Genomic DNA, 72,089 nt, shown 5'->3' with positions numbered 1-72,089 from the left:
ACCTACAGCTGCTTTCCTTTTGCGCACTGGCAGTGGTAAAAGTGAACTTTGGCGGTGATTCAATTGTGCTCCCTTTCTCGTGTTACTTAAGGAATCTTTTTTTATGAGGTCGAGGGCAAAGTTCTCCCAAACTGTTGTCAACTTTGCCCCACTTGTGGTAATTGATTCTAGCTTTCGTAGGGCCTCTTCTGCCTGTCTTTCAATGGTGTCAGAGGACCATTTGAGTTGCTTTAGATTTTCGGTGCCTAGTGTCCCGTTTAGGGCTACCACTTTCTCTGGTTTTTGCGGTGATGCACTGATCCCAAATACCTGTGGCTTATGGTGGCTTTCCGTGCGGTCCATGATGGTAAAGGTGTTTACTAACTTATATAAAGCAGGGGACACCAAAGTGTAGTCTAGATAGGAGACCGATTTCCCGGAGAATCTTGTCCATGCTGGTGGGATATCGGGGCACTTCCGTCCGTTTAGCGTGAAGAAGCCTACTAATTCACAGGTGCGTATGAAACTCTCCCCTATTTTGTCTTTCCTGAGTTTTTTTGGGAGGGTTTGGCTGGGCATTCTTGCCACTGTTTGGATGTGATCCTCACTGGGGTTGTGGAATAAGCCGAGATTGAAATCGCCCGACATTAACCAGAATGCTGATTTTACTGTACCTTTTATCCTTAATAGTTGAGTTAATAATTTGTTTGCTTAAATTTTTTTATTTTTAGGATTGATGTATGTGTTGACCAGAATCAATGGCTCCTGTGTGTTTTTCCCCCAATCGTCTAGCTGGAGAAATTGGAAAGGTTGGTCTTCCTCCTTATGCTCAGAGATTTTTACCAAAAGGCTGGTGCTAACGTAAATGGCAAGGTCTCCCTTTGGCCTTCCGGGCCTATTGTTTTTCGTTGCTGGGCTAAGATATTCCATGAATCCGATTATCGGTATTGATTCCATTGCCCAGGATTCCTGTATGAGTAAAATGTCGAAGGAGCTGAAAAAATTTATTACTGCAGGATCCTCCAGTTTTGACCGTAGGCCACCGACGTTCCAGGAGCAAATGGATAATATGCTGTGTGCGGGTTGATCCTTACCAATTCAATTGTTGCCCATCGGTCTTGGAGGTAAAACCGTCGCTACCCATTCCCTTTCTGGATACTTTTGTTGACCCAAGACCACTCTTTCCCTCCCTTCTTCTCTCCATACTTGGACTGTCAGCGGGTGCTTAGGTGGATTCTCCTCACTGCACCTTTCTTCAATGGGTCTGCTGGCCTGATGTACTCCTTTCAGAACCGACCATGTGCCTTTGGGAGTTCCCAGGTATTGTGAGGCTAGTAACGGAGTTGGATAGCGGTCTCCTTTGTAGGTGGTTACCTCAATGCCCCAGGCTTTCAATAGGTCCTTTCTTTTCATGATCCGCTTTGGGATATCTGGTGCCGAGAAGACGGTGAGTGTTGGATCCGTGTGTTGGTTGCCTCTTGCTTGGATACATTTTATAGCTGCAAGGTCCTCCGAGGCTACAAACTGAAGATCCGGTAAGGCTTTTATGATTCTTAAGATAGAAGAGCGATTAAGAACATCTGTGGGGGACCTGGAGTTGAATTCTGGAATCCAGAGTAACTGGAGGGTATTCGTGTCTGTTATAAGTGACTGATTTTGCTCTATGTGCTGGTCTTGCTCCTTATAGCCATCTTCCTTCTGACTAATGGCAGACTTGCTGCCCATATTGACCAGTGTTAGTTGGGGGGCAGCACAGGCGTAATGGGTTTTGGTTTTGTGCTCTGCTGGCCCCTTGTGGGGCTTGGTCTTAAGTTCGTTATAGTGCCAATTGCTTTGGGTGGTCTCAGGGGGTACTTTGTTGAGTGGGTAATGTCTGCTGAGGCGGGGAGTGTTATCACATCTATTATTGTGTTAGAGCTTGTACTTATGTGGGTAGTAATGTCTCTATTATACCCTCCATTTGACGTCGCCTGGTCTTTAGGTGGATCCTTTGATGAGTTGAGTTGATGGGGTTGGGCGGACTTCCATCCCTTCCTTGCCCGCTTTAGTTCTCTTTTTGAGAGTGTCCGGGTTGTGGGAAACTCAGGGTTCCCAGGCTTATTGATGGACTGTAGCGGAGGATGATTCACCATGGGTTCCCTACGAGCACTTGCTAGTTGGCGGCTGTCAGCCAATATTCTAAATGTTTACTTGGAAGGAAAAGTTTTATGGTTTAAATTAACTAATAAACTTGTTTTACTACTACTACTACTACTACTATATATATATATATATATATATATATATATATATATATATATATATATATATATCCACACTTGCCTTCAATGCTGAATTGAGGAAGCAGCACTCCAGAGCATGTATTCATAAATGTTATTATACGAGCACAACAGGAACGCGTTTCGGCATAACTGCCTTCATAGGCCTGCTGGCTGCCATTTTAATTCACTATTTATACATTTTAACACGATCGTCTTTTTTCCTGTCCCTTTGCCATAATCAAATTTCTCACATTCATAAAGTCAAAATATACGATTTCTCAAAATATATATACTAAATCATACACTGAAAATAAAATTACCACATCTTTACACTGTTTCTGTGATATCACCCAAACATTTAGCATAATAATGACGATTGCTAAACATTGTGCTTCCGCAATATCCCCAAATTATTCGGCATCATTCCACCTCAGATACTGTTTGAATCGTCACAAAAAATGTGTGGGCTTATCAATGAAAATTATAAGAAATAAATAATATAAGATAATTTAAAAAATTAAAAATAAAAATTATATATATATCTCACATAAATGAACGTGAGAAACCATGACAAAACCACATTCACCATTGTTGATCAACTCATTATTCCCATGCTATCTCGTATATTAATCCACTATTATTTCATTTTTGTGGTTGAGATATAGTTTTCACATTTTAGGAAATCAACCCAAATGACTTCATCTACACCAAAATCTTTTCTCGTAATCAATAATTATCCATAAAACAATTTAATTTAAGCCTTTAAATGTATATGTAGCTCTTCACTTTTATTTAATCCGTTAGGTTCTTTAGTATCAAATGCCAATATATACCTTGACTCAAGTATTCTTAACTTTTTCTCTCTGTCTCCACCTCTAAGATACTTCGCTATCCCATCTATCACACTATATTGTAGATTAGTGGCATCTCCTCCATGCATTTCTAAAATATGTCTAGCTACTGGATAGGAATCATCTTGATTGTGAACTGCTCTCAAATGTTGTAGGGTGCAATTGTGTACCAGCAGTTTTGTGCTACCTACATACATCTTGACGCAACTACACTTGAGAACATAGATAACATACTCGCTTTTGCACATATATACTCCCCTGATTTTATGGATGGTTCTTCCATTTTTCACAACTGACTTAATGCTCTCCCCATGCGTGATGCACTTGTAAGAAGCGATATTAGACAAGGTGATAATAAACAGATGTGGTTAACTCCCAATGATGTTTTTTTCAAATGTGCCAAATGTAAGGCATGTAAAAATGGGGAGATCATGAAGTCAAGAATTTGTGTTTAGAGACAATTTTTACCTCTCCAAATTCTAGATTACCCAAGTGAATCTGTGGAAGTTTTTTAACAAAATGTTCTTTTTGGAAACTGTCACAATAGAAAACTAAAAATATAGATCAATTCAATAGCTAATAGGAGATGTCGTACCATGCTGTGTTCCCACATTTCCCCAAATGAAAGCAGTGCGTGGCAAGTGTGGGTGAGTGTTTTGTTGGAGCCACATAAGGACAGAGAAGGTGGCTTTGAAAAGCTTACAAAGAAGATTGGTATTTGGTTAATTTTTGGTGTGTGGGTAGAAGTATTTTAGCCCAGGGCCAATTCCCACTCAGAATAAGTACCAACTACTGACACTTCTAAAAACTAGGCACTTGGAGGACTCCTTGGTGATGTGGCCTTGTTAGACCCCATTCGGGGCCATCTGGCAGGCAGATGCTAATAGACTGCAACCATGTAAATTGAGGTCATTTGCATCAGATGTGCCAGGACCCTTTCTACTATGGTTCTGCCAACTAAGCCAAGTGCAGCCCGTTCTGCTCTTGACTCTCGGTGTAGTGGGGCAAGCAATAACAGGCTTCTCAGGCAAGTTGTGTGAGGGTGTTGAAGCTCAGCACACAACAATCAACAAATAAACCCAATACTGCAAATGCACAGTCCTGTGCTTATATTTTCCAGAAATCAATTACTTTGCTCACACACTGATACACAATATTACAAACTTCTATCAATAGAAAGAAGTCAATCTCTCTGGTTGCTATCCTGGCAGAGGTGCAGCACCTGCCCCCTCCTTTCTGTCACCAGATTTTCTCCCCAGTTCAGGGTGGTCCTCCTGTATCTCAGGGGTCAACAAAAGTAACATGAGTCTAGCAGAGGTGCAGCTCATTAACCCCCAGTGCATATGTGCAGTCAGTTAAAGTCTCTAACTTATTCACAAGTGAATCAGTTCTCTCAGGATCACTTTAAGGCCACCTTCATGAGGCACAGCTACACATTCCAAGGAGCAGCTGCACACCTTCAGGTAGTTCTGCAGTACCTTTGTCTTGGGCGCTGAGCAACACTTGGCACTGTGCTCACATGCACCTCCTTCACAGTCACCTGAAATAACAGTCCTGGGATGTTGTGGTCTCACTCAGACTGTTGGTATGTTTCATCCCTCAAGGTCCTTGTAGTCACAATTGTAGCATGTGCCAGAACAACTAGACCACATGTGTAGCCCATGATAGGGCCCTTGGCACTTTGGCAATTGCAGCACTGTACAGGCTGATCCTGGTTTCGCAGATGCAGCCCACGCATGGGTTGATCTGAATTCAGTAGTTTCAGCCCCAAATCAGCTGGGCACAGATTTGGTACATGTAGCTCCGCATGAACCAATCGAGATTTGTTAGGAATATCCCAGCATGTACTGATCAGGGTTCCATAGATGGATTCCCTGATAGACGTTTCAATACACACAGTGCTGCATGGCCAATCAGGCAACACACTATCACACAGGCCTTGATCAAACTTGTCAATCAAGTTGCCATGGTGTCACTGTTCCCACCTATAATTTGGAGAGTGTAAGGAGGGGGATCTCTGACACCCTTGGTCCTCGCAGATCAATCTCCAGCAGTTTGCTTCTCCTGAGCTCCCCACAGTGACTGGGGAGGTGCTGAATTCCACTATTTACTGGACAGTTTGTCTTTCTGCAGGGTATGCAGGCTCCTTACCTCTCAGCACACAGGCAGAGTTCTAGGTGCTTGCGGACACAGCTTTTCCAACCAGAGATTCAGACTTCTGGTCATGTCCTATCAGATCTGGGAGATTGGCTGTAAGGCAACACCAGCATTGGTTGAAAAACAGCCCAATGAGTGCTCTGTGGAACACTCATTTCCCTGGTCATAGTGGGCTTGGAATTGGAATACCAAAGTAGGGTAGTCGGTTTCACTTTTATACGTAAGTGGCAGATGTGAGCTATGGATTAATGGTCTCGACTAAAGAACTGGTTTTGGGTGGTTCTTCTTCCATTTGTTTTTCCCATGCTGTACACCAGATTCAGCCTTAATGTAGAGTGAAGCTTCAAAGTGTAGGGTTATCTCCATCTTTAAGCCCCCACAAGAGAGGACAAAAGAGGTGTGAGGCTTTTACACCTGATTGTCATCAGCCCAACTGGCTCAATGAGGGAAAGACAAAATGCCAGGCCTCACCTAAAGGATGTTTCACTTTTCACCCAGAGTTTGCAGTCCCACTCTTTACCTTACGCATCTACCAAATGTCAGTATTGAGTTAGGTTAATCAGCAGCTCCTAGCTTAACAAAAAGGCTCATTAAATATCTAAAGGGACACCATGTTCACTCCCCTCACTTCAGTTGCCTGGGTCTCTTCCCATCAGCTGCAGGAATGTGAGCAATACCCTTTCACTGTGTGGGATCACAGTCCTTATCCTCAATTTGGTGAAATGCCTGGTAAGAAGTGTCCAAAATGAATGCCACTGGCCTACATTTCTGTTTCCAGGACACTAAATGCACATACTAAATGGGCTACACACATCAACAAGCTTAACATGCACTGAGATGTTACTGCAAATGACTGGCAAAGCACAAAAAGTTGAAACTTTACACACATGAATCAGTAGGCATCCACTCAGGTGGATCTGATAAAAGGGACTTGTCATACTACTGATTCTAACATACAATATGCCACCACACCCGCTCTACATACTAAACCCTATAAAAGGGAAAGTCATTGGTCTCTGGTTTGTCAGCCTCCAATATTTTATTGAATGTAGCTGATCAGTGTAAACAGTTTTTTGTTTATTTTACCTTAGTGGCTGCCCCATTTTCTCAAGATAGAAGAGGGTGATTTCCATCTGCCCTGATCTATTTTTGTCTCACATTTCTTATGCCAAAGTTCTCCAGTCACACCTGGCATTTTTCACTCTGTTACTAAAGATTCTGATAGAGAGTGGACTTTGGTGCTCACTTTTGTGAATCCTGGTGGTTGACAAAAATGACTACATATATCTGTCTCATCCTCTTGTCTAAAATTATTATAATGGAATAAGGAAGCTAGGTACACTTCTCTAAGGATTCAGAAAACCAGGAACCTCTCTTAGACCTGGTTCAAGAGAGGTCTTGGATAATTTATCAACTGTGAATTACCTCAGGGGCTAAACCGTACAGGCTTCTACGCTGGCTACCTGTAAGACAAAATAGAATTCTGGCTTCAACCCTTTTCGGCAACACCTTTGCTCTTGTTCCTTAAAGCCCCCATCAGCTGACTAGACTTATCTCAACTCTCCACTTCTTTTTGCCTCAGCTTCAATTTCCCATTGAAGACATCACAGGTATTGGCTGACTCCATAATCTTCACAATACAGCATTCACATGGAATCATGTCACACCTTAGATAGACAGTAATGATTACAAAGTCAACCTTGAGGCGTATAACCCCATATATGGCAAGCAATATAGTAACATGTAAGACTGTACAAAACAGAGTTTTAATACTGATATCTCATGTGAACCAGCATTATATCCAACTATCTCAGGTACTCTCTTGCAAATAGTAAATGCATTACCCACAAATGAATTACAAATACCCTCATCTTTGGTTAACTGAAACCCTTATCAATGGTTATTCACTTTTAAAGAATATTAAGCAAAGTGTTTTTTTTTTTTAATAAAACATACTATTGGGGACTTTCTCCCTAAAATGCCCTGAATTCCATAGATAGTGTGACTTCATGACTAGTTTGTATAAGTAATTCATTTTAGCTGTATTTATATTAGATTTCAGCATCAATTATTTTCTCAGGTATGTTCATTGTGTAAGCACAAACAAACATATCTTTCCCTCACCATCCATTGTTCCCCAACTATTCTTGAAGTTCTACAGTACTGCCAAAAACCCATAAGACACATTTGTTTAAAAACTCTTTGCATCTAAAACACAACTTGAAACTACATAAAATTTAGGGCCATAAATTTGAAGCACTGCATTAGCGATTATCAAATAGCTATTTTACTGAATCGTTATTTGGAAATCACTAAATGCGATGCAACATTGGATTCACAAAATTATTTGCAATTACCTAAAATTTGCAATTGCAATTAGCGATTACCATATAACATTTTTGTAAAATAGTAGCTAGATTAACTCACAGCCAGGAAGTGGGTCAGTCCATTCTGCTTCCAGAAGCCTGAGCGACAGGATGAGGCAGACTCTGTAAGCTGAGCATTAGGAATCCAGTTTAGTATCTCTCCCAGGTCCAAAACACACCATGGCCACTGAGGGGAATGTAAAGGATGCTGGAGGCAGAAAAAGGAAACAGTGAGCAGGAACTTGAGGTGCTCACTAAAGAGGTTGTAAAGAGCCATGACAAGCTCTTTGGAAAAAAACTCACTCCATGTCTCACAGATTGAGAAGTGTAAAATATGGACTGAAAACCAGGCAAAAGTAGCCCAATGGGTGTGACGCAGACAACAATTATTTGAATTACCATATGTGCAGGGAAAATTGTCCCCTAGAGGAAGTAAGTGTTAACACTCTGATAAAAATAGTCCATGCCATTCATTCCATGCAACCCACAAATGCCTTATGGGAGTGGTAGTCCATACTCCAACAGTGGACCAGGATTAAACATTGCAGCATTGTGCAGCCCTATACAGTTAGAAAAGACAAATGACAACCATAAACACTTTGTCATGGAAACTGTTTACTTCAAAATTCAACTTTGAACTGAGACATACAAACGTAATTAGTAACTGAAATATTGCTCATTGATGTTGCAGATGTCCCAGCACCACATGCAGCAGAAGCAGAAACTGGGGGAAATGAGGAAAGGCAGCCACTCTCCAAAGTTGAAAACGTTGTGAAGACATGCATACACCACCTTCAGAGGATAGACTCACCCACAAATGTCAGCCGTTTTTCCAGCACCAATACACTCTCCTCAGGAGACAGAGATCATACGTCAGGCAGACTTCAGAGGTAAGTGAGGGCCCATCTATGTTTGGAGGTCTGGAGGCATCAATGTTGAAGGTGCAGCGCCTACAGCGTAGCCACAGAATGCAACAGATAGCGAATGCCTTTAGGGAACTCTGCACAGTAATGCAGCAGGACCCTTTCACCCACCTTAGGTGTCATCACCAATTGATGGGTAGATTGGATGGGTTTAGCAGATCTGTCTATCGCCTCACAAATGCAACTGCTTTACGGTCATGACATGCTGTGGGCATGCAAGTGGAGATTGCACATTGCAATGGAGACATTTCACAGGGATTGGTGCAGGTTAACAATGCAGTAGAGAACAGGCAGACAACCCAGGTTACTGGTAACAGTGACCTTGGTGGTGGGGAAAGTGAGGAGCTCTCTAGCCTCAGTAGTGTGACTGCCCCAGTGATGGAGAATAGGCATCACAGTTCCAGACATAGTTCTGTCTCAGAAGCCTCAACAAGAGATGCTGCTGAGCCCACTGACCATTCCAGTGGAGTGTGTGGATGCAAAAAGTAAGGGGGATATGTTCCAGGGCTTGTTGTTTAATGACAATGCAATACAATTGCCATGTTAATGGTACAGCATTTGATTTAAGTACAGATTGTGTTTTTGGACTACCTATGTTGAATGCTCACATATTTGGCCTGAAGTTAAGGCAATAAATGTCATACCTGTAGCAATAAGGAACAATACATGGCCTCTTCATTGCTTACATCAAAAATAATTGTGTGTGGTTTCAGCACGTTTTTGTCTGCCTTTTGCTGCTCTTCATCCATCTGCTAGGTGGCAGGGTGGTAATGGATCATCATCCTCATCAGACTCATCAGAGGGTTCCAGGGCTATGCCTCTCAATGTTGGGGTGTTGTGCAACATAGCACATGTAGCCACAAATTTGCAGCAGGTCTCAGCACTGTATTGTAGTGCACCACCACTTTTGTGCAGGCATCAACAGTGACTCCTCAGCAGGTCAAATGTGCTCTAGATCATGCTTTGCGTCCTCCTATTTGCAACATTGTAATGCCGTTCCCTTGGTGTGGCTAGATCGAGGTATGGCATGAGAATGAAGGACCCAACTACATATGCGCTGTCTCCTACAATGACAGGAGTGAATATTGAGTCATTGTCATCTCTAACTGCATCTGTACACTTTGCTGCATTGTTCTTTGAGACATCACCAAGTGGGTATCCTTCTCCAATCTCTCCACCAAGTAGCCATGCGTAGATTCCATTATGTTTAAATATAAGGGAGTCATGTGTACTACCAGGGAATCTAACCACTCAATCAGTGATGATGTTTAAGGCATTGAAGATGACTTGTATGTTAATAGAATGGCTACCTTTCTGATGTTTGTATTCTGTATTCATTGGCAGATGGTGGACAGAATGCAACGTGTCCCCTCAATGCAAGCCAATGAGGTGTGGGAATTGGGCCACCTGATAGAAATTTTATTTTTTGAGCTGCACGTCCAGTGTGGGGTGTTGGGGAATTTGATGTGATCATTTATTTTTGTTAACATTGCATTCAAGAATGCATAGAAGAAACATGAGAGTGCACTTTGGGACACACCCTCAGTTGCTTCTCTTACCACTGATAGCTTCCTGAGGGTAAGAGATGCAGGGAAAATAGCACCTGCACATGAATGAGTATTGCATTGGTTGTGTGTTTGTCACTACAATTGGGGTTGCAAATCTGCTATTAGCTCTAAAATCATGGCTGAATTTAACCTATACTTGTCTCCTCTGTTTGGACAAACAATGTTATGCGCACTCTGTAGATGCGCTCCTGTCTCCTTATCCCGCCCCTCAAACCTGCCAGCATCCTCATCCTCCTCGCCATGACATAGAGTGCAGCCATTGTTGAAAAAGCAGATGCACTCTGGGCCTCTGTATATAGGTTGCACATATTTACCACCTCATTTGAGTTGGAGGTAAATTGCACATGCAAAATCCCTGTTTTCGGACCATTCACAATTTGGGAATGGTTTATACATTGGGTTTGCAATTACCTATTTGCGAATTGCAGTTTGCAATTCGCAAAATCGCGCCACAATTTTAGGGAATTGCAAATTTTGTGAATCCTTAAAATTGCACTGCAAATGCTTTTCATACATTGTGGAAGGTGACTTTGCATTCGCAAACCGCCTATTTTTGCAATTCGCATCATTTGCGAATGTAAAACAGTTTGCTACATCTGCCCCTTAGTTTGGTATCTATATTCCAACACAGTCTTTGGAAGGTCTTTCAATATAGTTTATGTAATGGTCTAGAAATACTTTTAATTCTATGCTACAAAGACTTATTTTCCTTTATGCTGTATAACTCAAATGAACAAAGAGTTCTGGTATCTAAGGAACATTGTGTCAATATTTACCATGTGACATTGTCTATAATCAACACAACACAGTCAAGTAAACATAAGATGAATAATAGAAACATGTTCTGATATATATTGCAAGATATTGTAGTAAATAAAAATTATATATATATTTGCAATGTTGTATTGAAATTTCGGCAAACGGTTTGTTTATGTTCTTGGAGGTTGTACTGAGACTTAATACATTATGTTTAAGGATTAAGTTATTTCCAGGTGCATTCCTTCTGGTGCACTTTTCAATTTGCCTTCGCCTCAAATGCAGCAAAGTCCATTTCTTTTGGTCAATGATTCATTTCTATGGCAGGTATTGGTCTCGTTTCAATATTTGAACATTGGCCTGTGTCATTTAACACGTGTTTGCTTAGTTTTACTTCTTCACAAGTGGCTGAATGGATCCGGGGTTTCACAAACTAGTTTCATTCTCCAGTGCTTGGCTCAATAACGTTTGGTTTTCATAGAGGAGCATGTGCAACAAACTCCTATTTGTGTTTAGATATTAGTAATTGCATTTATTTACCTCGATTTTCTAATGCATATGGAGCTATATTTGTTTCTGCAGGGCATAGTGGTCTTCTGGCGCGGGCCAGAATAAGATAACGGCGTAATGCATGTGACTACACTGTTGATTAAGGTAAATGATTAGCAGTTTTTGAACTGTTAAATGCAGGCTCTGCACAGGCTGCAGAAGTCTCCAAGTTAAGGAGAAATATCAAGGATCCAAAGAGTTCCTAGACGTGCTATATTTTGTCGAGCAGCGGAAGATCAGACTTACTTATTTCTGACGTCTCCTTGTTCTGAGCAAGACTTCACCCATCCAAAGCAATGTGAACATAACATACCTCTATGTGTTCCTAGGTCTTCAACCAAACTTGACAAACAGATTGACTATGCATGACACCGGTGTGGCTTTTCACGTAAAATTGTTTAGTTGTTGATGGTGGATATCAAAAGGTGTCGCTTGGACTTGGGTGGAATTAGCGGTGGCAGTTTCTGTGTCCTGGTGGTCTGACACTGGAGGCACCCATGACACTTCTTTTTCTACCGGGACATCAATGCAGGGAATCCGGCTCTTTTCAGATTCTTGTTTTTCTCGATACTTGGAATCTTGAGTGTGACACTTTCACGATAAAATGTGGAGGCATTGTCGAGATTATAATTATTGTTTTTTGAAGGGCAAATCTTTGCTTTTGGACTGCTATTTCCTAACAAACTCTCTCAGTAACGCCACGCTTATCCTGTACCTCTAGCATTTAATGTTTGTTGTGTTCAAGTTCAGTCTTTCATTTGTTGATGCTGTGCGTCTTATTTTATTGAGGAATCGTGTAAGCTCCTTACAGATACACAAATATTTAAGCATTCAAATAACATTATTGTTACATGATATTGTAGATAGGGCAATTTACCCTTTTATCACATTTCACATTTATCCTTATTTCGCAGTATAAAATGGCCTAATAACCAGACATCCACTACAAAACATAAATCATTATCAGAGAAAGCTGCTTCAAAGGTTTAACCTTACCTGTAGGCCTCACATACTTAGTCCATCTCTTCTACTCCAAAGTTCCCACCCACCCTTGGGATAGTGCCTTCAAACATTTAGCCACAGGAAGCCAGACAGCTACACCTCTGACTTCCTTTACAGAGATATAAACTCTCTCCTAAATAGAATGTTGCCAGGGAACTGGTTAACCACTACCAGATGAGGGGAGCTCTAAATCCATCCATGCTGCCGCAACACACATTCACACAAACACAACAACAAAGATAGGATACATTTTAGCTCTGTCCTTCAGGGAATGAGAATCAACGCCTAATAGCAGTGATTGGGGTGTAAGATCAACTGGGTCATTTAAGATCCTATTCGGGAATTCACATATTTTATTCCAAAACCCTCCCATTTTCACACAGGAAAAGAACACATGCACTATGTCCACATTGCCATCTCCACACCTCGGAGAGTTTGGATCCAACCTTCTGCCCAAAATACCCATTTTCTGAGGGGTATAACATAAATTCTATAATGTCTTGCAGTGTAGACTTTTCAACCTAGCACTCAGGAATACTTCTTGTCCCATTGTCAAAGCCTGTTGAAAACATATATCTTTTGAGGTGAGACCCGGTCTCCTAGCTCATTTTCTTTGCTGTACATCCAAATCATATGGATAAAGTCCCGTGAGCAACCTAAAAATGATTTTGATTTTAGTTCCGCCTTCACCCATCACCAATTCCATGACTGCTATTTTAGGCAGTGATAGCTTTCCTTTTTTCAGTTATCAGATGAAGTTTTTTATTTGTAAACATTTCAAAAAGCTCTGCTGGGGCACCCCAAACTCTTGCTGTGGTGCCGTGAATTTGCAAACTTGACCCTCAGAAAAAACATCCCCCAGTTTTCTTTTATCAGCCTTCTGCCACCCTATACAGTATTTGGCATGGAAAACTAACAGAAATAAAGGAGATCCCAAAAAAGGGATGTATACATTATAAGGTTTACCGTTCAAGCCACTAATACTTTATGTGCAGCTTCAACCATAATAAATCAAACTTTTATATGGTAACTGGGCTTCAAGTTTCTCAAAAAGCCTTGTTTACAGTCTTTCCCCAGAGTTAATTCATAAATGCTTGATAGCATCCTTGGCTCTTGACCCCATGCCTCAGAGCCCGTTACTACCAGTGCCATATCATGCAACATAGCCGCCTAGAAGTAATATTTAAAACAAGGCACAGCCCAGCCACCTCGTCAAATGGGAGAGTTATGAACTTCAACACTCCTCTCACCCTTTTAGACATCCAAATAAAATAACTGCACAAGCCATCCAGTTTTTTAACCAACCATTTCCTACCACTAATACAATTGCCCTAAATAACTAGAGCACTTTAGGGAGTACCCACATCTGTTATACGCTTCATACAAATTTAGTAAGACCGCCTAGTAGGTCAGCATGAACTTCAGACTATAGGGACATAGTCCACATATACCATCAGTACATGTTGACGCAATCCCTAGCTAGCTCACAATGTTCCATCTGAACCCCTAACCTTACAAGGGTACCAGTTGGTATAAGCAACCTCGAACATGACCACTCTTATTCCCAAGGAAATCATGAAAACAGATCTATCCTTTCATTGTTACTCTGCATGCCCAAGGTGACACAAGAAAGATATGAACTTGTTTTTTCAAATATTTATTGAAACAATCGTATTCTTGTATGGAAAGCATGAGCTGCAATTATTAGGCAGATGAAACTGTAACCAGCATCATGAGAATGGTGAAAAAGATAAACAATTCAAAGATGGTAAAGTTACTATATTTTTAGACTCCTCTCTACTACTACCTACACTTTCAATAGCATAGTGGGATTACCCTTTGCCAGATCCATACGTATAGCCTAACCTCCCATACCTGGGTATGATGTGCCAGGAATCTGGTCTGATGTAGTGCAAGCTAACGTCCTTTGCAGGACAGAAGTCAGAGTCAACAAGGCTGCATTTTAGTCACAGTGCACCACGTTCTAGGATAATCCTAGCAGAAGTGCTCCTCTACTGAATATAGCAAAGAGGCAGTTTATATAATAAAAGCACTGTTCATATCACACTGTGTCAAAGGTGCAGAGCTGGTACAATAGTTTGTCTGGAGCCTCAGAGCTGTTTCCAATGGACAACATAATACAAGGGCATCACATTCTATGTGCCTATCCTTGGACAGAGTGTACAGACAACATGGCAGCAATGCTTACTAGGAATAAGCTGCATGTATAGTAGCTTCTCAGTACATTATCGTTGTTAGAAATGGGGTATGTAGTTGGAAGTGGTTTGCACCCTTTCCAAGTATGGACCCTCTGTCTAGTCAGGGTAAGGGAGCCCCACAGCTAAGATAACCCCTGCTCACCCCCTTGGTAGCTTGGCACGAACAGTCAGGCTTATCTTAGAGGCAATGTGTTAAGCATTTGTACCACACACAGTAACACAGTGAAATAGACAAAATGTATCTAAGTAAGATCTCAGAACTCAGATGGTAGTGAGATCGCAGGTTCTGTGATATGTATCTCTATGCACATACATTGAAACTACTAATTCACAAGTAATTACTTTCCCTCTGTATGGGCTCAGCCCTACATTCATTGTCGTACATAGAAAAGTAAAAACTTCAGTTACGAAATCACTGTGAAGCTTCAACATGGCACCAATAATATAACTGATTGACCTTTCATAAGTGTCTTTAGGCACTTAGGAAAGACTACAGCTAAGATAACAATAAGAAACATACGTTAGGTCTCATAGAAACCACTCTATCCAAGACTGCTGTCACAGTGTAGGAAATGACCCTACAATAAACAGAGGATCTATGCCTGCAAGCTGTCAGTAAGACACACATTATCTAATAGTTCTTTGGATGCACAGAGTGGTACATTGGTGCCGGAATCATGGCTGGAATTCATAAGTAGCTACTATAGTGCCTTTAGAATTAGCGTTGTTTGCTTAAAGTGCATAAGCCCATGAAGAGGCATTCTGCTGCATTTAGAGTGATCTCATCATTTGAACAGCTTTTAATTTTCTCGTACAGCACTTTTGCGAAAGCACTATATAAGTCATGAAGTGAAATTGACATAAAATGACAGGCTAGTGTATGGAAAATTATTATTCTCAGGCTTTCAGAGGAGCAGAGCTTGCACAATGGTTGCAGGTTGCATTAATCTGCTTTTCTAAGAGATCATTTCAAAACTTTATCGAAATGCCATTGACAGAAATACGTCATTTCTTTAGTTTAAAGTGTTTAGGCATCATTACTTGCTGTATTTAGTAAGAGGAGCTCAAGTGAAGGTAAGGCTTTTAGGGCTTTCGTTTGGCTGTCTTAAAGTGTGCAGCTGGCCTGATCATACTTGGAAAGGCTTTTATGTTACCATTTTTTTAAATGTGCTTTGAAGAAAAGCACAGTGATGTTGCAATAAGCGTTCTTAACATAAAAATACTAAGGGACATATTTATGAGAGGGTTTGCATTTGCACCACACAATGTGGTACATGTGAGACACAAACCCCAATTGTGACTTATGAAGCCACACAAAGGCCACTTTGCATGGCCCTGAGTGACTTCATAAATCTGGAGAAAAGCAACACAGCACAAATTGCTGCGTTGCCTTACTCTGCCCCGGTAAGGTGTTCCATGGGCGCGGTTTGGGTGTTCCCATGCACCTTCCATGGACTTTGCTGCATTCCCAGATTTACCAGAATGGGTAAACCTGGGAATGCACCAAAATGCTATGCCTTCCCAAGGGAGGTATATCTTTATTTAGAGGAATATGCCTCACAGGATAGTCCTGCATGCAACAGAGGCACCCTTGCACCATGGTAGTGCAAGTTTATTGCTTTTCTTAAATGTGTGGAATGCACTTCTGAAATCGTAAAACAATTACTAATATTTATTGCACTGACAGTGTGTACATCAATGTACAAGGTTATAGATAATTTGTTTGCTGCTCTGACTAAATTATAACAGTACTGTTACAGATATGATGCTGGAGTGGAAGTTGTCTTGGGTAGCAAGCTTATAACTATGTGAATGAAATGTTTTCCCACATGAGATGAAGCATGGGTTGCATTGCGGGGAGCAGAGTGGGCTGGTAGAACAGTCTGGAAGGAAAGGAAACACTCAAGGACAGAGTGGGAAAACTAGCTTCTAAGATACAGCAGTGCACATTGGGGAATTGAGTGCAGGTCTATCTGGATTCTAGCAAAACTAGTAGAATTCCTGACATAGTGGTCAAGTCCTGTGTTCCCACCTTCAGGAAAACTGAGTGTGGGAACACTGGCCCAGTTTGAATCAGGCAGAGTGGAACTCCATGTGATAAATCTGCCCCACCTGACATAATCAGGGCTTCTGTCTAATGAAAGCAAGTGAAATGTCAATGTGAAATGGGGAGTAGCCCCTCCTCTATGTTTCCAATTCCTTTGGTAGTGGTAACTCTGAGGAATAGGGAGGATTAGTGGACTGTTTCATAATGGGCCCTGGAGGAAACAACCCCAAGCTTTGTGACCTATCTACTTTTTCTTGCTGTAGAACTGTGTGTTTACCACCTGCTATCAAGTGCTCCTCTTTTTAACATGGTAAAATTAGTATACTCTCATTTGACATATTTAATTTACCTATGTGACCCTAGTATATGGAACAAGGTGTATCCAGGCCCTCCAAGTTAAACTGACTAGTGGCCTGCTGCATCTATCATCCCAGCCATTAAAATGGCTGTGTAAAGATGGATTGGAGCCCAACACTAGCCTGACTGACTGCAGCAGAGTAAAACCTGCAAGAAGACCTGTTAAAATAAATCCCTTTGATAGGTTACAAATCTCCTGTTACAAATTAGTAAGTCACACCTATTTAGTTGTTATAGTCCATAAGGCAAGGTGTATGGTATGTAAAAGTAGAACATGTATTAAGCTAATGTTAAACATATCCTAACACAGACTAGTACCTAAAAGCTATTTTCACTGTCTATGCTGTCTATGGCTAGTAACACCTAAGAACATAATTCCAGGACTCAATTATAATATTTATTAAAATAACAATTCAATGTTGAAGCTGGATTTTTAAAAATTATTTAGAAAAAATAGTTTTAGAAAGTTCTCTTTTTCCTGCCGAAATCTTCTCAAGGTTATTTTGCAGTAGCCCCAGCTGCAGCACTTTGAGTGTTCAAGCTCTGAATGTGATGTGAAACTGCTCCCAGAACAGAGACATAGGCCTGTGTGTTGGGATGTGATTCTGTTCACTGGCAAGGTGTGCACTTGGGCTATTCGGAGGAACTTAATTTACATTAAAAAGACGTCCCCTGTCACAGACAAATGTTCAATGATACCTGGACAGGCCTCTTCTTTTGTTCCCCCAGTGAGGCAGTCAACAATGCCAGTGGGGAGGGAGCTGCCCCCAGAACTGGTTTGGAGTGACCACAAAGGCAAAGCTGCTCATTTCCCTGGCCATGCCTTTGACCATCTGGACCTAGGCAGAGAGGGGAACTTTGGGATTGTTTGCAGAAGATCACACAGGAAATGCTGCAAAAGGGGGTAACATAACCACAGGGAACCTTTATCCTGTTGGTTAAGGAGGAGTAATGAGTCAACCCCACCTACAAGCTGATACCAGGCAGAAATGTGGCATCCCTTGTGTGCGGATTTGGGTGTATTACATGCTATGGAGGCTGTGTAGCCTTACAGTTAAATACACTTGCAAAAACCGTCTTGGGTTCAATCAGGCTCATTTGAACAACCTTAAGCTCAACTATGGGTAACTATGCTTTCGGACAGCAAGGCTTGCACAAAGGAACTTAGTGTAAAGCATTTAACAGTGCCAAACAATGAAATAGGAAAGCCACACAATGTGAAAAAAAACATGACATCAATTTATAAAAAATAGATTATATTCTCATACATTTTTAGAGTCAAAGATGCAAACAAGCATTAGTCAACAAAAGTTTGGAAACATTTCAAAAGGTTGTAAAATTTAGTGTGGTTACTCCGGCATGGCTTGGGTGACCAATTCTGACAGGATGAAGGTATGGGAGCAATGAGTTAGATTTTGACAGTTACATGGCCACCAGAGCATTTTCCAACTAACCTCCGAAAGGTACAGCACTACCCCCATAAACATTAATGGAGTCGTCCTGTTGCTCGGGATGCAGGATGAAAAGATACTCAAATATGCTCTGGTTGCTGTGCAGTTTATGGGGGTGCCTTTGTGGTGATTCCTCAGTACACAGGTGTTGTGGGATGACTTTGGCCACAAAGTCTTCTTCAAGTCAGTAGAAGGCCAGCAGCTGCTGGACTGCAGGTATGGAAGCATAGCGGTTGTGGCAAAGTCCTTTAGTGGAAGCTAATGTCCCTCTTGGTTGACCAATCCAGACTTTGATGACACTCCTAGGTCTGGCTGACTCTCACCAGGAGCCACAGTCACAACTTCACTAGTTCAAGGTACAGTAGGTGCAGTCCAGCAGACAGTGCAGCTCCTCTTTGTGTGCTCTAGGGGTCAGCAGGGCAGTCCTTCTTTGGCACTTGCTCCACTTCCGGTATGATTTCAGGTTCAGGGTGCCAGGGGGGCATACTTATCCCAGGAGAGAGCCTGAGGGGGCCATGCAGTCCCCTCCCTCTTGGTGACCAATTTCAAGTGATGTGTGGTATCTGGCAATCCCAGAGTCCAGTATTCTAGCCACTCTCAAAATGTCTGAACCCTTCCTGGACTATGAGGAGCTTGGCAGCTTGCCCTAGAGGTGTGGATATCTGGGGGCTACACTCCCATGTAAAAACTGATTTGGGCGCTGGTCTGTCCTCTCTGGCCCTGTCTCTGCTAGGTCTACGTGAACAAAGGCCAGCCCCTTGGGAGTGTTATCACCATTTGCCCACCAAAGGCGGATTCCCCTTTGAAGCCCGCCTTTTGGACTGACATCCTAAGTGGCTTCCTGCGAAGAGGAGGTAACACCTCACCCTTTTGCAGGCTGCTATTGATCAGAAGCATGGGAGTCATTCACACAACTTCCCAGGCTGGCACAAAACTCTCTGTTGGCCAGTATCTGTGCGAGACTACTGGACCAGCTAGGCCACAGGGTGGCAATTTATTAAAAATTGCATTACCTTAATAGTGTCATTAAATTTGACCTGCACATCAGGTCGGGTTTAATGCCATGATTAGTTTGATACTTTACAGTACCCAGTTACGTAGTCTCATTCAGAAGTTAGCCAGCCTGGGATGCCAGCTGGTAACACTGTACTATACTAACCAATGGGGCTACTAACAGTTTCACTGCCAAAAAAACAATTTGGTTGTGCCTCTGCTAGGTCATATAAAATATATGTCCTATTTAATAAGATATGACTCCCTGTCATAGGCCTTCCTTAGGAGAAACGTACATGTATTTTTAGGGGAAGTGGTGTCTTTGCCTTTAGGTTTAATGGGAAGTTTGAACTAGCAGTGTGACCACTGCTCTTCCAGTCTACAGTGGAACAGTGGGAGCCATTTTGTACTCAGTATTGCAGCCTTGGGTAGACACTGTGCCTTACATGCCCTTGGTACCCTGGGGACCTTATACTATTTACTTATAAGTAAGTCAGTACTTGCCAATTGGGGATAGCCAATTCAACAAACATTTTGTAAAGGGTTAGCACACCAGCACTGAGGTCTGGTCAGCAGGCCTCAGTGCACTCTCAGAGTCGAAAAACCAGCAGCATCTGTCCAAACATGCGGGGTGAACATGCAAAAAGAAGCATTTCCTTACACCCAGTATCCTCCTCACAACACTACTGGACATGAGGAAGAACAGAAGAGGACATACCTTCTGGCTGTGACCTGAGAAGAGCCCTGAAAGACTGAAGATTCTCTCTCTTGTTCATAGGATAGAAAGGTGAACTCCAATGGTCATTAGGATGACCCTCTGCTCAAGCTACAGGGACACAAAAAGCTACCCGAGGGTTTTCCTGCAACTGCCCAGCTTACCAGCTCCAACTGGACCTGCCCTTGACTCTGCTGTTGATCCCTGCTAATGTGAGTCCTTAACCCCAAGTGCTGTTCCTGAAGTCCTTGAACCCTTGGCTGTGTCTAGCTGCACTTCTCATGCACCCCCCCAAAAACTTTGGACATATACATTTTTGAGCTCCAAAGACCTCTGAAGGATGGGGACAAAACTGCCAAGCTGATCTGACCAAGGTGCTTTGACTGTCCGGCTGAAAATGTAAGTGCCCCCTATTCTGACCTTTTTTGTACCAGTAATACTCTGCAGTGTCTCCTCAAGAAGACAGTATTAAGCCTTGGGGAACCCTCTTCAGCTACAGCCTGTTGCCTTGCTTCACTGGAGGAATCTGAGCTCCAAAAAATGCGAACAAAGAAATCTTATCTGGGGAAAGCTCTAAAAGTATTCAGCTATAGAGGGACCTTTCCTGGGCATGAAATTCAAATTTCTCCCATTTGGAGCTTTTCTGCCAAAAACCAGTTGCTTCATCAAGAACTTGTCCGGTGGCTGTCCAAAGTTGTGCAGCCCTCCTCGGCACCAGCCTGCTGCCTTACCCAGCTGAAGATTTTGGACATTCATTTTTTAGACTAAGCCCCAAGGTGAAACCTTCAACCAGGTTGAACCAGGTTTCTGTATTTCACCTGCGTTCCATCGCAGTTGGCCTCAAGTTGCACCTAGGTCCGGGTTTACAGCGGTTTTCACTTAACATTTTTCATCACTATTTTTATTTAACAACGTAAAAATTCATATCTACACTCACCCTTATTCGATTTTGTCATTTTGCTGTTATTTTATTTAATCAGATTTACTCTATTTGTCTAAATTGGTTTTGGATTTTTAACTGTTCTGGTATACCATCATTATTTTACACATTGCCTCCATATTAAGTCTGTTTGCTGTGTGCCACAGCGAACAGGTGTTGAGCTCGGGTTAATTAAGTTATTCTAGCTGTTCACCCTGACAAGGATTATGGTCAATGCTTATGGTGGGTAGTTACCCCCCTCAACTAATACCCCCATTTCTTACATGTCCCTTATTGTATGGCTTCCGTTTGAAGTCAATACAAACTGAAGTATACAAAAAAGTGATGGGTGGAATGCGTGAAATAATGTCAGCCACTGGTAATTGCTCAGGACATCATCCCAAGCCATTGTTTTTTCCACACCATGCCAGATATTTGCAAATCAGTCTTAACCTGCTTCAGTGGTAACAGTCCAGACCGACCTGCCCAGTAAGGAACTCCCTGAACCAGAACACAAGAAATCCACCTAGGCAACACACTGAAGTATACAAAAAATTATGGATGGAATTATTGAATTAATCTCAGCTACCGGTAATTACTTGGGGCCGCATCCCAGTCATTTGTCATTTTGCACACCATATTAAATTGTCAAGCTCAGATAGTAAATAAATTTGCTTTTTCAAAAACAAGATTCTTATCTGACTTTAATGCACAGAAGAAGAATCAATCACCTTAAAACAATGCAAGAACTAGGAAAAAACATAGAAGTTAAGCTTTATAGACCACGAAAGTCTTACTTGTGAGAACCAAAATTATTAATGTGTGAGTCTGATGCCGACAGTTATTTCCTTTTAGTTGAAGGTGTAGATAAATATTTACCAGTCCCCCAAAAGTTTAATACTTCATGAACATTGACAGAATGATTTACATGAATAAACGTATTAAAAGGAATGTGGCTTGTTAGTGATGAGAACAAAATTGTTCACAAAATGGACTCCTTAACATGTTTCAAAGAGCATGAAATGGAGACGAGAACACTGCTCCCTTTTGTGCTGCCCCATTTGATGTACAACATTCCTATGAATATGCATTTACTTATAAGAAGTGATGATCAATGAGTATTGGTGGGTATTAACATATACTATAGAGTTGAATGTAGAATGACTGTCACCATTGAGGCATATTCCAAGAAGGAGCCAGTTAAGTGTCAGTCTCTCATGTAGTGTTCCGTCAAGGAATGATAATATGCATACTTCTGTAACATGTACATCTTTGACTGTGCTGCCATGGGTGTTAACTGTTTGTCAAAAAAAGATTACATTCATAAACTATAGCTTTTGGTTGAATCATGTGTTCTGTAGTTAGTAATGTCTTTTACTGGGTGATCAAAAAGAGTCTAGAGATGGTACATTACATTCGGTTTGTAGACTCTAAATGTGCCTTCTTCAGATGTCAGCACATTGGACTAAAAATACTTTCACAGAATCTGGATAATATTTTTTTTTTCAAAAAGATCAGTCATAACGGGAAGTTTTTGTTCTAGTACTTCTATATTTTTGGTTCATTGGCTCTATGGAAATCATACTAGATTATGACATTTTATGACTGTAACCACAGTTTGAATTTTAATGACTGTAACATATTTACCATTAACAACAATACATAAAAGACAAACCCATAAAAATATTAGTCTACACTGGCATAGTAAAGCATGCTTACTCCTTGAAGTACCAAATCTAAAATGCTGAAAATGTTGAACAGGCCTTCTGCCACCAAAGTCCGATGTTACAGGATCTTATAAATGAAGGCGCAAATCCAACACATGCTTGCTCTCCTTCCATAAACATTGGAGTATTCAGCTCTTCAGGATCACCTGTAAAGATGAATTGGTTCACTACAAAATATGGATAGTTTGTCAGCACCAAGGTTAATGACAAATTGTTAGACCTTTCAGTCTTATTGTGGTTTCCCCAAAACATATGACCTGTTTAACTCCTGTTTTTGCTGATTCTTCTTTAGTTGGCCTTAAGACTCGGAGCACCTTACCAGTGCTAAAGTGCATGTCCTTCAACCCTAAAACATAGTAACATTGGTTCATCTGCAATTGGAATATGTAATTTATCTGTAAATCCCTAGTAGAGATGACTTCCTGTGCCCAGGGCCTGTAACACAAATGATATTAGTGGGTCTGCAGCTCTGATTGTGCCACCCACACAAGTAGCCCTCTACACGTCTCGGGCCTGCCACTGTAAGGCCTGTGTGTGCAGTTTTACTTTCATGTTGACTTGCCATTTAAAACCACTTGCCAAGAATTAAACACCCCTTTTATTACATATAAATCACCACCCCTAAGGTAGGCCCTCGGTAGCCCATAGGGAAGGGTGTAATCTAAGTAAACATGTACAAGTTTTGCATGCCCTGGTACTGAAAAACACCTAAACTGAGTTTTCACTACTGTGAGGCCTGATCGTCTCATAGAGTAAAATTGGCAATTTCTCATTACACTTTTAAGCTGTAATTCCTGATTGGGAGGGAAATAGCTCGGTCATGTTTGATATCATTGACATGTTATTGATGAATACTCTTTGCTGACAAAGGTGGATTTAATATTATTAATTTAGAAATGCCACTTTTAGAAAGTTGGTATTTCTCTGCTCTTAAAGCTCTGCAGCCTATCTCCAATACACGTCTAGGGAGGTGACAGCTTGACTTTGTGCATTCCCTCTAAAAAGTCACACACAAGGGAAGGATAGATGTGTCTAAGTGCCCATCTGCATTCTGATGTCTCAATCTGGGCAGTGTAGAAGGGAGGAGCTGACACTTACACCTGAATGGTCAGTGCCCTGTCCCCGCACAAAGGGCTGATTATCTCCATGTAGTGGGTCTAAACCCAGGTCTTGCAAGAAAGGACATCTTTGAACTTCAAAGTCCCTCCTTTGAAGTAACCCCCACTTCAAAGGCACAACTGGATATAAATACTGAATCTCTGACCCCACCAAATCAGACATTTCTGGACCTCTAAAGAACATTTGTCAGAAGATCTGTTGTGCTGCTACAAGGATTGCCATCCTGCTGGACTGCTGCTGTGGAAGAACTGCTTTTCTGCTGTTCTGCATTGCTGCCTGCTTCTCTATACCTTGCTGTGGAAGAGCTGGACTCTGCTTGGAACCAAGAGTAATCTTCAAGGGCTTGTTGGCTTGCCTGTTGCTTGAGACACAGCAATATCAAAGTTTCACCACCTGCTCCCGTGCCTGGCCACTGGAAGTGGACCTAGGTGCTAGCACCAGTCGAATTGACACATCTCCTTCTGATGAAAGCTGAACTGAGACATAGTTTCTGTTGCGGTAGCGGGGTGGGTGCATTGCATTCATAAACATCACTTTGCTGAAAGAATCAACACATTCAAACTGCTGCATCGCCACCGCTGCCAAGTGGGAGAATCAGCGTATCCCCTCGACTCAGTGGAGAAACCTGATGCATCTTGTACAGAACCGACATATCTAGGCTCAGCATATTATCTTCGGAACCAATGCATCACCGCCACTGCAAGAATAAAATCAGTGCATCACCTCAACTGCAGGATCGAAACCAATGCATCACATGCCCGCACCCCGCATCTCGGTGTTGCACCTGGATCAAGGTACGGTGTTCAGCAGGTCTGCAGGGCTCCTGTATCTGACCTGTGCTCCATTGCAGACATGCTTATCTTTTAACTTCACCCCAGTCCAGTGCGACCAGATAACCGCCGTTGGGCTTATTGCTTCTAAGGCTGCATAACTTTTTATTCTTTGAAAATTAATATCTCAACTTCTGCTTATTGGATTTATGTTGTTTTGGTCTTGATTTATTCATACAATCATAATCTATTTTTTAAATCTGGTGTGGAGTGTGAACTCAAGATGCATTGTTTCTATGCATGCTGTAAATGTTGACTGTGAATATTGCTTTCCAAAGCCTTTGCTGTATATTGAGTACTATACAGCCCTGTATAACCCCTATTTATATGATCTGCTTACCTCTCAGGGTATAAGGATCATACTCAATGTGCCTTCAGTATTACTGCAGGGTAGATATTGGTCAGTCTCCCACAGGGTCAGACTACATTTGAGGTGTATTTGTTTTAAAGAAGAGCTTTTTTCCGTATGAGGAACAGTAATATTTAATGTGAAATATGTGTTGTATTCCACTGGACGTTTTATTGAAACCTGTGGTCTTCCGAAAGCAGAGCTTGCAATGGGGCATATTGGAAATGTATGAATCTAGTGAATGGTGAAGTATAATTTCAAACAGTGAAGACTGACAATTGGGTATCATTTTATTTTTCAGGTGAACATATCTCAAAATGCCTTGACAGAAAACATGTTTTTTATTCTATTCCTAACTCTCTCTGGATAAGGTCTTCTTATTTACTTATTTTTTGTGTATCTAAGAATCATGCAGGGTCTGGCAAAACACTGGTCTTTTTTCATTTTTTCTAAACTACATTTCTGTTAAACTTTATCATGGGTTGGTGCTACTTAATATGGTAGGTTATAAGTATTTATAGGATGCTTACTACCCCTGATGAGGCACTGAAGTGCGTGTGTTGTATGACAGAAAGCTTTAGAATTTACATGACGCTGAAAAATCATCAAAAAGGGTAAGCATATTAAGAAAACATGTTAATATTATTATTATATATAATTTATTTAAAAATTACAAAATTAAATAATAATATACTTAAAACAGTTTATATAAGTAATTCAAATTAAATAAATTTAAGTATATATAGATATAAACAATTTAAAAATATTACATTTCAAATATTAAAATAAAACATTAACAAATACATATAGCATATATGTATATAACCAAAACATAGATGTAAACATCTATATATATATATATATATATCTATATATATTTAAATCGCAAGCGTGAACACACAAATCAGAGTGACTACTCAGACGCTCCTGGCAATTGCACAACACCATTTATGACACCATTTATCAGAGTGACTACTCCTGACGTGTTTCAGACAAACAGCCTTTTTCACGGGTTACCGGAGTCCAACATCTCCCAGTCAAATATATGCAGTGAACATCGTGGAAGAACTATCTTAACATGGTTACAAACTTCACACAATTGTCCATGCCATATTAATCTGTCAAACGCATACAGTATTGTGTGCCAAATATCAACTGTAGGAGTTAATATAGCATTGTAAAGCCCCCATTTCAGCATATAATTTCTCATAGTTACAAATTATGTTCCACGGTGCATCCCAATACAGCTAAAGTAAACATAATAACAATCGCAATGATGTCATTAAGTAATGATGCTACTCAAATACACCATACCTCCAGCCATACATATTAAATAGAGCCCTAGTGGGCTAAATTGTCCAAATACATGAATAAGCACAGTACTGGACACTGCAAATAATAGGTTCTTATTGCATCCTGAGGATAATATGTACCAAAATAAGGGAGTAATATCATTATCAAATTTCATCATCAAATTAAACAAAGCAAGCCTGCCCACTGTAGACCATCAAAAGATACAGCCCAAGTGGGCATATACAAAAAGATACATTTCATTTCCACAAGTGCCACAGTTTATTTTCAAAATCGCGTAGTGACCTAAATGGAAAAAAAGGAGAAATAAAATGACATTTTAAAACCATTACATACTGAACTCTATTGGAAGCAAAGGAAGGATTATCAACAATTAAACATCATCATTACTGTATATGTACGGCCTTCTCCTTATCAGAACTTAAATCACCAGGTATGAGGGTTTTGAAATCCAGGATATACCTGGAGTCCAACTTATGCAGTTCTTTCTATCTATCACCACCCCTACAATTGGGTAAGACACTATCAACCACTGCAAAGTAAAGTAAATTGTTATTACTGAAGAAGGACTCTTTAAAATGTCTACCTACAGGATACATGATTTTTTGTGTCATGATTTGTAATCACTCTCATGTGTTCCAAGACTTGTTTTGTCACTTCATAGATGGTGTTACTAAGATGAAAGCAATTGCAAGGACAAATCAAGCAGCAGATGCAGTATTCAGTATTGCAAGAAGTACATTTCCTGATAGTAAACTCCGTCATTGTGTTAGGTACCACAAGTTTCAATGTGTTCTGGCTATTGTTGCATGCTTTGCACTTCTTACAACACACAAAGCCCAGTTTTTGTGTGTGTTCAAATGAACTAGTCTCCATAAGGAAATTCTTATTTAGATTATCTTTCAATGAGCGACACCTCCTAAATATAACACAGGGTGTATTGTCAGTATATTAGCTCAGAATTTCATCTGTCAAAAGTGTGTGCCAGTGTTTTATAAGTATTTTCTTGACCATATGAGATTGATTAGAAAACAAAGTAATTAACCTGATTGCTTCAAGCTCATCTTTTCTTGGTTCCTCTGTCGGATACAGAAAGTTCAATCTAGTGACTACCTGAACCATCTTAGCAGCTTGTTCAATGATCTTCCAGGGATAACCCTCTCTTTAAATTTGGTCTCCATAACCCTTCTCTCCTTGTCAAAGGCAGCTGTCGAACTGCAAGTTCTATTTGCTCTAAGAAGTTCCCCATACAGAATGCTGAACTCTAGATTTTTTGGATGAGCATGAGTAGCAAAGAGGAAACTGTTCCCTGCTGTAGACTTCTGAAATAACCTAGTATCTAGTTTATGTTCCACTACCATAACCCCCACATCCAATAATTGAACACTGTGGCCCTTATTCTAACCCCGGCGGTCTCAGACCGCCGGGGCCAGGGTCGGCGGGAGCACCGCCGACAGACCGGCGGTGCCCCGCAGGGCATTCTGACCGTGGCGGTTTGGCCGCGGTCAGAAAGGGTAAACCGGCGGTCTCCCGCCGGTTTACCGCTGCCCTTAGAATCCCCCATGGCGGCGCAGCTTGCTGCGCCGCCATGGGGGATTCTGACACCCCCTACCGCCATCCTGTTCCTGGCGGTTCGCCCGCCAGGAACAGGATGGCGGTAGGGGGTGCCGCGGGGCCCCTGGGGGCCCCTGCCGTGCCCATGCCAATGGCATGGGCACGGCAGGGGCCCCCGTAAGAGGGCCCCACAATGTATTTCAGTGTCTGCCTAGCAGACACTGAAATACGCGACGGGTGCAACTGCACCCGTCGCACCTTCCCACTCCGCCGGCTCAATTCTGAGCCGGCATCTTAGTAGGAAGGTTGATTTGCCCTGGGCTGGCGGGCGGCCTTTTGGCGGCCGCCCGCCAGCCCAGGGCAAATCCCAAAATACCCTCAGCGGTCTTTCGACCGCGGAGCGGTATTTTGGTGGGGGAACTTCGGCGGGCGGCCTCCGTCGCGCGCCGAAGTTAGAATCACCCCATGTGTCTTTTGATGTTACCTGTAAAATGTAGATTATAGTTATTCTGGTTGAGGATTTCAATGAAACACCTAGCAGCCTCATCACCTTTCCAGATCACATCAAAACATCATCAATAAATCTCAGCCACAATACTACATGCTCAGTAAACTCAGCACAACCATTCAACACCTGTTCCTCCCACCAGCCAATAACCAAATTGATGTAGCTTGGGGTGAAGCATGTGCCCATCATTGAGCCCTGCAGTTGCTTATACACCTTGTTATCAAAAATGAAAACATTATTGGTGAGACAAAATTTAATCATCTCCAGTATCAACTCTGAATGCATTAGATCAGAAAGAAATATAGCTCTCAGAAAAATGCCTACAAGCATTAAGACCAAGTTCATGTGGAATGCTAGTATAGAGGCTTGTGATGCCTAAAGTTACAAGATATAGGGGGTCATTCCAACCCTGGCGGTCGGTGTTAAAGCAGCGGCCAACCCGCCAACAGGCAGGCGGTAAAAAAAATGGAATTCTGACCCTGGCGGAAACCGCCAACTGAGACTGCCACTTTAACACTCCGACCGCCACGGCGGGACAAACAAACAGCGCGGCGGTGACCGCCAACAGACAGGCGGGAGACAATGTACCGCCCACCCTATCACAACCCACCAATCCGCCACCTTTTCCGGGGCGGTAGCCCCGCCGATAAAAACACGGCGGAAACAGACATTACGAACGGAAAACGCTCACCACTACACACTCCACGAGGAATCTGGACAGCATGGAACCCGAACTACACATCCTACCAGCTATTGTCTTCCTGCTCCTCTACCAGGAGCACGAATGCCGGCGCAGAAGACAACAGTGAGTACTGCACCTACGACACAGGGGAGGGGGGAGGCAAAAAATTACTGGGACACACATACGCGACACACCCACCCTCACCCACAACTACATACACATCAATGCAGAGCAACAACTCAGAGTGACACCCCCAAGCCCCCCGGAAGAATGCAACGACAAAATAAAATGACCATGAAATTTGAAGTATATTGTACGGCTAAGTTAAAAAAATATCAAACATCTATAACTATATATACATATGTAAATTGTCCTGTCCAAATTGGGTATCAGTCATTGTTCGTGGGCCAATGGGCCTAAACACATGGGCAAAGCCCACACAGGATACCCGACTCCAATGGAGAGAACACTGCAGGGGCATCAGATAGCAAAACTACAGGCACCTCAGGGGGAAGGGAAAGGGGGGCACCTCAGCCAGATGAGTCCACGACGCGAGATCCACGAGGGGCCTCCATGGCCACTGTTCAATCCTGGGGAGTGCAAAGCCACAGTCTCACGAGTCTCTACAGTGGGTGGATTGCCCACTGTGCCATCCTGGGGAGTGCAAAGCCACAGTCTCACGAGTCTCTACAGTGGGTGGATTGCCCACTGTGCCATCCTGGGGAGTGCAAAGCCACAGTCTCACGAGTCTCTACAGTGGGTGGATTGCCCACTGTGCCATCCTGGGGAGTGCAAAGCCACAGTCTCAAGAGTCTCTACAGTGGGTGGATTGCCCACTGTGCCATCCTGGGGAGTGCAAAGCCACAGTCTCACGAGTCTCTACAGTGGGTGGATTGGCCACTGTGCCATCCTGGGGAATGCAAAGCCACAGTCTCACAAGTGGATTACAGACTCCACGGGTTCTGGAGGAGGCATGGTGCCCAGAGTGCTTCGTGCAGCCCTGCCCGACACAGATGCAGGCCTGCCCCTTCTGCCAATGGGCCAGCGGTGCAGAGACGGCGGTGCCCAGCGGAGCGGTGCTTGAGTTGAAGGGCCCAGCGGAGCGGTGCAGAGACGGCGCTGGCCAGCGGAGCGGTGCTTGAGATGAAGGGCCCAGCGGAGCGGTGCAGAGACGGCGTGCCCTGTTCAGCGGTTCTTGACTTGAAGGGCCCTGTTCAGCGGTGCTTGACTTGAAGGGCCCTGTTCAGCAGTTCTTGAGACGGCGGTGCCCTGTTCAGCGGTTCCTGACTTGAAGGGCCCTGTTCAGCGGTCTTGAGACGGCGGTGCCCTGTTCAGCGGTGCTTGGCTTGAAGGGCCCTGTTCAGCGGTTCTTGAGACGGCGGTGCCCTGTTCAGCGGTTCTTGACTTGAAGGGCCCTGTTCAGCGGTTCTTGACTTGAAGGGCCCTGTTCAGCGGTCTTGAGACGGCGGTGCCCTGTTCAGCGGTTCTTGACTTGAAGGGCCCTGTTCAGCGGTGCTTGGCTTGAAGGGCCCTGTTCAGCGGTTCTTGAGACGGCGGTGCCCTGTTCAGTGGTTCTTGACATGAAGGGCCCTGTTCAGCGGTGCTTGACATGAAGGGCCCTGTTCAGCAGTGCTTGACATGTGTTTCCAGGTCATCAGATCCGACCATTACATGGATTTCACTTGCCACCTGACATGTGGCTGCCGGGCCCTTCGTGCACATCTGTCTTCTCGCTTGCGGGGCCCTCCTGTGCTGCCGTCCCGGGCCCGTGGGTGTCCTCCTGCACACCTGGAATGGGGCTGGTGGGGCCCTCCTGGGCAGCTCGCCTGCTGCCGGACTTGTCGGGCGTGCTGCCCTTGCCACCCTTCCCTGATCGTCTGTGGCCCTTTCCTCCCTTTGGCGGTGTGCCAGGTGGCACCCCACTCCCTGACGGTGCCAGGGTAGTGCTTTTGGAGCCTGCTGTCTTTGGCCTCTCGTGCCGGGCACTGGCTTTCTTGGATTTTTTTTCAGGGGGTGGGCTGGCCGTCTCTTTACTCCTAGCCGAAGTAGCTGGCCTTGAAGGTGGTGGACTCCAAAATCCTTGGAATATTGTCTTTGTAGGTCCAGGTTTTGTGGTGGCTGAGGTGCTGGTTGGAGTCTTATGAGATGGAGGGGGTGGGTCAGTTGTTGGAAAGAGGTCAAGGTTGGAAAGGAAAATCAATTTAGAAAGACAGGGACGGGTAGTTGTAGTGGGTATGGGAGTGGAGGAAGAGGATGTGGTTGTAGGAGAGTGAAGTCTGGTGTCTTTGGGTGCAGGTGCTTGTGCTGGAGGCTGTCGTGAGGTGGATGGCTGTTGGGTGGGTGACTGCCTGCGTTTGTGTGGTTTGGAAGAGGGGGTGACAGACACACTGGGAGAGGACACAGGGGACGTGTAAATGGTAGTGGGGGTGGTGACTGCACATGTGCGGAGTGTTCTGGTGGGTGTGCTGGTGATGGACGTAGTGGCTGAAGATGTTGTGCATGCAAGTGTGAGTGGAGACGTCACAGGGAGGGAGGAGGGAGACAAGGAGGAGGGGGACACAGAGGAGGCAGTGGCTGTTGGCATGTCTGCATGTGGATGTTGCTTGTGTGAATACTTGTGTGATGTGTGGTGCTTATGTCTGGATGAGTTTCCCTTGGGTGTTGAGGTGTGTGCAGGCTGGTCTGTAGGTGTGTCTGGGATAGGCATAGGTACAGGGGAGTGGGACTGGGTTGAGGAAGTTGGAGGAGGGAGGCAGAAGACAGGGACAATGGCTGCCGTCAGTGCTGAGGCCAGAGCGTTGAACGATCGCTGATGGGCAGCCTGACCCGAATGAATGCCCTCCAGGTATGCATTACTCCGGTGCACCTCCCTTTCTACACCCTGGATGGCATTCAAAAGGGTAGACTGCCCAACAATGAGCGTCCTCAGGAGGTCAATGACCTCCTCACTGAGGGCAGCAGGGGTAACTGGGACAGGGCCTGAGGTGCCTGGGGCGAAGGAGATGCCCACCTTCCTGGGTGAGCGGGCACGGGGCGAAGGCTGAGGGGCTGCTGGGAGGGCGGAGCTGGTGCGCTGGGTGGTGGCTGTACCTGTTGTTGCGGTGGACACGGATGTTGCCGCCACCACAAGGGAGCTCCTTTCCGAGGACGTGTCTGTGTCGCTGGTGTCACCACGTGTCCCCGCTGTGGAGCTCCCCTCGCCCTCCGTCTCACTGGTGAAATCCGAATCAGTTGCATGGCCCTCCATGGCCATGTGAGATGCAGCTCCCTCGTCCTCCGATGCCACTTCTCCTCCGCCTGATGATGCTAATGCACACATGAACAGGAAGACCACCAAAAAAGGGGGGGGGTGGAGAAACAAAGACATGTTGAGTGCATGCATTGGCAACACCATTGGCGGAGAGGACAGACACAGAAGCCCCCTGCACTACGCCGCGCACTTGGGGTACACTACTCAATCAGTGGGACATGGCCTACAAGCCTATGGACGACAACTCCACACATAGGTGACACAGGGCCATGAATAGCTGTACTAGGCAACCTACAGAGGTTGGGGGCGGGGGCACAAGGCCATGCCTAACGGAGGGGCCTAGCCTACAGAAATCGCCCTGGCCTAGGGATACCCACAGCCCTCCTCCCCCACCCAGACACCTCCAATGTGCGCAAAATCAGCAGAATGTGCTTGTGTCTGCTGTGATGTCCTCACGCGCCCATCCAAATTGGTGTAGGCCACCGCCAGGATCCGGGACATCAGGGGGGTCAAGGTACGACTGGCACCCCTCCTACGTTGGGAGGCCATCCCCAGCAGAGCCTCCGCGGTCTTCCTGCTCCCGCGGCGGATGTCCTCCCACCTCTTCCGGCAGTGGGTGCCCCGTCTGTTGTGGACCCCCAGGGTCTGGACGTCCTTGGCGATGGCACGCCAAATGTCGATTTTCTGATGGGCGCTGACCTATGTGACATGTACAGGGGGAGAAAATAAAAAATCATCACCTTCTGCATGCTCGATGTGAGTGGCCCCCCATCCCCACCATTGCCATGTGGCACATGCTCTCATCTGTCGTTTGATGCATGCCTCATTCGCTCCCCTCCACACCATCTTTCATTCACCCCACTCAACCCAGGCATTGGCCACAAAGCATGGTCCCAGTGTACTTACCTGTTGGTCTGGAGGACCGTAGAGTAGCGCATACTGGGGGAGGACCCCATCCACGAGTTTCTCCAATTCTTCAGAAGTGAAGGCAGGGGCCCTTTCCCCAGTCGCAGCAGCCATTGTCTCTTCCAGACCGAGGTCACAGCAGCACTTGCAGTATAGGTCCTCTCCTGTGGATGATCAGGTATCGAGTGATTAAGCAGATAGAAAATGGCGGTCACGCCCGTGGCGGTGCGTACCGCGGCGGGGCGTACCGCGACCGCCGGCGCACATCGTCATTGGCTCCTGAAACCCATAGGGTTCAATGTTAACCAATGCGGCTTTGCGCCGCGGTCTTCGACCGCCTACCGCCACGGTGTGCCACGCCAGCGCATTGACCTCACATCCCACTGTCGCACTTCACAGGTCAGGCAGCCGCCATTTCAAGGGCCCCCCATATCTTAATTTCTACTGCGTCACACATGCCTAGGCCTTGCATCAACACTCATACAAGCCATTCAATGCATTGAGAATCGTGTACTGTGCAAGCTGTGGGAACGTACCTGTGGGTTGATTGACTCTGTGCTCCATGTTGTCCTTCCTAGGCACCGTCCGCTGGGACTTGCGAGGAGATGGAGGAATCTTCCCGTGTACAGACCGCTGGTGGACCTGTCGACAATGGAAGAAAGACATGTCATACTGACATACAGGCTTGACAGAGCCACTATACAGGAACTGTGCGCCCAGCTGGAGCCAGACCTGATGTCACCCATCCGCCAACCAACAGGGATCCCCCCTCTAGTGCAGGTTCTGTCAGTACTCCATTTTTTGGCAAGTGGGTCATTTCAAACAACAGTGGCCATTTCATCAGGGATGTCTCAGCCTATGTTTTCCAAGGTGTTGTCCAGAGTGTTGTCTGCCCTGCTGAAATACATGCGGAGCTACGGAGGTGGGCGATTTGGCTACAGTGAAGAGTGATTTCTATGTGCTTGGACATATTCCCAACATCATTGTTGCAATTGATGGGACACATGTTGCTTTGGTCCCCCCCAGCACGAGTGAACAGGTGTACAGGAACAGAAAAAGTTATCATTCCATGAATGTCCAGGTGGTCTGTTTGGCTGACCAGTACATCTCCCATGTAAATGCCAAGTTCACTGGGTCAGTGCATGACGCGTACATCATGCGAAATAGCAGCATCCCTTAAGTGATGGAACTACTTCAGAGACACCGTGTGTGGCTAATTGGTGACTCTGGTTACCCCAACCTGTCATGGCTACTGACCCCAGTGAGGAATCCCAGGACAAGGGCAGAGGAACGGTACAATGAGGCCCATGGGCGTACTAGGAGGGTGATCGAGCGGACCTTCGGCCTCCTGAAGGCCAGGTTTAGGTGCCTCCATATGACAGGTGGATCCCTAATGTACTCACCAAAGAAGGTGTGCCATATCATCGTGGCCTGCTGTATGCTTCACAACCTGGCTTTGCGACGCCAGGTGCCTTTCCTGCAGGAGGATGGTCCAGATGGTGGTGTTGTGGCAGCTGTGGAGCCTGCGGAGAGTGAAGAGGAGGAAGACGAAGAGGACGACACAGACAACAGGGACACAGTAATACAGCAGTATTTTCAATAACATACAGGTAAGAATCAACACCGGCATTTTACATTAACTTAAAGTCTCCTGCCTCTCTACTGTCTGAGTTTCCCCCCAGTGTATGTTAACTGAGTTGTGACTTTCCCTTCCAATTTCAGAGATGTGGGCCCCACTCCGTGACCTATGCTTTGTTTCCCCATGGACTACAGCTGTGTGACAGTGGTATGTTGTCATCACAATGTAACTGGACATTTTGGCACGGTTCTGTGTAATACATTTGTTAAAAAATACAGGCAGACTCCAGATTATTATTGTGCAATAAGTGTGTTTATTAAAGTGCTCAATTTGGGGTAATGGTTGCAATTCGGTGATGGGGGATGGTGGAGGAATGTCCATGGCAGAGTCCAGATTTTCAGTCTCACAGGTGCATTGTCCATATGCCTGTGGAAGGTGGAGCAGGGGCAGTTTAAGGTTGGACAGGGTGACAATGTGGGACAGTGGGATGACAATCAGGGGGTATCCTTTCCTGGCGGGGGCCTTGGCATCCTACTCTGTCTTCTTCCTAGATCTCAGGCACCGCTTGCGGGGTGGTTCTCCTTCTGCATGGGGTGGGGTTCTGGTGGCCTGTTGTTCTTGTGTTGGGGCCTCCTGTCCACTAGCGCCGGCAGAGGTGGTAGCCTGTTCTTGGTCCATGCTAGTGACAGGGGCCCTTTGTGGTGCCACATGGTCCCGCAATGTGCTGACAATCTGATTGAGAGCCACAACGATGGTGCCCATTGCGGAACTGATGTTTCTGAGTTCTTCCCTGAACCCCATAAACTGTTCCTCCTGCAGTACCTGGATCTCCTGGAACCTGGCCAGGACCGTCGCCATCGTCTCCTGGGAGTGGTGGTATGCTCCCATGATGGAGGATAGGGCCTCGTGGAGAGTGGGTTCCCTGGGCCTGTCCCCCCCCTGTCGCACAGTAGCCCTCCCAGTTGCCCTGTTTCCCTGGGCCTCTGTCCCCTGGACCGTGTGCCCACTACCACTGCCCCCAGGTCCCTGTTGTTGTTGGGGTGGTGGGTTCACCTGGGTGCCCTGTAGTGGTGGACACACCGCTGATTGACGTGTCCTGGAGACAGAGGCATGGGCCTGCTGGGTGGGTGCTGTGCTGGTGTTCCCAGAGGGGGGTAGGTCTGCTGTGGCCTGTGGCTGGCTGAGGGGAACCGACTGTCCCGAGGTCCCCGATGGGCCGGGCTGGTCATCTGGGTCCAAGGAGACAGAGCTGCTGTCATCACTGTGGGCCTCTTCTGGGGGTGGAATGGACATTTCTGGACCCTCCTGGGCGGTGTCGTGGTGTTCGGGTCCTGCAGGGGTATAAGAGTATGGTTATTGCTTCTGTGTGTCCCATAGTGTGCAATGGGTGGGTGCCCGTGTACCCCAGTGCTGGCATTCCCTTGTGGGGGCTGTTGTGACGGTGGTTTAGGGGGGGATGGGTATGTGCAGTGGGCATGCTTAGGTGATGGGTGTCCATGGTTTGTGGTCGCATGCAGGGCTTGGTGTTGGGATGGGTGGGTTTTGATGGTGAGACATTAGCAAGGAGGATGTGTGATGGGGGTGGGGGGGAGGGTGGGGGTATGATTTGGCATGCCGGTGGGTGGGGGGGGGATGAAGTAGTTGAGATTAGACTTACCAGAGTCCATTCCTCCGCCTACTCCTGCGAGGCCCTCAGGATGTAGGATCGCCAAGACCTGTTCCTCCCATGTTGTAAATTCTGGGGGTTGAGGTGGGGGTCCGCCGCCAGTCTTCTGCACCGCGATGTTGTGTCTGGATACCATGGAATGCACCTTCCCCCGTAGGTCGTTCCACCGCTTCCTGATGTCGTCCCGATTTCGTGGATGCTGCCCCACAGCGTTGACCCTGTCCACTATTCTTTGCCATAGCTCCATCTTCCTGGCAATGGTGGTGTGCTGCACCTGTGTCCCGAAGAGCTGGGGCTCTACCCGAACTATTTCCTCCACCATGACCCTGAGTTCAGCGTCTGAAAACCTGGGGTGTCTTTGGGGTGCCATGGGGTGGTGTGGATGAGGTGTGGGGTGGTGTTTGTGGTGATGAGTGTGGTGAGTGTGGTGGTGTGTGGTGTTTTGTGCGTGGATGTTGTGTGGGTAATGGTGTAATGTGCCTGTGAATGCTCTGTACTAGCTGGTGGTGTCTCTCTCTGGCCTTAGTCAATAAATGGTGGTCGTAGGGGTTTGTAGGTGATGTGGGTGTGTGTTTTATATTGTGTTGGGTGTGTGGGAGTGGTGTTTGTATGTGTATCAGGTGTGTGTATTTCAAAATGTCCAATGTGGTCGTGTTTTGGTGCTGTGTGTGTATTTTGACTGCGGCGGTGTGTACCGCCAATGGAATACCGCGGTTAAAAGACCGCCACGTGGATTCGTGGGTCGGAATGGAATGGGCGTATTTCTGTTGGCGTGACAGTGGAGGTTTGGTCATCGCCAGTTTTTCGCTGGCCGTTGGTGTGGCGGACTTTTGTGGATGGCGGGTTTTTGGCGGTTTGCCTGTTGCGGGTCAGAATGACCGTGGCGGTTTCCCGCGCCCGCGGCGGTGTTATGGCGGTCTTCTGACCGGCGGTAAGCACCTTTAACCGCCGAGGTCAGAATGACCCCCATAATGTTGTTCCCAAATGAATACCTTTTCTAATGGTTAAGAAATTGGTTGTAACCTTCAAAAAGGCAGGCAGTGTGGAAAAATTCACTTGCTGCCTAAATCTACTTTCTGGCATAAGTTATAATTTCTTCAGTAAAGTATAATTATAAGTATAACTGTAACTGCTGAATGTCTATGGTTTTGTATAGGTAAAACGTCAGCTTATCTATAACGCCACTGTAACCTTTGTTTTTTCAGTGAATTTCTATGTTTTTTTAATGTGCACACTAATATAACCAATGCCTTGCCCATCCTGTGGCCAGGCTCTGCGGCCAACCCTCCGGAATGTACCTAAACCCAAGCTCTGCATGGCCGAAGGGGAGTTTTTTTTACATTTTTTTTTCTGGATCCATCCACAAATTTACAAAGGGGACCAAGCTGAGCCTCACAGCAGATCTGCGGATCCGCACATCAGATGAAAAGTAAAAAAAATGGGCAATTCTTGTGCCCATGAGGGTCCCTAGAAGACCCCGCTATGTTTCCTTTGGGGTCAGGATACCTGTTTCTTGACCCCTTATGTTTTTGGCCAGTGATTTTCCCCCCACTAGCCAAAGCAACAAAGAAAATGGTGGCCACAAATGTTCTGTCAGGTTGTGGCCCACCAATCAAAGCCTTTATGGACCAAGGTCTAGCTTTCTGCCAAAATTGAGGTAATTCTGTTCAGCGGTTCGGGCTGTAGTTGTGTTCAGAATTTCAAAAAATCCCATAGACATAGAATGGGGAAAAAGTGTTTGGGACCACTCTTTTTCTTGGCTCCCGCTTGACAGATTCTGTGAAGATTCGTCAAACAGCACCAAAGTGATTGGCAAAACAAAAAACACTCCTTCTATGGAAAAAAGTGATCTTAACTATCTACTGAGTATCATTAGTAGGTAATCTATCTATCTATCTATCTATCTATCTATCTATCTATCTATCTATCTATCTATCTATGCTCACTGAAAAAGCTAAAGGTTAAAGTAATGTTATAGTTAGGTGAAATGTTCGGTAACAACGTAGCGTTTTAAACTCCTAAAACACAGAAATTAGCCAGCTCTTCTCAAGTAATATTAACTTGTGCCCTAAAGTAACTTTGAACACAGCTCGGCTGGAGAAACCTAAGTGCGCATGTGTGTTTGACCAGCCTCAGATGACTGGCAAAACACACATGCGCACTTAGGTGCATGGTCCCCTTCTCCCAGGACCCAGACCAACCCTTCTCTGCACTGCTGGCTGTGAAAGGAGCAGACAAATTCAATTATAGTAAACGAGGCTGTTCCAGAAGCAGAGAAATAAAACAATAGTAAACTATTGTTTATTTTCTCTGCTTCTGACACAGACAGTGGGGCGAAGCTCCTTCACCATAGTAAAGGAGCCACCACTATCTTTCACTAGGTCTTTTTAGATAGTAAGTAGTCTTTAAATTTAGGATGAGGATTTATAAATCCTGCTGTGCCTTTGAAGACAGAATTTGTCAAATGTGCTCTTTAATTTGTAGCATTGGTTTTGAAGGGAACACACTTCAGTTTTCACTTTTTTTATGTTGTAATTCCTCCTTGATGCCATTCTGTTCCTTTTTTTGTTATGTAGATCTTTTTTTTTTTGTGTTGAAATGTATTATCATCCAGTCATATACATTTCTGGATGATGCTATGTATTCACTATTGTGGCTTAGCAGTAGGTGAGTTTCGAGTTGTTCCATTCTCTGCTTCATTGTCTGTATGCTGTGGAGTGCAAAGGATACCTGTTCTTAGATTTCAGTAAGATACTATTTAATGCTGGAATTGCAAGTGTAGTTAATTGTGGTTTTGTCTTCAATGTTTGTGCATGAAAATTGTCTGATAGTGAGCTGGTATATCATCTCTCTTTCACTAGTTCATGGAATTTCAGAAGGGTCCATTGATTGAAGGAGGATCATATTGGAGCTACACTCTTTGGATGGCCTCAGACGACCGGCCAAACACACATGCACACTTGGGTGCACTCTGCCCTCCTCCCACCTCCCATGACCCAGCCCCACCACTCCCTGCACTGCTGGCTGTGCCAGAAGCACAAAAATAAAACAATATTAACCTATCATTTTTTTTTCTGCTTCTGACACAGCCAGCGGGGCGACGCTCCTTCGCCATATCCAAGAAGCCACCCCTACCTTTCACTAGATCCTGGAATTTCAGAAGAGTCAATTGTTTAAAGGAGGTTCATATTGGAGCTACACTCTTTGGACTGATTTCTTAATACTGGTGTTTGGATTTGGAACTAGCTTTTTTCTTTGATTCATTAAGTTTTAGTGGTTATGTTTCAGTGAGAAAGTGATCTGCCATTTTCTCAGAGAATCTTGTGACTGTGGTACTGGCTCAGAGATGTCTTCTCAATTAGAAAATTCTGCATGTATTTAGTGAATTTCCGGTGTAGGACACTTGGAGTTTGAAGTCGTTTTTGGATAATAAGTTGTTTTTATATTTTTGGTGAGCACTTATTAATCCTGTTCTGCCTTTGAAGGCAAAAATTGCCTAATGTTCTCTTTCATTTGTAGCATTGGCTTTAAAGGATGCACACTTCAGTTTTCACCTTTGTATGTTGTCATTCCCCCTTGATGCTATTCCGTTTCTTTTTTTAATGTGTAGAGCTTTTCAAAGGGATTATTGTGTTGAAGTATATTGTCATCCAGTCATATACATTTTTGGGTAATGCTGTCTATTCACAACTGTAGCTTAACAGTAGGTAAGTTTTGAGTTGTTCCATTCTCTTTTTCATTGTCTGTATGTTGAGGAGTGCAAAATATACCTGTTAGAAATGGGGTCTTTGGTTGGCAGTCAGGTTACCCCCTGTCCAAGCAAGGATCCTCACTCTAGTCAGGAGAAGTCACACACAATCCTAATTATCCTGTGCCCACCCTCTGGTAGCTTGGCACTGAGCAGTCAGGCTTAACTTAGAAGGCAATGTGTAAAATATTTGTGCAATAAATAACACAATAACACAATATACCACCACAAAAATACACCACACAGTGTTTAGAAAACAATATAATATTTATCTGATAAGATGCAGGTCAAAACGATTAAAATGCAATAAGTAAATGTTGAGTTGTCACTGAAAAGTGATATAAAGGGGGTCATTACAACCCTGGCGGATGGTGTTAAAGCGGCGGTAAGACCGCAAACAGGCCGGTGAAAAAAAAAAAAGGAATTATGACCGTGGAGGAAACCGCCAACGAAGACAGCCACTTTAAAACTCCGACCGCCACGGCGGTACAGACTAGCACCGCCAACAGACAGGCGGGAGACAAAGTACCGCCCACAGTATCACAACCTACTAATCCGCCACCTTTTCCGGGGTGGATTCACCGTGGATAAAAACACGGCGGAAACAGCCATTTCAAAGGGAAAACGCTCACCTCAAACACTCCACGAGGAAGGCGGCACCATGGAGCCGGAACTCCAAATACTCCCTGTGATAGTCTTCCTGCTCCTGTACGATCATCATCAACGCCGGCACCGAAGACAACGGTGAGTACTGCACCTACGACATAGGGGAGGGGGAGGCAAAAGTCAGGGACACACACACGCAACACCCCCACCCCGACCCTCACCCACTACAACACACACACCAATGCATATCCAAACATCACAGTAACAACCCCCAACCCCCCTGGAAGAATGCAAAGACAAAAGGAAATAAGTGCAACCATTGTAATGTATAAAAATACAGTAAGCTAATATATACAGATATATATACACATTCAACAAAATATACATTACGATTAGTAGTGCAGGTATGCACCATTCAATGTCCGTGGACCACTGGCCCCAAAATGCATGGGCGAGGCCCACATCAGATACCTGAGCAAAACGGAGAGAACACTGCTGGGGCATCAGATCGAAATACAACAGGCACCTCAGGGGGAAGGGAAGGGGGGGCACCTTAGCCGGATGACAGCACCACGCCAGATCCACGAGGGGGCTCCATGCCCAATGATGTATCCTGGGGAGTGCAAAGCCACAGTCTCTCAAGTCTCTACAGTGGGTGGTTTGCCCACTGCTTTATCCTGGGGAGTGCAAAGCAACAGTCTCACAAGTCTCTATAGTGGGTGGTTTGCCCAATGCTTTATCCTGGGGAGTGCAAAGCCACAGTCTCACAAGTCCTTTCAGTGGGTGGTTTGCCCACTGCTTTATTCTGGGGAGTGCACAGCCACAGTCTCACAAGTCTCTATAGTGGGTGGTTTGCCCACTGCTTTATTCTGGGGAGTGCAAAGCCACAGTCTCTCAAGGCTATACAGTGGGTGGTTTGCCCACTGTACCATCCTGGGGAGTGCAAAGCCACAGTCTTCCAAGTCTGTTCAGTGGGTGGTTTGCCCACTGATTTATCCTGGGGAGTGCACAGCCACATCTCACAAGTCTCTATAGTGGGTGGTTTGCCCACTGCTTTATTCTGGGGAGTGCAAAGCCACAGTCTCTCAAGGCTATACAGTGGGTGGTTTGCCCACTGTACCATCCTGGGGAGTGCAAAGCCACAGTCTTCCAAGTCTGTTCAGTGGGTGGTTTGCCCACTGATTTATCCTGGGGAGTGCACAGCCACATCTCACAATTCTCCATGGTGAGTGGTTTGCCCACTGCTTTATCCTGGGGAGTGCAAAGCCACAGTCACTCAAGTGGATGACAGTCTCCACTGGTTCTGGAGGGGTACAGGTGCACAGAGTGCTTCATCCTGTTAAGGACTGAGGTAGTGGATGCTGTTCTCCACTGGTTCTGGAGGGGGACAGGTGCCCAGAGTGCTTCATCCTGTTAAGGACTGAGGTAGTGGATGCTGTTCTCCACTGGTTCTGGAGGGGGACAGGTACCCAGAGTGCTTCATCCTGTTAAGGACTGAGGTAGTGGATGCTGTACTCCCCTGGTTCTGGAGGGGGACTGGTGCCCAGAGTGCATCACTCTCCCCGTGACGGTCCCAGTTCCGTCACTGCCCCTACCGCACATGGGCTACCGGTGCTTGAGTTGGCGTGCTTGCCCTGTTCAGCGGTGCTTGCCATGGCGGTCTTTGCCCTGTTCAGCGGTGCTTGGCTTTGCAGTTTTTGACCTGTTCAGCGGTGCTTGCCATGGCAGTCTTTGCCCTGTTCAGCAGTGCTTGACTTTGCAGTTTCTGACCTGTTCAGCGGTGCTTGCCATGGCGGTCTTTGCCCTGTTCAGCGGTGCTTGCATTGTTCAGCGGTGCTTGCCTTTGCAGTTTCTGACCTGTTCAGCGGTGCTTGCCATAGCGGTCTTTGCCCTGTTCAGCGGTGCTTGCCCTGTTCAGCGGTGCTTGCCTTTGCAGTTTCTGACCTGTTCAGCGGTGCTTGCCATGGCGGTCTTTGCCCTGTTCAGCGGTGCTTGCCTTTGCAGTTTCTGGCCTGTTCAGCGGTGCTTGCCATGGCGGTCTTTGCCCTGTTCAGTGGTGCTTGCCCTGTTCAGCGGTGCTTGCCTTTGCAGTTTCTGACCTGTTCAGCGGTGCTTGCCATGGCGGTCTTTGCCCTGTTCAGCTGTGCTTGCATTGTTCAGCAGTGCTTGCCTTTGCAGTTTCTGACCTGTTCAGCGGTGCTTGCCATGGCGGTCTTTGCCCTGTTCAGCGGTGCTTGCCCTGTTCAGCGGTGCTTGCCTTTGCAGTTTCTGACCTGTTCAGCGGTGCTTGCCATGGCGGTGTTTGCCCTGTTCAGCGGTGCTTGCCTTTGCAGTTTCTGGCCTGTTCAGCGGTGCTTGCCATGGCGGTCTTTGCCCTGTTCAGTGGTGCTTGCCCTGTTCAGCGGTGCTTGCCTTTGCAGTTTCTGACCTGTTCAGCGGTGCTTGCCATGGCGGTCTTTGCCCTGTTCAGCTGTGCTTGCCCTGTTCAGCGGTGCTTGCCTTTGCAGTTTCTGACCTGTTCAGCAGTGCTTGCCATGGCGGTCTTTGCCCTGTTTAGCGGTGCTTGCCCTGTTCAGCGGTGCTTGACTTTGCTGTCTCTGACCTGTGCAGCGGTGTTTGCCATGGTGGTACCTCATTGCCCAGCGGGGCTGTGGCTGCTGGGCCCTCCTGGGCACTGACTCTGGCGGTGGTCTCCTGACCAGTGACGATGGGACTGCCCAACTGGGCACTGACTCTGGCGGTGGTCTCCTGACCAGTGACGATGGGACTGCCCTCCTGGGCACTGACTCTGGCGGTGGTCTCCTGACCAGTGACAATGGGACTGCCCTTCTGGGCACTGACTCTGGCGGTGGCATCCTGGCCAGTGACAATCGGGCTGGCGGAGGCCTTCTGGGCAGCGGGGATGATGGCGGCCTTCTCCGCCGTGCTGCTCTTCCCAGACTTTGGCGCTTTCTTCTGCCCCTTCCCCACCTTGGGAGGAGTCACAGCTGAGTCGACACTCCCCCCGGGACCCTTGTGAGCAGCTTTGCCGGCTGGAGTCTTCCTCCTATCCCGTCGGGCACTGTCCAACTTCTCGTGCTTCACAGGGGGGGACTGGCTGTGCTTTGGCTCCGTGTCACACTGGCTGCCCTGGTGCCCGGTGCACTCCACATACCTCTAACAGGAACCAATGGTACCGGAGATTTTTTGGCTGAGGTGCTAGTACAGGACCTATGAATTGGAGGGGGGGTGGTGGGAAAGAGGTCAACGTTGCTCAGGAAAAGTTTCTGACGAACACTGGGACGGGTAGCTGGACGGGGTCCGGGAGTGGAGGAAGAGGAGGTGGTTGTAGGAGGTGTAACTTTTGATGATTTGGTTGCAGGTGCATGTTCTGGAGGCTGTCGTGAGGTGGATGGATGTTGGGTGTGTGTGTGCCCGCGTTTGTGTACTTTGGGAGGGGGCATCACAGACACACTGGGAGAGGACACAGGGGACGTGTAAATGGTAGTGGGGGTGGTGAGTGCAGGTGAGCAGGGAGTGGTTGTGGGTGGGTGCTGGTGCAAGTCCTTGTGGCTGTAGTGGTAGTGCATGCAGGTGAGAGTGTAGACGACACTGGGAGGGAGGAGGGAAATGACGAGGAGGGGGACACAGTGGAGGCAGTGGATGTTGTTGTGTCTGTATGTGGGTGATGCTTGTGTGAGTGCCTGTGGGATGTGTGGTGCCTATGTTTGCCTGAGCTTCCCTTGTGTGTTGACGTGTGTGCAGGCTGGTCTGATGGTGTGCTTGGGATAGGCAGAAGTACAGGGGATTGGGTCTGGGTGGAGAAAGTTGGATGGGGAGGCTAGAGACAGGGACAATGGCTGCCATCAGTGCTGAGGCCAGAGATTGCATAGTTCGATGATGGGCAGCCTGACCAGAATGAATGCCCTCCAGGAATTCATTAGTGTGTTGCAACTCCCTTTCTACACCCTGGATGGCATTCACAATGGTAGACTGCCCAACAGTGAGTGACCTGAGGAGATCAATGGCCTCCTCACTGAGGGCAGCAGAGGTGACAGGGGCAGGGGCTGAGGTGCCTGGGGCGAAGGTGATGCCCACCCTCCTGGGTGAGCGGGCACGGGGCGAAGGCTGAGGGGCTGCTGGGAGGGCAGTGCTGGTAGGGGGGGTGGAGGCTGTACCTGTAGAAGTGGGAGGCATAGATGTTGCCGCCACCACAAGGGAGCTCACATCGGAGGACGAGTCCGTGTCGCTGGTTGCTGATCCGGTGACCGCCGTGAAGCTCCCCTCGCCCTCCGTCCCACTGGTGTATTCTGAGTCCGTGGTGTGGCCCTCCATGGCCATGTGGGATGCAGCCCCCTGGTGCTCCGGTGCCACTGTACCTCTGCCTGATGATGCTGATGCACAAAAGAACAGGGAGAGCACAAAAGGGGGGGGGACAGAAGAAAGACAGGTTGAGTGCATGGCTTACCGCTACCGTTGGCGGACAATACAGACACAGCAGCCCCCTGCACTACGCCGCGCTGTTGGGCTCTACAGATGCAGTTCCTGGGATATGGTCTACATGGCTATGGTGGACATCTGCACACATAGATGACACAGGGGCATGTATACCTGTACTTGGCACTCTACAGAGGTGGGATGGAGTGGCACATGGCTGCATTACGGAGGGGCCTAGTCTACGGAACTCGCCATGACCTAGGGAAACCCACAGCCCTCCTCCCCCACCCAGACCCCTGCACTGCGCGCAAAGTCAGCTGAATGAGAGTGTACTCACCCCCTTGTGTCTGCTGTGATGCCCTAAAGCGCCCATCCAACTCAGGGTAGGTCACTGCCAGGATCCGGAACATCAGGGGGGTCATGGTGCGACGGGCACCCCTCCCACGTTGGGAGGCCATCCCCAGCTGAGCCTCCGCCGTCTTCTTGCTCCAGCGGCAAATGTCCTCCCATCTTTTACGGCAGTGGGTGCTCCGTCTCTGGTGGACCCCCAGGGTCCGGACGTCCTTGGCGATGGCACGCCAAATATCCTTCTTCTGGTGGGCGCTGACCTACATGACATGTACAGGGGAAGAAGAGAAGTCATTACCGTCGAAGTGAGTGGCCCACATCCATGCCCTTGCCATGTGGCACATGCATTCACAGTCCTTCGTGCTCGCAGAACTCTGCCCCCTTCCTTCTTACAACCGGCCCTCTCCACCCAGGCATAGCCCATACAACTTGCACCCTATGTACTCACCTGTTGGTCTGGAGGACCGTAGAGTAGCGTGTACTGGGGGAGGACCCCGTCCGCGAGCTTCTCCAACTCCTGTGTAGTGAAGGCAGGGGCCCTTTCCCCAGACGCACGTGCCATTGTCTCTTCCAGACCGAGGTCACAGCAGCACTTGCAGTATAGGTCCTCTCCTGTCGAAGATCAGGTATCGAGTGATTCAACAGATAGAAAATGGCAGTCACGTCCGCGGCGGTGACTTCCGCGGCGGTGCGTATCATCACCGCCGGCGCACTTCTTCATTGGCTCCTGGGACCCATAGGGTCCAATGTTAACCAATACAGTATTGCGCAGCGGTCTTTGACCGCCTACCACGAAGGTGTACAACGCCAGCGCAGTTACCTCACATCCAAATGTCCCAGTTTACAGGTCAGGCAGCCGCCATTTCAGGGGCCCATATGCTTCATTTTCAACTGCGTCACACATACCTAGGCCCTGACTCAACACTCTTACAGACAACTTTTTGGATTATGTTTCGTGTTCTGTGTAGCTGTGGGTACATACCTCTGAGTTGCTTGACTCTGTGGTCACTTTTGTCCTTCATAGGCACCGTCAGCTGGGACATGTGAAGAGATGGCGGAATCCTCCGGTGTACCGACCGCTGGTGGACCTGTTGACAATGGAGGAGCGACATTTAATCATCACCTACAGGTTTGACCGTGCCACAATCCAGGAACTGTGTACCCAGTTGGAGCCAGACCTGATGTCAGCAATCCGCCATCCCACAGGAATCCCCCCCAAGTGCAGGTGCTATCAGTGCTCCATTTCCTTGCAAGTGGGTCATTTCAAACAACAGTGGCCATGGCATCAGGGATGTCCCAGCCTATGTTTTCCAACGTGTTGTCCAGAGTGTTGTCTGCCCTGCTGAAACACATGAGGAGCTACATCATTTTCCCTCAGGTGGAGGATTTGGCTACTGTTAAAGGTGACTTCTATGCCCTTGGACATATCCCTAACATCATAGGTGCCATTGATGGGACCCATGTAGCTCTCGTCCCACCCCACAGGAGTGTACAGGTGTACAGGAACCGGAAGAGTTATCATTCGATGAATGTACAGATGGTATGTTTGGCAGACCAGTACATCTCCCAGGTAAATGCTATGTTCCCCGGCTCTGTGCATGACGCCTACATCCTGCGGAATAGCAGCATCCCTTATGTGATGGGTCAACTCCAGAGGCACCGGGTGTGGCTATTAGGGGACTCTGGTTACCCCAACCTGTCATGGCTATTGACCCCAGTGAGGAATCCCAGGACAAGGGCAGAGGAACACTACAATGAGGCCCATGGGCGGACTAGGAGGGTGATCGAGCGAACCTTCGGCCTCCTGAAGGCCAGGTTCAGGTGCCTCCATATGACAGGTGGTTCCCTATTCTACTCACCAAGGAAGGTGTGTCAGATCATCATCGCCTGCTGTATGCTTCACAATCTTGCTTTGTGACACCAGGTGCCTTTTCTGCAGGAGGATGGTCCAGATGACGGTGTTGTGGCAGCTGTGGAGCCTGTGGACAGTGATGAGGAGGAAGCAGAGGAAGAAGACATTGACAACAGGGACTCAGTCATACAGCAATATTTCCAGTGACACACAGGTGAGAACACTTTCTTGACTACTACAAGTACTTTCACACTTCTACCTCTAGCCTGTCTGTCAATTTCAACCAGTATTTGGTAACTGAGTTGTACATTTCCATTACGGTTTCACAGGTGTTGTTACCAACGTGTGTCATCTGCTTGCATCCTTCATGGACTTGTGATGTGTGACATAGGTATGTTGACATTAATATTGAGAACGGATTTTGTCACTGTCATAGCTAATACACATTTTCTAAATCACAGACTGACTCCAGATTGTTTTGTGGTTCAAGGGTGTTTATTGAAGTGCTAATTATTTGAGGGGGTGGTAAAATGCTGAGGGGTGATGTTGGAGGAATGTCCATGGCAGAGTCCAGTCTATTAGTCTCACAGGTGCACTGCCCATATGGCATAGGAAGTGGAGCTGGGACAGTTCCAATATGGACGGGGTTACAAAGTGGGACAGTGGGATGACAATCAGGGTGGACTCATTTCTTGGTGGGGGTCTTGCCATTGTGCTCTGTCCTGTTCCTGGATCTCAGGGACCGCTTGCGGGTGGTTCTCCGTCTGCAGGGGGTGGGGTGCTGGTGTGGTGGTCCTGTGGCGGGGCATCGGGTCCACTAGTGCCGGCGGAAGTGGTGGGCAGTTCATCGTCCATGCTAGTGTCAGGGGCCCCTTGGAGTGCCACGGTGACCCTCATGGTGTTCTGTATGTCCTTCAGCACCCCTACGATGGTGCCTAGGGCGGAACTGATGGTTCTGAGTTCCTCTCTGAAGACCAAATACTGTTCCTCCTGCAGGCGCTGGGTCTCCTGAAACTTGGCCAGGACCATAGCCATCATCTCCTGGGAGTGGTGGTATGCTCCCATGATGGAGGAGATTTCCTCCACCATGACCCTGAGCTCCTCCTTGGAGAACCTGGGGTGTCTTTGTCGTGCCATGGGGTGGTGTAGGTGATGTGTCAGGTGGTGTATGTGGTGATGAATGTGGTGATGTGTAGTGGTGTGTGGTGTTTTGTGCGTGGATGTTGTGTGGGTGATGGTGTTGTGTGCCTCTGTGTGGTGGGGTTGTCTATTCTGTGCTCTCTCTCTGGCCTTCGTCAATCAGTTTTGGTCGTAGGGGTTTGTGGGTGATGTGGGTGTGTGATTTATATTGTATTAGGTGTGTGGGAGTGGTGTTTGTATGTGTATCAGGTGTGTGTAATTTGGAATTGTCCAATGTGGCAGTGTTTTGGAGATGTGTGTGTATTTTAAGGGCAGCGGTGTGTACCGCCAATGGAATACCGCAGTTGAAAGACTGCTGCGTGGATTCGTGGGTCGTGATAGCATGAGCGTGTTTCTGTTGGCGTGACGGTGGAGGTTTCGTTTTCGCCAGTTTATCACTGACCTTTGGTGTGGCGGACTTGTGTGGGTGTCTGAATTTCGGCAGATTCCGAGATGTGGGTAATAATAGCTGTGGCGGATTTCCACGGCGGTGTATTGGCGGTCTTCTGCACGGCGGTAAGCGGCTTTTACCGCCAATGTTGTAATGACCCCCAAAGTGTCTTAAGTTTTTTAAAAGGAAACAAAGTCTCTTTCAAGCACAAAGTACCTGGTTTGGGTGAAAAATCTCCTCAAAGAACCGCAGAGGAGATGCATGGAAAAAAAGGGGTGTGCATCGATTTCTTGGGCAGCACACGGTGATGCGCCGTTTAGTTTTTGTGCAGGGACGGATGTGCGTCGATTTCCAGCACTCGGTCATGGATCCACTTCAGGTTGCGGGGTTTTCAGACGCCCCGGGGACGATGTGTGGATTTCCTGAGCTGGCAGGACGAAGTCACAGGAGTTGCGTCGATCCAATGGGCATTGTGTCAAATTTTCTACTGCACAGCAGGTGCTGCGTCGATTCCTCTCTTGAAGTTGGGTTACGTCTTTCCGGCTCGGCTGTGTGTCAATCCAGTGGGCCTTGCGTCGAATTTCCTGTCGCTATGCTGATGCTGTGTTGATCTTCTCGTTGCGAAGTCAGGCTGCGTCGTTCCGTTTCTGCTTGCTGTGAAATTTTGACACCGGTGCAGGCTGTGCGTCGTTCCTGGCAGGCTGTGCATCGAATTTCACCACACAAGGAGTCCTTCTTGTAGAGATGAAGTATTTTTGGTCCTGAGACTTAAGGGAACAGGAGGCAACTTCTATCCAAGCCCTTGGAGAGCACTTCTTCACCGCAGCCAGAGAGCAGCAAGGCAGCAGGGCAACAGCAAGGAAGCAGTCCTTCACAGAAAGCAGACAGGTGAGTCCTTTGGGAAACCAGGCAGTTCTTTTTGGCAGGATGCAGGTACTGGTTCCAGTTTCTTCTCCAGGAAGTGTCTGAGTTGGTAGGGGCAGAGGCCCTATTTATATACCCAAATGTGCCTATGAAGTGAGGGAGACTTCAAAAAGTGGATTAGAAGTGCACAAGGTCCCTTTTCAGTTCAATCCTGTCTGCCAGGGTCCCAGTAGGGGGTGTGGCAGTCCTTTGTGTGAGTGCAGGCTACTGTCCTTTGACAAGCAAGTGTCAAGCCCTCCACCCTCCCAGCCCAGGAAGACCCATTCAAAATGCAGATGTATGCAAGTGAGGCTGAGTATCCTGTGTTTGGGGTGTGTCTGAGTGAATGCACAAGGAGCTCGCAACTAAACCCAGCCAGACGTGGATTGTAAGGCACAGAAAGATATAAGGGCAGAGAAATGCTCACTTTCTAAAAGTGGCATTTCTAAAATAGTAATATTAAATCCAACTTCACCAGTCAGCAGGATTTTATATTACCATTCAGGCTATACTGAATATGACCTTTCTACTCCTTTCAGATCAGCAGCTACCACTCAAACAATGTATGAGGGCAGCCCCAATGTTAGCCTATTAAGGGAGCAGGCCTCACAGCAGTATAAAAATTAATTTAGGAGTTTTACACTACCAGGACATGTAAACTACACAGGTACATGCCCTGCCTTTTGCCTATGCAGAACCCTGCCTTATGGGTTACCTAGGGCAGACCTTAGGGGTGTCTTATATGTAGAAAAGGGAGTTTTAGGTTTGGCAAGTACTTTTAAATACCATGTCTAATTGGCAGTGAAACTGCACACACAGGCCTTGCAATGGCAGGCATGAGACAAGGTTAAGGCGCTACCTAAGTGGGTGGCACAATCAGTTCTGCAGGTCCACTAGTAGCATTTAATATACAGGCCCTGGGCACATATAGTGCACTTTACTAGAGACTAATAAGTAAATGTAATAGTCCATTGGGTATGAGCCAATGTTACCATGTTTAAAGGGAGAGAGCATATGCACTTTAGCACTGGTTAGCAGTTGTAAAGTGTGCAGAGTCCTAAAACCAGGAAAAACAGTATCTAAAAAGTGGAGGGAGGCAGGCAAAAGTTAGGGGTGATCACTCTAAGGCTGTCAGGTCTAAGAATACCTGTTCTTAGATGTGAGGGAGATAATACAAGTGAAAGAAATGTGATGATAGTTTCAGGGTCACTTTGTTTAATGTTGACAGATTCTGAATTGCTGACGACAATGGGCCTCATTACGACTTCGGCGATCCTTTCAAAGGACCGCCAAAGCTGCTGCAGGCAAAAGACCGCCAGCAATGGAGGTCTTTTGCCTGCCATATTAGGAGTCTTCCGCTGGGCCAGCAGGCAAAAATAGTGTTTTCGCCCGCTGTCCCAGTGGAACACTCACCACATTGACGCCAGCTCGTAATTGAGCCGCTGGCAATGTTGTGGTGCGTTGGGTGCGACATCACCCGTTGTGCATTTCACTGCCCATAATTCGGGCAGTGAAATGTGGAATGGGGCTGTGCATGGGGGCCCCTGCAGTGCCCATGCCAAGTGCATAGGCAGTGCAAGGGCCCCCAAGGCCCTCTGACACCCCCATTCCACCAGCCTTTCAATGGCAGTGTTTACCACTAGGGAAAGGCTGGCGGATGGGGACTCATAATCCCTAGGTCTGCGCTGCTTGCAACTGCTGGATTACAACCCCCAGGACCGCCAGGCTGCGGGCTTAAGACCGGCATCGTAATGAGTCCCAATATATGGAATATGGAATATGTCCTGCTGGGTGGGTAGGTCCAGAGATGAGCTGACTGAAATAGACAGCATCCAAACAAGATATGATTCAGATTGGTCATTGTATTTTTGGTTAGTTCAACCATATATTGTGGTTGTCATTGATGCATAGTTTGGAGTATTTGATGGATATGTCTTATATGACCTCACGGAAAGTATATGTGAATGTTCAGTCGTTGAAATGTGCAATCAAAGGTTGGATTTGCTATATTTTGTGTCATTCACAAAACAAAGAAACTGAGGAATCTACTCACTCGTGGGGGAGACTCCATATATACAAAATAGGCAGTCATAAAAATACTTCTCATAAAATTTGTTTGAGAATTGCAAAAAATAGTGTGTTTACCTTTGTGAATCAGGCAGTCTGTCTATGGCTCTGGTATCATGGTGGAATTGTCTCATGGAGTATAGGTGCCATATCATCCCCCAGCCATGCTCCTATAACCAGAATGAGCCTGGTATTGAATCAATTCTTAGGTCATATATTTAACTTTTTTGTACGTTTATTGTAAATTTATCAGCATGTAGCTTAGATGAGGATGGTGAGATGAGGATGGTGATATGAGGGGGCAGGTAGAAGAAGGGATTGAGGTAAGTTTTGAGTTTGATGTACTTGTAAAGTGAATTGGATTGGGTTGGTAAGCTTGAGGTCTGTTGGAGTGAGTGAGGTAAATATGATTTGAGAGTTTGGAGATTAACATTGTAGCATTATTTTCATTATGAAGAAAAAGCTTGCCATCCTGATCATTAAATCCCTAAACACTAAACTATGTGGATGGCAGTGTGGCATTTGTTAGTTTTCTGTTGCCTTTTAGTGTGCATTCAGAAAAAGCTAGAATTAATGATAACAAGTTAAATATTAAGTTGAATGGTAACCTAGAAAATTCCCCCCACTCCAAAGAATGTCCTGGCGAGGAGGTCCATGTGCCGGTGAACCAGATATAAATTAGTCCACCTGAGCTGCCTCCGCAGGTCCTGGGCCTTTGGCTAGCATGAGAGTGCACTGCTCTTCAAGAAAAGGAGAAATCCTGCAGCTTTGAACTCTTCACTCCAGAAATTGTGTAGGTAACTGTTCAGCAGGACTAACCTGGTCCCTGTATCCGGTCCACAGTCCATCATTGATGGCCTGAACCTTTTACTTTTCCACTGTCTAGCATGACCAGATGACCACAAGTGGCGCTTTGTGCTTTTAGACGCTACACCTACTGGAAACTTTAAAATTGCATATCGGTTACACTGATTGGATTTTTTATAGTTCTGGTCCATTTTATTTAATAAAAGTTTCTCTATTTTGTTTAATAGGTTTGGTATTTTCCCAGTTTAATCTGACTTTGTTTGTGTTAAACTATCAGAGGATTAAGCACAGATTAATTTAGCAAGATTTGTGGTTCACCTTGAGAAGGACGGTGATTGTTGTTTGAGAAGTCATCAAAATAGTATTAATAAAACTTTAAAAATATAGATTCATTTTAAAAGGTCAGGCACAAATTGCTTTCTAAACACATAAATAGCTTTCTAGGCATTTAAAGCATAAATAAATTTATAGTGTAATATAATCACTGTTACCAAGGCATGGACAATCTTCAAGCAATAGAATTCAGTTTAAATACTGAAGTAGAAGGCACTATTGAATGGTCTGTTGGCTGCAGAAAATCTTTCACAAAGAAACAACGGAGATTTAGAGTTCCACTGAAAGGCAGGATTAACACCCAAGGTAAACCAGACAGTGAGAGTCCCGGATGTACCTGGCCAGAGTTAAATGGTAGGATGCTGTGCTGAGCAGAGAGCTTCTGCAGATGGGGAGGTTCAGAACCAACCTGGCCTGCAAGTGGACTGTTTGCCAATGAGTGACTCCAGTTTGAGCAGCCACCGTTGCCACAGCTCCTTTCTTCTTCTTTCCAGGATGCTTGTTATGAGGCATGTCCTGAAGACACCCACAATGGCTCAGGCGGACAGGGCTAACACATCAGAAAGGATGTCACTCTGGTTTTCTTCAGTAACCAGGCATAAAAATTGTGTTGTTCATACCCAGACTTCCGCTGATGATCCTCTGTGGTAATATGTGGCTATTTGTGTAGTATAATGTGCCTTTGAGTTGGCAAGGAGCCACTTGAATAACATCCATCCTTAAATTTAAACAAAACTACTTACAGAATATTCACTGAGTGTTATGGTCAATGACATCCACACTTTGGCGGTCATTGTAACACCAACTTCCACATGTAACATTTTTTTTTAAATACCTTCATGGTCCATGTAGGAAATGGGCCTTTTCTGTATGGTCACCCCAGATCTTTAGGCTTTTGACAGACCCTATATTTTGCTTGCTCTTGAACTTTGTGTACTTTACCCCTCCCCCCCAACCAGTAGTAAACTACCTGTGCTCCACCTTTTAACATGGTCTAATTGGAATAACCCTAATTGGCATATTTAACTTACCTACAATTCTCTAGCATGTAGTACGAGGTCTGCCCAGGGCCTGTTAGTTAAATTTTACTAGTGGGACTGCAACCTTTATTGTGTCATTTATAGCAGTTAAAGTGCAAATATAGCTTAAGGCCTACCATTGTAGCCTCACTGTAGCAGTGTAGAAAACTGGGATTCAAACTGTCAAAATAAACCATTCAAAACCTCCCTTTTAAATATTAATAAGTCAATAAGTCATTCCTATGTAGGCCTTGGAGCCTACAAGGCAGGGTACACAGTAATAAATTACGGCATGCAGAAATGTAATGTTAACATGTCTTTACAGTGATTAACATTCAAAAGCTGATTGGCAGACCTAGCTGTCCTATGTAGGAAACCAGAGAACAGATTACAATATTATATCTTGGGAATGGGTCCAGCTTAAAAAAATAATTAAATAACTCTCTTTTCATAGTTACTAAAAATCCAGTGGTGAAGGTGGATTTTGAATAAATATTAAGGAAATGTAACCTTTATAAAGTTACGTTTTGCCTTCCTCAGATTCCTGGAGGCTAAATAGCATTGGCTGCTCAGCTTCACAGAGCGGAGATGACTTGAATAAACTCTGCAGAATATGCAGGGTGGGCACTGTTGACATCCTTTTTGATACAAGTGTATCAAACCCTGCATGAATGTCAAATCCTGCTTGACGGTTCCACTTGGTTTACATATGACACTTAGGGCACAATTGAAAGGAGAACAGGACGCCAAGATACTTCTTGGGGATTCTCTCTCTGGTCACTGAAGGACTTTGCTTTTGTCCTACCAGACCTCTGTCACCGGCTTAATTGTTGGTACAATGACTGCCTGACACTAGATTTTAGTGTTAGATGCAGGAGGATACTAGGATTACTGTAGCACACTCCACACACCCACACAGCCCTCAAAGCCCAATTTTAATGTGGCTGGAGCCTTTCACCATCTTGAAAATGCTCACAGTGGGTAGGGTTGGCCCCAAGAACTTTAAGCCCATTGCTTAGGGAATGCCCAGAGTCATCCCCACCCACTTGATAGTGACAGGCATAAATATGGCATCTCCAGTCACTCACGTATGAACACTTCCTGGACCTGTGGAAGAACAGAAGATGAATTGACCTGCTCTTTGTGACTTGAGAGGAGCCCTAAAGGACTAGACCTGCCCCCTCTTGTATCAAGAAAAAAGAAGTGGACAGCAAGGGACATAAGTCTGACCTCCTTTTCATGCTTCAGGGATTCAACAAGCTATAAGCATACTTTTCCTGGATGCACCCATCTGACCAGTGGCAAGTGGACCTGTCATGGACCCTGGTGCTGGCCTCTGCCTGACACTCTAGGGGACTCATTACGAGGCTGGCGGTCATAAAAACGGTAGCCTTGCCATGGCGGCGGTAAGGACTGCCACATTACGAGTTGTGAAGCTTGGCAGCCTCTGGCGGTCATGCACCCGGAGAAAGGAATCTTCATTCCTGTCGCCAGCACACACATACACACATGTCCGCACACATACACACATCCCCCCACCCGTCCACACATACACACCCACACCCTTCACGCATGCATGCATACACATACACACACATTCAGCATTTGCATACATGCACTCAGACACACCCACTCACTCACAATCATCAACACTGACACCCCCATTCACACACACATACCCGCACGCATTCAGCACCCCCTCCGCAAACATGAAAACATGCACCGAAACACACAGACCCCCTCTCCCTCCCTTCAGACACCCACTTACATCCACAGTTGAGGGGGATGTCCAGGAGGGGATCGGTCCTGGCGGTCTTCCCTCGCCACAACCACCACTCCTGCAGGTCTCCACCAAGCTGTATTACGGCTTGTAATATGCTGGGCAGAGTCCTGCTGGCATGGCGTGCCTGCGAGGGACCCGCTTCTGCAGCGCCGACCGGTAGCACGACTGCTGGCTGCTTTCTGCCTCAATGATAGCGGAAGCAGCCAGCACTCGTAATGTGGTGGTCTACTGACAGCCAGCACTGGTGGTCGTCTAGTGGGTTGGGCTTTGGCGGTCAAGAAAATTGACTGCCAAAGTCCATATGGGGAACTATGGCCCTCATTACAACCCTGCCAGTTGTTGTTATAGTGGTGGTAATACCGCCAACAAGCTGGCGGTAAATACCGCCAAATTATGACCATGGCAGTGAGAATTCAGATAGGCAGTCATTTTACCACACCGACCGCCAGGGTGGAAACAACAGGCACCACAGCGGTAGCCGCCTACAGCCAGGCTCACCATATTACAAGAACACAATCCGCCAACTTTTCCGAGGCAGTACCAACGACATCAAAAGCCTGGCAGAAACAATCAATCAATCAATCAATCAAGGCATTTATATAGCGCGCTACTCACCCGGAGGGTCTCAAGGCGCTGGGGGGGGGGGGTCTGCTACTGCTCGAACAGCCAGGTCTTGAGTTGCTTCCTGAAGGAGAGGTGATCTTGGGTCCGGCGGAGGTGGATGGGGAGGGTGTTCCACGTCTTGGCTGCCAGGTAGGAGAAGGATCTTCCTCCCATGGTGGTTCTTCGGATGCGTGGGACGACGGCGAGGGCGAGGCTGGCAGATCGAAGCTGGCGGGTGGGGGTGTAGAAGGTCAGGCGGTTGTTGAGATACTTGGGGCCCTGGTCGTGGAGGGCCTTGTGTGCGTGGGTGAGGAGTCGAAACGTGATTCTCTTGTTGACGGGGAGCCAATGTAGGTCTCTCAGATGTCCGGAGATGTGGCTGTGACGGGGGATGTCCAAGATGATTCGTGTGGAGGCGTTTTGGATGCGTTGGAGTCTTTTCTGTAGTTTGGCTGTGGTTCCGGTGTAGAGGGTGTTTCCGTAGTCCAGACGGCTGGTGACGAGTGCCTGGGTCACCGTCTTCCTGGTGTCGGTGGGGATCCATCGGAAGATCTTATGGAGCATGCGTAGGATGTTGAAACATGAGGATGAGACGGCGTTGACTTGTTTGGTCATCGAGAGGGAGGAGTCTAGGATGAAGCCCAAGTTTCGTGCGTGGTCCGTTGGTTTGGGTGCGCTGCCCAGGGCCGGGGGCCACCAGGAGTCGTCCCAGGCATAGGGTGATGATCCGAGGATGAGGACTTCCGTCTTGTCTGAGTTCAGTTTCAGGCGGCTGTTCATCATCCATTCGGCTACGTCTTTCATCCCTTCGTGTAGGTTGGTTCTGGCGGTGGCTGGGTCATTGGTGAGGGAGAGGATCAGCTGGGTGTCGTCGGCGTAGGAGATGATGTTGAGGTTGTGTTGGCGTGTGATGGCTGCGAGGGGGCTCATATAGACGTTGAAGAGGGTGGGGCTGAGTGATGATCCTTGTGGTACTCCGCAGGTGACTTCGGTGGCCTCGGATCTGAACGGGGGGAGGCGGACTCTCTGGGTTCTACCGGCGAGGAACGAGATGATCCACTTCAGTGCCTTCTCTTGGACTCCGGTGTTGCTGAGGCGTTGCACTAGGGTGCGGTGGCAGACAGTGTTGAACGCTGCAGAGAGGTCCAGGAGGATGAGGGCTGCTGTTTCCCCATTGTCGAGCATGGCTCAGATGTCGTCAGTGGCTGCGATGAGGGCGGTCTCAGTGCTGTGGTTGGCTCGGAAGCCGGACTGCGAGTGGTCGAGGGATCCGTTCGTCTCGAGGAAGGCGGCCAGCTGTCTGTTGACAGTCTTCTCGATGACTTTGGCAGGAAACAGGAGGAGCGAGATGGGGCGGTAGTTCTTGAGGTCGGTGGGGTCTGCTGATGGTTTCTTCAGGAGGGCGCTGAGTTCGGCATGCTTCCAGCTCTCCGGGAAGGTGGCGGTGTTGAAGGAGCAGTTGATGATGTCCCGGAGTTGGGGTGCGATGACGGAGTCGGCCTTGTTGAAGACGTGGTGAGGGCATGGGTCGGTTGGCGATCCGGAGTGGATGGTGTTCATCGTGTGGATGGTGTCTTCGGTGCTGACCGGGGTCCAGGCGCGGAGGGTGATGGTGGGGGGCATTGGTTCTGTGGTTGGGTGCGTGGTCTGTGCGCCGAAGCTGTTGTGTATGTCTGCGATTTTGCTGTGGAAAAACGAGGCGAGGTAGTCGCAGAGGTCTTGTGAGGGAGTGATGTCGTTGATTCCGGCGCTGGGGTTGGAGAGCTCTTTGACGATGCTGAAGAGTTCCTTGCTGTTGTGTGCGTTGTTGTCAAGTCGATCCTTGAATGCTGTCTTCTTGGTGGTGTGGATCAGCTGGTGGTGTTTGCGGGTGGCGTGCTTGAGGGCGGTCATGTTGTCTGTAGTCGGGTTTTTTCGCCAGGCTTTCTCGAGGGTACGGCAGTTCTTCTTGGAGTTCTTGAGGTTGTCGTCGAACCAGGGGGCTCTCTTGCTGTTGGGCCTGCTGAGATGGTTTTTCAGGGGTGCGAGGTCGTCGGCGCAGTTGGTGATCCATTGTGTGAGGTTGTTGGCTGCTTTGTTGGGGTCCGCTGATCTGGCGGGAGGGTTCTGGTTCAGTGATGTGGTGAGCTGGTCGGTGGTGATCTTGCTCCAGCTTCTGCGGGGGACCTGTTGCGAGTGGTGGTGAGACGTGGTCCTTCTGAAGCTGAAGTGGACACAGCTGTGGTCTGTCCAGTGAAGACCGGTGGAGTGGCTGAAGGAGATGTACTTGCTGGAGGAGAAGACTGGGTCAAGCGTGTAGCCGGCGTAGTGGGTGGGGGTGTTCACCAGTTGCTTGAGTCCGAGGTTGGCGAGGTTGTCCAGCAGGGTGGTGGTGTTGTTGTCGTTGTTGTTCTCCAGGTGGAAGTTGAAGTCCCCTAGGAGGATGTAGTCAGCGGAGGGGAGGGCGTGTGGGCTGATGAAGTCTGCGATGTCTTCACTGAATTGTGTGCAGGGTCCTGGGGGGCTGTAGATGAGGGTGCCTCTGAGTGTTGTCCTGGGGTCGGTGTGTATCTGGAAGTGAAGATGTTCGGCGGCTGGGAGGGTGTCGTCGGAGTTGGTCGTGACGCGGATGGTGTTCTTGTGGACGATGGCGATGCCTCCTCCTGTCTGGTTGATGTGGTCCCTCCGGGTGATCTTGTATCCGTCCGGGATGGCGATGGCGACGTCGGGCGCTGAGGAGGCGTTCATCCAGGTTTCCTTGAGAAACACTGCACAGAAGGGAAAGGACTCACCATTGGAGACACAGGGAACAACCACGCCACCATGGAGCCCGAGCTGCATGTCTTCCCCATGCTCTTCTACGTTCTGCTCCACCACGAACACCAACAACGGTGAAGACGACGATGGTGAGTACAGCCGCCTAGCACACAAGGGAAAGGCGAGGAAAAAGAGTGACACACACACGCAACACACACACACACACACCCAACACCATACACACATACAGCTGCAGTACTAAAATATATTTATCCCCTATCTCGGATGAATAATGCAAGGACAACAGGAATTTACTAAAGTGAGTTTAATAAGAGCAACACATTAGAAATAAGAAATATGCAATGTAACAGATATATACAATTGTACAGTTCAAGGGACACTGCAGAGTCCTCAGTGTGCGTGGGCCACAGGGCCACAGGCCAAAGTCCAAGGCCCCACTTGTCATCTGCATCAACACAGAGAGAACGTTGCAGTGGCATCAGTTGGTAAATAGGCAGGCACCTCAGGGGGACGGGCTTTGGGGAGTACCTCAGCCGGAAGATGAAACAAGACTACTGGTTCTGGAGGGGGCAACATGCCCAGTGCTTGGTCCTGGGGAGTGCAAGGCCACAGTCTCTCAGGTGGGTGACTTGCCCAAATGCCCTGGAAGGGGCAAGATGGACTGTGCTTGGTCCAGGGGAGTTCAAGGCCACAGTCTCTCAGGTGGGTGACCTGTCCACATGCCCTGGAAGGGGCAACATGCCCTGTGCTTGGTCCTGGGGAGTGCAAGGCCACAGTCTCTCAAGTGGGTGACTTCAGCACTGGTTCTGGAGGGGGCAATAAGTCCTGTTACTTGGTCCTGGGGAGGCTGGAGTTGGTGGGTGTCATACCCACTGGTTCTGGAGGGGGCATCATGCTCTGTGCTCTTGATCCTGGGGACAACCATGAGAGTCTCATTTCCTGACAGAGGTATTGGCAATAGTCTCTGGCTTCTGCCTGGATCGCATTGAACATTTGCAGGGTGGTTCCCCTTCTGCAGGGGGAGGGGTGGTGGTGGCCTGTAAGTCCTGTGGCGGGGCCTCCTGGCCACTAGCAGCAGCGGAGGTGGAAGGCAGTTCAGATGACTGGCAAGTGCCAGGGGCCTGCAGATGTGAGACTGCCTCCCTCATCCCCTGGTACTGTCCCTCCTGCAGCCGCCTGTTCTCCTGCACATTGTCCAGGATTGGCCCATCATGTCCTGGGAATGTTGATATGCTCACAGGGCCTTGGTGAGTGCCTCCTGCAAAGTGAGTTCCCTGGGCCTGTCCTCCCCCTGGTGCACAGCACTCCTCCCAGTTTCCCTGTTGTCCTGTGCCTCTGTTCCCTGAACCGTATGCCCAGTGACCCCAGGTCCCTGATTGTCTTGGGTATGAGGTGTGCCATGGGGTCTCTGTAGAGGTGGACACACTGCTGATTGACATGTTCTGGGGACAGAGGTATGGGTGCGCTGGGTGGGTGCTGTGGTGGTGTTCCCAGATGGGGGAGGCTCTGTGGTGGTATGTGACTAGGCTTGGATAACCGACTGTCCAGAGGTCCCTGATGTGCCAGGTTGATCATCCAGATCCAGGTGACCAGAGTTGCTGTCATCACTGTGGGCCTCTTCAGTTGGGGGACTGGATATTTCTGGCACCTCCTCTCCGGTGACATTGGCTGGGATACCTGTGGGGATGTAAATGATGTGTTATTGTTTCTGTGTGTGACATATTGTGCATCAGTGGGTTGCCCTCTTTGGTTGTATTTGCCCTGGCAGCTTTAACTTGTGTAAGTTGGTATGTGGTGGGCTAGCTGATTCTGCCTAGTGTGCATGCTTTGGTGATAGGTGTCCATGCAGGGCTGTGAGTGATGTCCATGCATTGGTGGCATTGGAGGGCTTGGCATTGGGATGAGTGAGATGTGATGGTGGGGTGTGTCGGAGGTGGTGGAGTGATGGGAGTGAGGGTGGGGGCATGTGATGGCATGCAGGTAGTGGGGTGATAGTAGTAAAGAGTTGACTTACCAGAGTCCAGTCCTCCTCCTACTCCTGCCAGGCCCTCAGGATGCATGATCGCCAAGACTTTCTCCTCCCATGTTGTTAGTTATGGGGGAGGAGGTGGGGGTCCACCATCAGTCCTCTGTGCAGCGAGTTGGTGTCTTGCTGCTATGGAAATTACCTTCCCCCGTAGGACGTTCCACTTCTTCCAGATGTCGTCCCTAGTTCTTGGGTGCTGTCCCACAGCGTTGGCCCTGTCCACGATTCTCCGCCATAGCTCCCTCTTCCTTGTAATGGATATCTGCTGCACCTGTGCTCCAATAGCTGTGCCATGGATGTTGTGTGGGGTGTGTAGATGAGGGTGTGTTGGGTAATGTGGTGGGGTGTGTGATGTGGGGTACGTGAGTGGTGTATAGGTGTAGGTAGTGTGTGGCTCTGGTCTTGTCTGTGGTCGTGGTGTCTGTCTCATGCCAATGATTTGTAGTCGTAGAGGGTTGTGGGTAATGTAGGTGTGTGTTTTATAGTGGTGTGGGTGTGTGTTTTATAGTGGTGTGGGTGTGTGGGTGTGGTGTGTGTATGGGTGTCTGGTGTGTGTTGTTTGAATTCTCCAATGTGGTATTATTGTGTTTGCGTGTGTGTATTTTGAGCGCAGCAGTATGCACCGCCAATGGTTTACCAACATTGAATGTTGTGGTGACTCATGGGTCATATTGTGAAGGGCGTAGTTCTGTTGGCGTAACGGTGTGGGGTTTGATACCGCCAGTTTATCACTGACCTTTGGTGTGGCAGAATTGTGTATGTGGCTGAATAGGGATGGATTGGTGTGTGTGTGTCATAATATGGTGTTCTCGTTGGGCAGCCTGGTGGGAACATTAAATACGATGGGGGGTGAGGCAGCCGGGTTGACTTCCACCTCATCCCCATGAGTTTGGCAGTCAGCTCATCCAACCTCCAAACTTATAATGAGCCCCTAAGTCAGAAGGTAAAATCTTTGAGCAGGATGAACCTGGTTGGTGTATCAGACCCATGATTCATCACAGTCAGCTTAAACGTACACCTAGATCCCAGCCTACAGTGATCATTGAGTATCATTATCGCTTTGTTCTTTTTTGGCACAATTTCTACTTAAAACTTTAAACATTCACATCTCTGGTTCTCCTTATTGGAATTTCCTCACTGTGCTGTAATTTCATTTATAAAATGTTACACTATTTTTCCTAATTTAGCACCTGATTTAGAAGTTGGTGGTAATGGTCCTCCTGTCAGTTTTCTGACTGAAAACCTGTCCACTGCCATGAGGGTCCACCCGGCATATTTAGATGTTGGAGGTTCCATAGACTTTAATCGAGCCAAGTCCTACTGACTCTACCAATGATTGCCATCAGTCGTGACAGTGCCATAGGAAAGTGTGGCTGATGGCCGGACTCCAGCCACACTTGCCGCCAAGCTGATTTGGATGTGGCATATCACCAATCAAAAAGTGGCAGTCCGACCTCTACTTTGTACTTGGCAGATTGAAGGAAACGGGGTGAAAACTCACCTTTTCTCCTGATTCCACTTCCGACTCCGGCTGCATACAAGTGGATAGGACCCTCCATCGCTGCTACCACAGGACGTCGGACAAACACAACAACCCCATCGATCGACACAAAGGTGGGCAACTCACATTGGCTGTTTACGTGGGGGGGTGTCACTGTACATGGGCACAGGACCACTGAAGACAGATACATGTTGCAGTACTTTTTTTTGGTTACTGTGACATGCATATGTTGGGGGCATGGGTGGGTCAGACACAGGTGGGGACATACTGGTACACAACCCATATCACACACATGCAACTTTCATTATGCTGCCAGTATTATGGTACATCCACACCTGTACCTGTCAACTGTGTCCATGTGTGCACAGTTCCAGGGGGCCTGTAACTGTCATGTTGTGCTGCCAGTTCTGTGTGTGAGTCAATTAGTGTAAATGTGTGTGCTGTGTGATTGGCTGGGTCAGGTGGATGAAGCTGGAGTGGGTGATGAGGTTGTGTCAGTATGTGTGCCACTTACATATGGTGTAGCCATTGTTGTGTATGTTGTGTAGTATGTGTTGTGTTGCTGTGTGCAACATTCAGTCGCATGTTGTTGTGTGGCAGTCATTGTCATGCTGTGTGTAGGTGTGCTTGTGTTGTGTGTAGTGTTTGTGTAGATGAGTGTATTGATGCAGTGTCACTAGTGTGAGTATGTTGGGTGATGGATGGATGCCAATGTGTGTCTGTGGCATGTATGGGTTGTGTTGTGGTGAAATGGCAATGGATATTGGTGTGTATGTGGTGTGTTGTATCATGTGTGATGCAAGGGCATACATATGTGAAGGGTAGAGTGTTTGTGACTTACCTGTATTCCAAAGCCACTGGCATTGTCCAATGTCCATTCGGTCCAGTGATGTCCTCCCTCCATTAGCAAACCACCTACCGGACACTGCTTGTGAAATTGTAACATCTAAATACAGCCAGCGGGAACCCACCTGCCTGACAGCTAAGGAGAGCGCTCCATCATGGCAGTCTTTGTCTCAGCCGCAATACATTTGAATAGGCAAGTGGAACAATGTCAACTTTACCGTCTTCTCGGCTCTGCTGCCAAAGTGGCTTGGAAGTGCGATCGCCGAGATCTAAATCAAGCCCTTAGTTTGGTATTTTTATTGTTTTATTTTTTGTCTTTATTACTGATTTGGTATTGCATAAATAGTTTACACACTGCACTAAGTTAAGCCTGCCTGCTCAGTGCAATAGCTATAAGGGGGTTAAGGACAGGTTAATTTAGTGACTATGAGGGTTCATCTTGCCAAGGACTATGGCTATTACTTTAGCTAGGGCGTCATCCCTCATGACTAACAACCCAATTTCTTACAGTCCATAACTTGTTCTGTTATTGTCCCTTATTACTATATAGGGGGTCATTACGACCTTGGCAGGTGGCCTCCAATGCGGCCGCACTCCCGCTGCAGCCATCAGGAGATCCCCGCTGGGCCAGCGGGTGGAAACCTGGTTTCCACCCGCCGGCCCAGCGGGGATCTCGACCCCAACACAGGAGCCGGCTCCAAATGGAGCCGGTTGTGTTGCGGCCGTGCGACGGGTGCAGTTGCACCCGTCGCGCTTTTCAATGTCTGCATGGCAGACAGTGAAAAGCTGCACGGGCCGTGGCAACTGGCATGGGCAGTGCAGGGGCTCCAAGGGGCCCCGCGACTCCCCTTTCTACCAGCCTTTTCATGGCGGTGCAAACTGCCATGAAAAGGCTGGCGGAGGGGGACTCGTAATCCCCTAGGCAGCGCTGCTTGCAGCGCTGCCCTGGAGGATTACTCCTGCCGGGAATAAAGTGGTGGGAAACCGCCGGTCCCGGCGGTGCGACCGCGGTGCTTCTGCCGCGGTCGTAATACCAGGGATTTCACCGCCAGCCTGCTGGTGGTGAAATCCGCCAAGACAACCCTGGCGGTCTTTGACCGCCAGGGTTGTAATGACCCCCATAATGTTGTTCCATAAAAGTACAAGGAACTTTCTTATTTTTAGAAGATATCCCTATTGAATTTTATTGTATTGTATTGCAGCATTTATATGATGCTTACAACCTCTATGTGGGGTGCTGACAACAGGAAAACAGTGTAGCAAATGACAATTTCTATGGGTTGAAACACAGCAGCCCAACAGCATGGGAATAATGCAACAAGGGTGGATTTATTTATCACTAGGTTTCTGAAACATTTTAACACAAGTGTTTTTTGTTCAAAATATTTTATTAGGATTTTTAGTAATACAAAAACCATCACAGCAAGGAAAACAAGGAAGGAGAAGAAAAAATGAACAGAAATCAATGACATTATCAAGACGTACATCATTGTGACATATATGAATATCATCAGTAGGTTTAGCATATTGTCATTTAGTTGAGGATGTGTCAGTGGATTATAACCTAAAGTTACTGCGTTGGTGTGTGGGGAAGATATAGAGTACGAAGTGTTAGGGGATATGGTTAGTCCTGAGGGGCATGTAACTGAAGTACATGAATATCCTAAACTTCATAGTATGCGTGGTTTGGATCAAGAACTAGGGATGGGGTGGAGGGAGAGGCCAGAGAGAGAATCACTGTTGTGTGACTCAATGAGTGAGGTGTAAAGGTGTGGGCGGGACCAAAGATGAAAATCTTCATGGCCATGAGATACTGGCTTTGGAGGGTTTCCCATTATGAGGATATGTTGCGATTGAAAAGGTCAAGTGTCTTCCACATACGCTTGGAGGTTACACGCCTACCTTTTTTATTAGATTGGGTTACGTGTGTACTTCTAAGATAGGTAACCCATGCCCACCAGGTGTGATATTATACATTGTCAATGGATTTCCAATGGATCAATAAGACTTTGATGGCTAAGGGAGAAGAGGGTCAAGGAGGGGAAGATAAGTATCAGAGAGATTGATTGGGCAAACTGCAAAATGTGATCCTAGTAGGATAAGCAGGAATGACAGTGAAATGATTGTTCTAAATATTTTAGTAGTTGGAGGGAGATATTTTGCCAACAGGTTTGCAGATGGGGGCAAGAGAAGAACATATGTTCCTCGTCGCTGGGTGATAAGTCACATGCCCAGCATGTGTTTTTAATGGTGTGGAGTAAAACTGCACTCTGCCAGTGCAATTCGCAGAGTTTTGCCACTCTGCTCTCTACTTGGAGCGCAGAGTACAGCACAAACTCCACCTATTGATGCATAGTGGAGTTTAATGATGCCCACCCTAACTTTGCACACTCACAGCAGAGAAAATAGTTTTGACTGATTTTAAGATGGCCACCTCTTGTGACATGAAGGGGCTGAGCATGCACATATGATCTAGGAAAGCACATCTTGTTCCATTCCCCAGTGAGACCCTGAAATGTTGCATCATGTGGACTGCCACATACTTCAAGAGGTGGAGGCTACTCCACAGGAGGCTAAAATGTTTACTTGGGAACGGCTGGATACCGTGCACTGCCTTATCTTCAGTCCCAGTGTGACCTCTGGGGAGTATAGCCTGCTGGAATTAGGTCCTACGTTGTGTGAAGACATGAGATAACAACATTTTCTGCAGATTATTGGATGGTTAAGTCCTTTGGCGTTAAAGTAAATCATTTTGAGCATGTGGTGTTAGGATCAACCATTGAAATACAGTGGGAACACAGTGTATGTGGTGTTATGGGAGACCATGGGTTGTGATACAGCCAGTGATAATACATGAAGATCACATGACACGGGGTAGGGAAAAGGTGAGAGGAAAAAATATTGGGAATAGGGTGATGGATCATAGGGAGAGCAATCATTCCCCAGTGGGGAGAAAAGGTCTCAAGAGAGGAGGTGCAGAGTGTGAGGCAGTGGATATCACTTACAAGGCACCACCAATAAAAAACAAAAAACAAAAAACAAAAAAAACAAAAGAGGGCACAGGCCAACTGCAACGCTTACAGATTGAAAAGGTATACACATTGAAGCCCTGTCAGACAATAAGGGCTCGCATAGGTAACACGGCCAATAAATGTACACTTAAAATACAAAGATCTTGAGACAACTTGGCATGGGTAACTTACCAAACAATAGTATGTGTTAGCAAACAAGCTGTTAAGTATATATAGACACTAGGAGTGTATGGAGGTGTTATGAGGGATAAGGGTTAATGCAGTGTGGAGTTTGCTGTTGCAAGGAAGTACATTGTGAGTTGAGGAAATATGATTTGTAAGGTGGGATGCTCTGGGTGGGCATCCTGAAACCCAATATAGAGAATCGACCCAGGGTGAAATACTGATGATTCTTAATAATTTTAACAAGCGTGTTAACTTTACTATCTTTAAAGACTGTTACACCTTCCTCCGCTTGCCTTTCTATTTATATTATCGACAGTTTCTAGGCCTCTTGCACACAGCCAAGGCTGTTTCTGAAGATAAACACTTAGGCCTGATTGTTTATCTACCGGTCTCCTGGGAACCGCAATTAGGTCTCTGGGGAATTTTGTGCTTTATCATACAGTATATCTTTAAGAGCCACTTTAGGTAAAACAACAAGGAGTGGCTTATAAAGGAAAATTGGATTCATTTAAAAAGATTCGTTTCGCCCTGAAAGAATAGTCCTTTGTCTACTTCTTTAGTGCATGTGGCAGCCTGCCCATGTAAATACTGCGCTACATAAATGCCTACTATTGGAATTTATGATGCGACATAAACAAATACTGAATAATAAGTCATTGTTGTAGTGAAGAACCAAGCAAAGTCACTTCAAAAAGTGAACTTTGACTTTCATTTCAATATCTGTTTTTTCGCGGAGGCACAGAATTTCTCATAAATACATTATGTGTGCACGGTTTCATTGAGCAATTAGCATCTGAGTTCAGATTTAGTCATTTCGTGTTCTCTACAAGGTAAGGTACAAATGTGATATCGTCACTCACATTTGCGCTCGGATTCATAAAGAAAAGCAAATATGTAGAGATCTTCAGTTGACGCCTATGAATGGTTGTAATTTATGGCTGTTTGGTCACTTTTCTAAAACCTGACATATCTGTGTTGTTAGCTCTTCATTTATGGATTTTGTAGATTAGGTTTATTATACCGAAGGTTATGGAATTTGTGTAATTCCAAAATACTTTTTTCGTGATAAACAGATATCTCTCAGATATATTTAATTCCTAAATACACGCTGTGAAAACAGGAATACTGATACACTTACCCATAGGTTTCCAGAGATTACATGTTAAATATTAAGGCCCATATTTATACTTTTTGACGCTAAACTGCGCTAACGCAGTTTAGCGTCAAAAATGTTTGCGCCGTCTAACGCCATTCTGAAGCGCCATGCGGGCGCCGTATTTATGGAATGGCGTTAGCCGGCGCAAGCAGACCGGCGCTGCCTGGTTTGCGTGGAAAAAAACCACGTACACCAGACAGCGCCGGCGTAGGGGGAAAATGGCGTATGGGCGTCTTAAAATGGGGCAAGTCAGGTTACGTCGAAAAAATCGTCGTAACCCGACTTGCGCCATTTTTTTTTCGACGCCCATCCCCCATCAACATGACTCCTATCATTGTAAAGATAGGAGTCATGCCCCCTTGCCCAATGGCCATGCCCAGGGGACTTATGTCCCCTGGGCATGGTCATTGGGCATAGTGGCATGTAGGGGGGCACAAATCAGGCCCCCCTATGCCACAAAAAATAAATAAAAAAATACTTACCTGAACTTACCTTAATGTCCATGGGATGGGTCCCTCCGTCCTTGGGTGTCCTCCTGGGGTGGGCAAGGGTGGCAGGGGGGGTCCCTGGGGGCAGGGGAGGGCACTGTGGGCTCATTTTGAGCCCACTTGTCCCTTAACGCCATCCCTGACCCAGGCGTTAAAAAGCGGCGCAAATGCGCCGTTTTTGGCCACGCCCACTCCCGGGCGTCATTTTTGCCCGGGAGTATAAATTCCACGTAAAGGCCTGGGAGTCATTTTTTAAGACGGGAACGCCTCCCTTGCATATCATTAACGCAAGGAAGGGGTTCACGCTAAAAAATGACGCTCACTCCGGGCACTTTGGCGCCCGAAGCGTCTAACGCCATAGTATAAATATGGCGTTAGTTGGCGTTAGTTTAGCGTCGAATTTGCGTCGAAAAAAACGACGCAAATTCGGCGCAACCAGAGTATAAATACGGCCCTAAATATATGGTAGCTGTTCAGATAAATGCGGTCAAGTAAATGATAAAATGTTGTGAATATGCACAAAATTATGACTATTTGGATTATTTGACTTCTCTTCTGAATTCAGAGCCCCTCTCCCCCCCCCTTCCCCCCCCACACACACACGCACCCACCCACACACACGCGCGACCGGACAGTCTATAAAGCTAGAACGTTTCTACCTTTGACAACACCATTAAAACATGCATGGCGAGGTACGACTTTTTTTGCATGCGTTATCCTATTTCATATTTTTCAATAAATGCACTGTGCATGAAATGCTTACACAAAAAAACAGTGCGCAGTATAGGGATGCTATCCCGTGACAGCAAAATTTACGGGTTTATTTTACACCTTCTGTCTTTCTTGTTATAGAGATATGAAAAACGCGTTTTGTGTTTTCTAAGGGTTTGTCAGGTCTGACAAAATAATAAAACAAATGGAACTTTGACTGTAGTAAAGTTAAGCATTAACACTCCAGTGTTGTCATAGAAGGGTGTTGGCATACTTTGTGCAAGTGCTTCCATTTTGTGAGAAAGTGGAGAATAGTCACTGAATGTTTGAAGCTTAATGTTACCCAACAAAAAGTTACTTGAAAGCAGATGAGAAAGTAAGTGGCATGTGGGGTCAATTAAGGGTGGCCATTGCTAATTTCATGTTCCTGTGTGTTGTTCTGTAGGCCTTGCGACTTCAAAATTTTTGATAGATTGCTGATGTTTTAAAAAGTAAGTTAGCCTTTCACCCTGGCTATTTTTAGTATCTTATTGTCTGCTCCTTTTTATGAATCTCCCTGACGTGAAGGATACATTGGAAAGGATTCTATGTTTTAATGTTCGTGAGAGTATGTATGTACAACTTTGGCAAAGGCCATGGGAGTGGCCTTTCCCCCCCCCCTCTCTATGGTCACGTGCTCCTTCTTGCCCTTTCCTTGACAATTCATGCCCTGCCCCGTCAGGCTCATGGACCACAGTGGATGTTTGCCATTTTTTCTAACATTCTATCACCAATACACTCCTCGATCCCCTTTGCACTACCCTCTTCTGACATGTAATGATTCTGTTTCAGATCTGTACAATCTCTCCGTTGAGTATTAATACCCCTACTTCTAGTGGCCCAACAGTACCTCCCTAAAGCCTTCTCATGTGATCCGGCTTCTGTACCCTGGAACGTTCTCCAAGACCTGTGGTACTGAACATTCCAGTCCATGAGGTCACCATACTCATGCCAAACACTATTGTGTTGCTAGGATGGCATCACAGGAGTGAAGAGTGTGTCTGGTGGTAAATGAAGGACTACAGGTGGTAGGTATCCCAAGGGTGAAGAAGAAGGCCAACAGTCTACTGAGAAGCGTAACTTGACTTTGGCAGCCAGCAAGCTGGCAACACTGGAAATTACATCTACACTTCAGTATAATTACAACTGAAGAGTAAATGTTCCCTGAAAAGAGAATCAAACATACGTCAAAATTCAATAGTTAGTAGTCTACCCACTCCAAATATACATTGAATATGACTTTGCACTTACAATAGAGGCTGCGGAAATTAAATTGCTACTTTAATACAATTTAATACAGTTATGAATCACGAATCCATTCATATAAAATACTGCGAAATTTTATAGCAAAAGATTCCTCCATCAGATAGGCATAACAAACCTCCAGATTCCTCCATCAGATAGGCATAACAAACCTCTGCAGTTTCCGTAGAGACGTGCTGTGTTCTGTGTGAATGTGTGCTGAAATATCAAGTAGTAAGATAATATCACCAAATATTGCCACGCACATTGTGCTGCATCATACCACGTGACTTGCCTTTTCTTGACATTCACTTTGGTCCTTCGTTGCCCATAATTCCTTTGATGATGTACAGAAATCAAGCATCTTGGTGCCTTATGAATTTGGAATGCACAATACCCCAGATCCTCATTGAGGGACACACTTCAGAAAATCAAGCATGAATGAATTCATCATACACAGTTTAAAAGTCCGAACGCACTTTATTAGATGAACATTTCTCAGTATTGCCACAATCCAGTAGAAACCTATCTACTTTTAAATGAATAAGAGTTCAAACTTACTGATGTCCTTCATTTAGTATTTCAGCACAAGAAAATGCAAAACAAATGCACCCCTTTTCCACTAAAACGAATACTCATATTTGCATACAAGCAGCAATGCTTTGCCAGGTTTGCACCATAAATATGTGTCTAAGAATAATGCACTTTTCCATAGCATGCAGCATAAGCAACATTTTGAATTGTTCTCCCACAGGTGCAATAATAATAATAATAATAATAATATCATATTTTTGTGTAGGACTTTATACTTTTCATCTGCTGTTTCTACGTGGTGTAAATAAAAAGTATTCTTATTGAACGAATTGCCGCCACTCATTTGAGCCGTCTTGGAATGATGAGATGGCAGACTCAGTTAGCTTGTTAGGTCTGGCATAATCCAAGACCTTTATATTTTACTAAAATAATACATATACTTACTTAAAGGCACTTTCAGACACCTCTCATCATCCATTGGCCTGTTGTGTCATTCACATTTTGCTTCTGCCCACTACAGCAAGGGGCAATGGCTCAGCCTTCTTACACCACTGATTAATCCTGCATTGAGTGCCTGCACTGTCTTCTTTCATAAGGAGCACAAGGTAGATCCCTTCAGTGCCTGTGGTTTTGTTTTTATCTTATAATAATCACTTTAGTGTTGTTTTTGTATTTAGAGCCTGAGCATTGGGCACATTCATGCTTTATCAGATCCCATCTCCTGCTAATGCTGTTGTAATTTCCTTCTGGAGTAGCCTTGTTTATCTGACTCCTGCTATGCCACATCAGCTCACATGAACTCTTAGTATAAGCTAATCAGTGTGCTCTAATAATCTTGGTAACATTGTCTATTTTTTTATTTCTTTCTTTCTTTTTTCTTTCTTTCTTTTTTTCTTTCTTTCTTTCTTTCTTTCTTTCTTTCTTTCTTTCTTTCTTTCTTTAA

Source organism: Pleurodeles waltl, chromosome 12 (genome assembly GCF_031143425.1).
Source record: "Pleurodeles waltl isolate 20211129_DDA chromosome 12, aPleWal1.hap1.20221129, whole genome shotgun sequence".
In the NCBI taxonomy this organism is placed as follows: domain Eukaryota; kingdom Metazoa; phylum Chordata; class Amphibia; order Caudata; family Salamandridae; genus Pleurodeles; species Pleurodeles waltl.
Note: the sequence above shows the minus strand (reverse complement) of the source record.